General features: G+C 33.8%; 8 protein-coding genes across 19 annotated transcripts; 4 read left to right on the forward strand and 4 right to left on the reverse strand.

Annotated features, from left to right (window-relative positions):
- Nucleotides 1-1,564: 1,564 nt before the first annotated feature.
- LOC8270203 (BRAP2 RING ZnF UBP domain-containing protein 1) lies at nt 1,565-6,217 on the reverse strand. 3 transcript variants are annotated; one of them, XR_001535808.3, is made up of 12 exons: nt 5,707-6,217; nt 5,522-5,630; nt 5,308-5,419; nt 5,124-5,221; nt 4,158-4,264; nt 3,779-4,016; nt 3,546-3,599; nt 2,754-2,897; nt 2,587-2,651; nt 2,139-2,224; nt 1,997-2,051; nt 1,819-1,916 (listed from the first exon to the last, which is right to left on the reverse strand). XR_001535808.3 is itself a non-coding variant. In XM_048371656.1 (11 exons), exons 1-11 carry the CDS (start codon nt 6,147-6,149, stop codon nt 1,758-1,760), a joined length of 1,527 nt encoding a protein of 508 aa, XP_048227613.1. In that variant the 5' UTR covers nt 6,150-6,213; the 3' UTR covers nt 1,565-1,757. The 3 variants fall into 3 exon arrangements, 2 of the variants coding, with proteins under 2 accessions (XP_048227613.1, XP_002527180.2); XM_048371656.1 differs by lacking the exon at nt 2,139-2,224 and having other exon boundaries at nt 1,565-1,916; nt 5,579-5,630; nt 5,707-6,213; XM_002527134.4 differs by lacking the exon at nt 2,139-2,224 and having other exon boundaries at nt 1,565-1,916; nt 5,707-6,210.
- Nucleotides 6,218-15,930: 9,713 nt separating this feature from the next.
- On the forward strand, nt 15,931-18,481 carry LOC125369504. The gene is made up of 2 exons (XM_048372233.1): nt 15,931-17,637; nt 17,773-18,481. The coding sequence occupies exons 1-2, from the start codon at nt 16,125-16,127 to the stop codon at nt 18,150-18,152; spliced, it is 1,893 nt and encodes a 630-aa protein (XP_048228190.1). The 5' UTR covers nt 15,931-16,124; the 3' UTR covers nt 18,153-18,481.
- A 3,044-nt stretch (nt 18,482-21,525) lies between these two features.
- LOC8270207 (actin-related protein 6) lies at nt 21,526-25,016 on the forward strand. 3 transcript variants are annotated; one of them, XM_048372234.1, is made up of 9 exons: nt 21,526-22,149; nt 22,246-22,430; nt 22,786-22,993; nt 23,094-23,157; nt 23,762-23,846; nt 23,940-23,990; nt 24,080-24,142; nt 24,228-24,383; nt 24,526-25,016. In XM_048372234.1, exons 1-8 carry the CDS (start codon nt 21,682-21,684, stop codon nt 24,355-24,357), a joined length of 1,254 nt encoding a protein of 417 aa, XP_048228191.1. In that variant the 5' UTR covers nt 21,526-21,681; the 3' UTR covers nt 24,358-24,383; nt 24,526-25,016. The 3 variants fall into 3 exon arrangements, 2 of the variants coding, with proteins under 2 accessions (XP_048228191.1, XP_002527184.2); XR_007215252.1 differs by having other exon boundaries at nt 21,526-22,430; nt 24,228-24,414; XM_002527138.4 differs by having other exon boundaries at nt 21,528-22,430.
- Nucleotides 25,017-25,873: 857 nt separating this feature from the next.
- Nucleotides 25,874-38,528, reverse strand: LOC8270209 (WD repeat-containing protein 11). Of its 8 annotated transcripts, none has more exons than XM_015724185.3 (20): nt 37,269-38,508; nt 36,052-36,538; nt 35,638-35,725; nt 35,345-35,526; nt 35,109-35,245; nt 34,838-34,904; nt 33,823-33,988; nt 33,583-33,691; nt 32,694-32,769; nt 32,406-32,588; nt 31,940-32,100; nt 30,992-31,097; nt 30,383-30,587; nt 29,993-30,279; nt 29,699-29,823; nt 28,299-28,443; nt 28,088-28,180; nt 27,270-27,343; nt 26,831-26,884; nt 25,874-26,730 (listed from the first exon to the last, which is right to left on the reverse strand). In XM_015724185.3, exons 1-20 carry the CDS (start codon nt 38,285-38,287, stop codon nt 26,433-26,435), a joined length of 4,062 nt encoding a protein of 1,353 aa, XP_015579671.2. In that variant the 5' UTR covers nt 38,288-38,508; the 3' UTR covers nt 25,874-26,432. The 8 variants fall into 8 exon arrangements, 4 of the variants coding, with proteins under 4 accessions (XP_015579671.2, XP_015579668.2, XP_015579672.2 ...); XM_015724182.3 differs by having other exon boundaries at nt 33,583-33,697; nt 37,269-38,507; XM_015724186.3 differs by having other exon boundaries at nt 29,699-29,820; nt 37,269-38,504.
- A 5,126-nt stretch (nt 38,529-43,654) lies between these two features.
- On the forward strand, nt 43,655-48,096 carry LOC8270210 (protein LURP-one-related 5). The gene is made up of 2 exons (XM_002527141.4): nt 43,655-44,149; nt 47,548-48,096. Exons 1-2 carry the CDS (start codon nt 43,925-43,927, stop codon nt 47,977-47,979), a joined length of 657 nt encoding a protein of 218 aa, XP_002527187.1. The 5' UTR covers nt 43,655-43,924; the 3' UTR covers nt 47,980-48,096.
- Nucleotides 48,097-59,783: 11,687 nt separating this feature from the next.
- LOC8270211 lies at nt 59,784-62,381 on the forward strand. Its single transcript, XM_002527142.4, is given in 6 exon segments — nt 59,784-60,517; nt 60,608-60,722; nt 60,812-60,926; nt 61,217-61,995; nt 61,997-62,075; nt 62,078-62,381. Coding segments are annotated over 6 exon segments (1,287 nt in total). The 5' UTR covers nt 59,784-60,416; the 3' UTR covers nt 62,176-62,381.
- A 4,253-nt stretch (nt 62,382-66,634) lies between these two features.
- LOC8270213 (stellacyanin) lies at nt 66,635-68,479 on the reverse strand. The gene is made up of 2 exons (XM_002527144.4): nt 67,465-68,479; nt 66,635-67,007 (listed from the first exon to the last, which is right to left on the reverse strand). The coding sequence occupies exons 1-2, from the start codon at nt 67,652-67,654 to the stop codon at nt 66,703-66,705; spliced, it is 495 nt and encodes a 164-aa protein (XP_002527190.1). The 5' UTR covers nt 67,655-68,479; the 3' UTR covers nt 66,635-66,702.
- Nucleotides 68,480-68,615: 136 nt separating this feature from the next.
- LOC8270214 (cucumber peeling cupredoxin) lies at nt 68,616-70,160 on the reverse strand. The gene is made up of 2 exons (XM_002527145.4): nt 69,910-70,160; nt 68,616-69,143 (listed from the first exon to the last, which is right to left on the reverse strand). Exons 1-2 carry the CDS (start codon nt 70,079-70,081, stop codon nt 68,824-68,826), a joined length of 492 nt encoding a protein of 163 aa, XP_002527191.1. The 5' UTR covers nt 70,082-70,160; the 3' UTR covers nt 68,616-68,823.
- Nucleotides 70,161-70,430: the final 270 nt, after the last annotated feature.

Consider the following 70,430-nt stretch of genomic DNA (forward strand, 5'->3'; position numbering starts at 1 on the left):
AAGATGGAAATTTCCCACAATGATGATCAACGAATAGCCACCAGCCTAACTCTTGCAGTACCTGAAGAATTGTGATTCTCTCTCCAAAACTGAAAAAGAAATTTAATTTATCTTTTTCTTTCTGAAAGCAGTTTTTTGAATTAAAAAGAATAAAAAATATATATATATTTTAAAAAAATTGCTGCCAATCAGGTCCTATTTACAGCTGCAATATCTAACTGAATTGACCTCAAACCGATATTTAATAAAAAAAATGACATCTGATAAGAAAATGAATCGTTATCATACTGATAAGATAATGAACGACGATTTACAAATATGAAAATATACTTTCATTATGATACAAGTTTAAAAACTTTGAAGTTTACTTTTGTTTCTAAATTATGCGCCTGAGCTGCTCGCTCATAATTTAATATTAAAATAATAATACTTATATTAATTTGGGGAAGAAAATTTTTTTATATACATTTTTAAAGAAAATTCAATTTGTTTTCTTTTATGCAAAGATTTTAAACTTGTACCATCTTTGCAATTCTTTAATTTATTTTTTTATTCCTCTTCAATTTAAGAAGGTGTTTGGTTCAGAGATTTGATGCAGTTATTAGTTGTTTTTCACTTGATAATTATATTAAAGTATTTGATAAAAATTTAAAAAATAACTGATAGCTGATTTAATTCCAATTGATTGCTGAGTGTATCAGCTCTATTTATTTATTTTGACACTATTATTTTTATTAAAAATTATTAATAATAACTTATTTTAAATTGATATCATATAATTAAATTTTTATATTTTAAAATAAATAATTATTATTTTAAAATTATTCTTAATAGCTAAATAATTATAATATTTAAAAATATGGTATTTGAAATTAGAAATTTTTATTAGTAGAATTTAAATTTAAATTCTTATTTTTAAAATAATTTTTATAAATATTTTTAATAATAAGTAAAATTAAACTAAAAAAATTAACTATACAATTTTTAATTATTGTAATTTATTTTTATTAATTTATATCATTACATATAATATAATAAAAACACATCTAAAAATAAATTATACTTTTAATAATCATTTAATATCCTAACAACAACCGCTAATAAAATTTTACCAAACGGTTTAATTTATTAGTCATCGGCTGTATTGAACAGCTCAACCAAATAGACCCTAAATATTAATTGATCCTCGCTCTTTTTCCTCATTTCAAAACCCCCCAGAACAATCATTGTCTTCAACGATTTGCAATTGTATCATTACAAAATAAAAAGATGTCAAATAAATACAAAACTCATTCTTAGCAAACCCAATTAAACAATCACAAAGGATTATTAAGATCCATCAGAAGGAATCAATCTTATTTCTCAATGCATCATCACAATTGTAAATGTTTTTTAAGAAAAAAATGATAATAATAATTTGAGCCACAAGTCGAATAATCAAAATTAGGGTATTGGGTTCATGGTCGGTGAGGTGAGTAAAATAATCAGCTAGTTCAGTGATTAAGCTCACACATTTGATTTTATTTGATCCAAAAATTGCAAGTTCAGTGATTAAGCCAGATAGTTAAAAATTAAAATGATGTCAATTTGACCATCTTAATGGCAAAATAAACTTGTCCAAATTGAAATTCTTAAGTTCCTCTCTGACTTAAAACTCACCATACTTTACACCATCATCAGGCAACATTCTAAGAAAAATCAGATATTATCAAAGATTATATACAATACAAAGGTTTTAAGCTCCAATGATGCTCATTTTAGTTTCTCCTTCGACCAGGCTTTGAGTGCCTTCTGTTGTTAGCTGGGGAAGACTGCTTTGAAGGTACAGGTAACAGTGTCCCTCCTTGAATATCATTTGTATCTGTCATTTTATTAAGTGTTTTCTGGGCCTCAATGTAGATTGTAAGGTCTCGAATCTGTGACCATCATTTTAACGATTATAAGACCAGTATTTTCAATCAGATTCAACCAAAACCATTTGTGGAAATTAGAGCACCTGTTCTTCAAGATCAAGTATCCTCTCGTCCCTCGAGCGTATAGATGACATTTCCCTAATAGAACCACCACAGAAAATTTTCATTTAATTAAAAGGAAAAGGAAACATAGGAACAAAGGCAGCACTCGCATCAGTGGCACACCTAAGAGAAAACACTACAACAAATGCAGGCACATTCATGTCCCAGTTTATCTTCTTCAATCTCTGATTTTGCTTGATGGTTCCAAACTTCATAAAACATCGGAATAGCTTTAATATGATGCAATACAAATATACATGACCAAAAATGAAATGTTCAATCATCAACAGTGATGGTCCTTCTTGAAAGCTTAGTAGACAGATTCAGAAAAATCAACAAAAGAATACCCTTGCAACCCCTAAGAAGATGCCTGTATCATATTAATGTGAAGAAAAACACAAAGACTCTCCACCCCAATGTGCTGCAATGCAGTGTCTCTTTCACCCACTTTTTAAAAGACACTTAAGACAGCAACTGAAATATATAAATGAATTAAATAAAAATAAAACCATAATTAACTAGATGAGGGAACAGTCACATCAATAAATACAGGGATGCGAACAAAGTTTACCTCTCTTCAACTTCCTTAACCTTTTTACGCCAAATGTCTTGATTCTTGATGAGATTTCGATTGACCTAAGGACAGAAAAGATCATTAGATTAAAAAGCCAAATCCTAACCAAAACGTTTGCACATCCAAATGCCAAAATCTTGTCCAAGAGTAATTAAAGTACTTACATCTGTAACAGCATCTTTTTCCATTTCACATCTTTCTAATTTATTTTGGATGTCCTGCATTGTGGAAGTCACAGCCTTCTCTACTGCTTCTAAAATGGAACTTTCTCTTTTATTTTTCACCTCTGTGATTAGAGATTCATAATACTGAGAAAAAACATGACCAAACTATTATGAAATCTTATTCCTTACTAATAAAAGGAGAGATTAAGCGCCACTCAAGAATACAAGCATCAAATCGCTCCATTGATCTCCCAAAATAATACGTGTCTAGAGACGAGAGAAACGAATCAGTTTGAAATGTGTCCTCAAAAGCAATCCAATTTGAAATTCAAGAAAGCCAAGCAATCACTCAACCTAAGATGATGATAGACAAATAGATTCAGTAGCAATGTGTTTGCGACCGCATGCCTAACATCATCAGAAATCTAACTCAATCACAGATCCTCAATATTCAGACTGATACCAGCATCCCTCCACAACTGTTAACAGGAGAAAGAGCATTTTCATTGCACCAGAATCTCTGTTTTGCAAAGGATGGGAGATGGTTGTGTATTATATGTAAGAGGGTCCAGGACTTGGTCCTGTCACCTTCCACTCAATGTCTCCCCTCTCTCTTACCATATTAAGAATAAAATAAAAATAAAAATAAAAGTAAGAACACATAAATGAAAACTGAACAAAGAAACAGATAACATAGGATAAAGAAAAATTTTCAGCCATACCAGTATAGAACAATCAAACAGGGAAAGGAAAATAAGGGCTGGAGTGAGATGTAGGAAACAGGGTACTCACTTGTCTTTGAGCCTTCAGCTGAGTTGCCAGAAGATGATTGTACTCATCTACAATCTGTTATTAAGCAAATAAACAAACAGGAACGTAAAGAGTAAGCCTTCATACAAAAAGCTTATACAATTCTCCAACCAGGCTGTATATATTGATATGAAATGCTGCATTAAACAAATTTTCAGAAACAGAAGATCTAAATATCCGGAAGTTCAAAAATAATTTGCATAGGAATAACATACTGTTTCGACTTTGCTGCTAAATAAAGCGCCACTGATTCCAGAATCCTCACTGCATCCACAAGTGCCACAATCTCCTTCACGAGAGTTCATATCCACCAACTTGGCATCAGCTTTGGACTGGTTCAATCGATGAACATAGTTATCACCCACATAATCCCAAATTTGCTGTGTCCTTAAATCAAGAATATAGCAATGTTGTGTATCTTGCCAATGCCTCATAGCATGTCCTTCCTTATATCTGAGTGTAGAAAATGGGTTCAATGACTATATTGTCAAATAAGAGAAATCATGTACTAGAACTTATCATATCAACAATAGAATTTTTAGCATACAAGAGCTCTTTTTTTTTTCTTTTAAATGCCAAAATGTGAAGCATTACCTTCCACATCCAATAAATCCACATATTAAACAAACCCACAAATTCTCCACCGTTCCACAAACAGCACAAGCTGGTTTCTCGTCTTGCTGCTGACAAAGTCGACATACCTGATACAATTCTGAGTCAGTATAGCTATTTGCTTCCAATTTTCAGTTTTTATGAAATGGATTATGCCACTCATAGAACGCATTTCCCATCTAGCACTGGCTGATTTTTCCTTGTGCAGAAAAACAGTTGAAAGAATCATCTTTGGATGAATGCATATTATTGTTCATAATTTTAAGCTAATATGCTCTATAATCTCGTGCAGATCCTCTTCTCTTTCATGCACAATAAAGATTATCCAACTAGAAACCACATACTTGATATACTGGGAACTAAATGCTAAAGCAAGCCCCATGCTCTCAATTCTATTGAGACATATTCTTGGGTTGATATCATCAAAGGACACCAAGCACAAGATAAACACGATGCAGTTCTCTAACCATTGAACTTTTCCACAATAAATTTTCTTTCTCATTCATATAGTAATTGAACAAGAAGTCATTAACTTCATGCTGCAGCCAAAAGTGTTCTGCTGAAATTCAAAAAATTATTCTAGCCAGCTCATGCTTAAATGATGTGACTGAACAATAGTGCAGCATTTTCATAAGGAGCAGTAACACCAACACATAGCTCCCCTCCACTTCTCCAGGAAAAAAAAGCAGAAAACAAGGTTAAGATTATCATAATTTTCAACTCCAAAAACGTAAAGCCCTCACCAATTCTTTTACATTTGCAATATGACCCACACAAAATTAGTTCAAAAATCAGTTTTAGCTCTAAAAACCAGATATAGTTGAGTCCTTAGCTACAAACATTCAGTTACTTATAAACACCAAAAACATAGATATTATCAGCAATTTCACCAATCCAACCCCAAGCTAGACACGACATAGAATTTAAGGAGAAGAAAAATAAGTTCACCTGGCAAGACAAATAGGTCCATTTAGAAGTGCATGAACATTGGAATGAATGGTCACAAAGTGTACTTAGTATTCCACTAGTATCAGGATCCAATCTCTCTGACATTAAAACATAAAAATCAGCATATTGAAATAAAAAGACCAATCCGAACAAAAATATCTTCTTGGTGTATCAAAAAACATACCAAGACATATTGGACAAGTAGGCAATTCAGTGAATCCTACGGGAGGTGTGCTTGCTATCTCCGCAACTTCAGTGTACTCCAGAGACACAAATAGAATATGACATACCTCAGCCTACAATTTCATAGTCATTTAAAAGCTATAATTATACTAATCTTCAATAATCAAATCACAACGAAATAATAAAATAATCACTAAGCACCCGTCAACATATACCTCTGCAGGTGAAAATCGCTTCCCATTGAAGCTCTCATAAAATCTATCAGCTGTTACCTGATTATTCAGCTTTATTAACACGCTATATCGATCTTCCATTCCATCGTTCCTTAATTTTTAGTGACAAAAGAAACACTAAATTAGGGTTACAATTAATTTTAAAAAAAGAAAAAAAAATAAAGTACCTGATGAAGAGGACTTCATGGACTTTTTCAGTGTGAGATTCACAGAATCGAATAAAATCATCGGCGGAGAGGTAGTTAGGAACGGCAACGACAAAGAGAGAAGTGGGTCGACAGTTAGGGTTTGATAATGAGTTTTGCGATGGGCTTCGATGCAGATGTACTACTCCTCTTCTTTCACTGTACTTAGGGTTTGATTGACTGGTGGTGGTGGTGGTTGATACGGAGGAGAAGGTGGTGCTCTCGAGAGTGAGAGGATGGTCGGTGTCCACTGAGTGGACTCGAAGGATAAACATTTTCTCTAATGAATTTGAAATAAGTGAGTCAACTCGGACAATTCTTAAAAGATCAGAGAGATGTATATTCGCGGGAAAAGGGCGGTTCGACGCCGTTCGTTCTACAACTAACGCTTTTTGTATTTTTTCTAAAAAAATGTGATTAGTCATAATTATTATTTTTAACTGCCTATGTTGAAAGTCTCTGTGTGGAGAGTGGAGTTTTCTGTCCTTTGGGTGGACTCTTCCATCGTGTTTATTCTAGTTTAACGGTTCTTTATTGTTAGTGGTTTCATTTATGAGTGTCTCTTGGACTCTTCCGAAGGAGTTATTGGAGTTCTTTATTGTACTTATTGGTATATGTAATTATAGTGCATAGGAAATTAGAATGTCTACATTTACGAAGGAGATGAAAGAGAAAACTCTGAGAACAGTGTCCTGCAAGAAATTATTCAGAAAACATAGAATTTGCAATGTGGGGAGAAAGTTCAAATTTCCACTGAGCTTTCCATGGATCAGAACTTATACGAGAAGCTTTTGGTGAGAAAAGTCCTATCCTTCAAGAACCTCTCTACTTTGACAGTCAAGAGCATTCTCTCGATGCTATGGAAATTTCCGGGGGTGTTTCTAGTTCAAAAGTATAACTTAAAGCATAACTGGTTTATTTTCTAGTTCCACTCAAAGTAGGACAGGCAATGGGTCCTTGATGGAATTCCATGGCTCATAGCGAACTCGTTAATGATTCGATGGAGTGGCCTTCCAACACCCCCTTGGAATGGTTGGACTTTAAAAAGTGTCGGTTATGGATGGAAGTTCATAACCTAGCCTCTAACGAGATTAACCTTAGGAATGCTAGGGACATTGCCAAGCTAATAGGTGAATTTATGGATATGGAGAAGCCTCTAAGCAGGATTGGGTACATTAACATTATGAGGCTCCGAGTGGTTTTAGATGTGGAACAACCTCTACCCCGGGGATGCTACAATGACAGAAGTAGGAAGGTTATGGGTTTCATGGAATCAGACTGGGTTCACTTCCGTTATGAACGACTCCCGAAGTTTATTTCCTCTGTGGACGCTTGGGTCATGTGATGAAGATGTGCCCTGATCAGGATGAGGAGTGGTACTAGAAGATTTTAGAATCGGGAAAGTTCAAATATGTGGATTAGCTCAAAAGTTCTGTAAATCCAAGTCCACTGAGAGAGCTCAGGATGAATGCTAGAGTGGGTCAGATGGGAGACCTAAGAGAAGCAAAAAGGTAAGCTCCGGAAAGTCCATAGCAAATACGAGCGAAGAGAGGAGTACCCAAGGAGATGCTATGGCTATAGTTCCTAGTCTTGAGTTGAACTGAGGTGCAAGTGAGCAACCATGACGAGTTGAGAGTATGGGGGTAGATGGTAGGGAGGAATGGCAGGGTCAGACCATCATGGCTATGCGTCTTTTTCAGTTTGCAAGCAACCGTCAAATCCAGAAGTCAATTGTCATTGTTGAAAAGACTAAGGGAAGTCAGAATAATTTTAAATTGAAGAGTGCAAGGCCAATGAAGATTAAGAGGGCTAATAAAAGGAAGCAGATAGCCAGTCCATCTTCTAGTTCGAGTACCGATGACATGCTTAAGGACGTGGGCCTATCCAAGCCTAGGTTGGGCTTCTCAAGTAAGAAAGAGGAGGATCTAGGACTGGGTTAAAAAAACTCAGAGATTCAAGAAAGTAGCCCAACCTGATTCTCAGATAAAGGCCACGATAAGCGTTCTGGAATGGATAATAGGGGAACCTTTAGTAGTGGGAGAGTTTACTCAACCATTAAGGGGTGAGAGTGGTATGGACCCAAATGGGAAGGATGGAGGAAGTCCAGGACCATTAGGCATAACTACCTTCAGTATTGTTAAGAAGCGGAGACTAAAGCAGGTAGCTAGACAACACAAGCAGGTTCACATTGAAGAAGTGACTGAGGGGCTGAGAACTCAGGCGCGAGATGATCAGGAAGGGGATTTTTCAGTTAAGGGTCAAGGGAATAGTGCTGGCAGGGATAATGAGGACAATGTTGGTGGCTCACCCAAAGCCACCCAGTCGCCATGAGCCTGTTAGCCTGGAACTATCAAGGGATAGGGTCTACCCTAATAGTTCGAGCTCTTAAGGAGCTCATCATAAAGTTTAGACCCAGGGTGGTGTTTTTGATGGAAACAAAGCAAAGGTGTGATATACTGGAAAAGTATAGGAGGAAGCTGGGTTTTGATGAAGGAGATTATGTGGAGGCTCAGGGGAGTAGGGGTGGTTTAGCTCTATGGTGGAAGTCCAATATCGCCATCCAGGTTCTTTTTAAATCCCCACATTTTATTCATACTTTTTGTATAGCTTGCTATAATAAAGAATTTTTTATGACGTGCATTTATGGTAGTCCTTATAGAGAATTCAGGAAAGAGGTATGGGATAGTATTTTTTCTCTTAAGCCCTTTGACTTTGATGATTGGCTATGTTGGGGAGACTTTAATTGTGTATTGAAGGACTCAAAAAAGTTAGGAAGGAATCCTGTGGATGTGGAGCATAAGGGATTATTTAGAGTTGGGTTAACAATTATGGACTAATGGACCTTGGTTTCAATGGGGGTCCTTATACTTAGTCTAATAGATAGGTAGGGCAGGGTCGCATTGCTTAGAGACTTGATCGATGCATTATGAACTGGAAATGGAGAGAGTGCAATCAGTTTTCTCAGATCCCCCATGGGGAATTAGTTGGCTCGGACCATAAACTTATTGTGCTTATTCTAGACACAAAAGTTCTACTGGTTAAAAGTGTTCCATATTTGAGGCTAAGTGAATAGAACTCTCAAAGTTTTTAAAAGTTTTTGAATGAGGCTTGGCAGTCTTCTTCTCAAGGCTCTAGGATGTTTGTGTTATCTGGGAAACACAATACCTGCAAGAACAAATTGAAGGAATGGAATAAAGGTAGATTATTTAATTCAAGTGAGGCTATAACAAGGATAAAAGAAGAGCTTGATCGAATCTAACAAGGGCCCCATGTTAAGTCAGACAAATGAGGGGGAGCACAATTTGATTAAGGAGCTCCATTAGTGTTGGAGAATGGAGGAAATATTTTGGCATAAAAAATCTCGTATATAGTGGTTGCAGGCAGGTGACAGGAACACGAAACTCTTCCATGCTTCCACCATTCAAAGGAGACAACTGAATCATATTCTCAAGCTGAGAGGGCCTAACGGATAATGGGTGGATGACAGGATTGTACTAACAATGATGGTGAGGGATTTTTTCAAAGATTTGTATGCAGCTGACCTTGAGGTTGATGCTTCAGCATTTTTAGAATCCTTCCCGAGTGTTGTGCCCAATAGGCTAAATGAGAGCCTATCTAGCCCATTGTCTGAACTTGAGATTAAAGAGGTAGTGTTTAGTATGGGTAGTCCCAAAGCTCCTGGAGTGGATGAGTTTTAAGGGGTTTTTTATCAAAAGAACTGGCAAGTGGTGGGAGCCCATGTGTGCAAGGCGGTGCAATCCTTTTTCCACTCCGGTTATCTCCTAAAAGAATGGAATAAGACCAATATTACTTTGATACCTAACGTCCCTCACCCTGAATCTCTATCGCAATTTAGAGCCATCAGCCTTTGCGATTTTAATTATAAGGTTATTTCAAATATCCTAGTGTTGAGATTGAAGCCTTGGATATCGAAGCTAGTGAGCCCTTTTCAGTCTGCTTTTACCTAAGGAAGGCATATACATGACAAGATTCTTGTGGGGCATGAAGTTTTTCACAGACTCAGAACTAATTATAATAGGAACTTTAAGGTGATGGCTATTAAAATTGATATGCACAAGGCATGTGATAGGGTTAATTAGAATTTCTTGAAGATTGTTCTAGGGAAGATGGGCTTTAACAGTAGGGTGGTCCAACTGATCATGCAATGTGTTACCATGGTATCCTACTCAGTCATTTTGAATGGGTCCTCTTCTCCTTTCTTTGGGCCAAAGAGAGGGCTTTGTTAAGGGGATCCGTTGTCTTCCTACCAATTCTTATTCGTTGCCAATGCACTATCCTATGCTTTTAGAATGCAATCAACAGTGGGATTCTCCGAGGGCTCAAGCTCAACAGGAGATGTGAAATACTAACGCATTTAGTTTTTACGGATGGCACCTTCCTCATGGGCAAAGCCTCAATCCAGGAGGCTCGAGTACTTGTGGCAATTCTGGATGAATATGGTACGACCAACGAATTAATCCTTACAAATCTGTGATTCTATTCAGTAAAGGGGTTAACCATGTGGAGAAACATAATATTTTAGCTTTTTTGAGGATAAAGGAGGTGGAGGCGGGGATAAATAATTGGGGCTCCCTACCATATGGGGATCATCTAAGAGGAAGGCTTTGAGATTCATTGAGGACTGCCTAAACTCTAAGGCACAAGCATGAATTTTATCCCACGCGGGAAGGGAAGTCATGGTGAAAGTTATCTTATTTGCTCTCCCCACGTATACCATGAGTTGTTATAAACTTCCAAAGAAGGTATGCTCTAGACTGAATAGTTGCATAGCGTCTTTCTAGTAGGGGTAAAAAACGGAAAGGAGGGTCCTTAGTTGGAAGAGATGAGAGGTGTTGGCGTGATCAAAGTTTAAAGAGGGACTAGGACTAGGATTCAGGGACATGCACCTTTTCAACGAAGCTCTCCTCTGCAAGCAGGCCTAAAAGCTTATGAAAGAACCTAACAGTCTGTGGCCTAGGATTATAAAGGCGTTGTATTACCCTAAGGGATCCTTCTGGGAGGCAGTTAAGGGATATAAACCTTCATGGGGTTGGACAAGCATTTTTGGTGTCAGGGGAGTGTTGGAGGAGAGATTCAGGTGGAACATTAGGAATGGGGAAATACTAGAGTGTGGGATGACCCCTAAGTACCTAGACTTTTGCAGTTCAAAATAGAAGCCCGAGGACTGATAGTTATGAGAATCTTAGAGTTGCTGATGTTATAACTCCTAGTAGAGAATGGAATATGGCCCTGTTGCAATCTTTGCTACTCCTTTATGAAGTGGTAGCCATTGAGAAAATTCCAATCAACCCAATTAATTATAAAGATAAACCAGTGTGGCACCTTAATCCTCGGGGGACCTTAACTGTGAAGGCTGCTTATCATCACCTCTGTAACTAGAAGGATTTGGTGGATGTGAATAGGGCTTCTTGCTCCCTCCTAGCCAACACTAGACTATAGGAATCCATTTGGCACGCTCCCCTCCCTCTAAAAGTTAAAGCATTTCTTATGTCGAGTTTCTCAGGATTGCTTGGCTACAAATTCAAACCTTTTTGTCAGGAAGCTGCGGAAATCGAGCATGTGTAACATTTGTAGGAAGGAGGAGACAGTGGAGCATGTTTTCGTTCTCTGCGACCATGCTAGGTGTCACGACCCTACCTGTGGGCCCGTGACTGACACTAGGGAATGGATAGGCGTAAGGCCACAGAGTCCCGTAGTAAGCCTGACCATTCTCTAACTTGATCAAATTTCAATCCAATAGCACTGAACCATAATTAACCTTAACTATCAGGTTCTACATAGTTAGAATGTGGACTGCCAGCAAGAATAAGCAAGATCGGAATTTACATGAAATTACAAAAGAATAATATGAAATTCCTACTGCGGAGATTCTAGAATTTTAAAAGTTAACATACCAATAAAATATCAATTATATTAATTCGAAGATAAAGGAATCAGGCTGCTAGATGAAAAGCATTGCGAAAAAACTAACCACACCTGAAAAATAGTTAAATTGAGACTGTCAGTCTCACGAGTGAGTTAAAATCATATATCCAAAAATAATTACAAACACTTCAATAATACATTTAATTAATTTAAAATAAATATTAAGTCATGCTAAAATATATGCGTCATGCAATGCTTAAATAAAAATGGATTTCACATACTACGGGACGGAGTACTTTAGTAGGACCCTAGTCCCCATTGCTAAACAGTCTCAGCCTTTCGGCTCTCTCATTTCCAGCAGGACTGGCGCTCAGAGAGCGAAGCTCGACCAAGATCCTTAAATCTAGTCTGGTCACTTAACTTTCCAACTAAGCCGGCGCCCAGAGAGCAATACTCAACTAAAGACCTTTACTCTGACAACTCACTCTACTTAGCCTAGAGAGTTAAACTCGACCAGGGCAAATCCTAAACCATTTTTCTATTACCTGACTTAAAATTCATACCGGTGCGCACACGGTCCTGATGCGACCCATCAGGTAGCATGTTCTACTGCCGTCTCATCCTGAGTCAACATGCAATCACAATAGCCATATACAAAAATGAAACATATATAAACAGTAAATAAATAAATAATTAAAATATTAATCATTTAATCAGAGCTATTACGTAGAATCCTAGCATGACACACGTAAACAAATATATGACTTTAACTCACAGTTCTGACGACCTCCTAGCTCTGTTCCGATGCCTCGGGTGGAGCAAGCCGAACTGACAGATTTTTTTAATCACGAGAATAATTTAATCAAAAAAAGTAAAAAATTCGACAATTAAACCTAGACTTAGACTCCTAGGACTGACTGTCTAAAAGTTTTCGACTCGGGTAAATTCTACTGAAAATCTGGGAGAACCTCCCCTAAATTACAGACATTTACCCCCGTATAACGGGTCCATGACCTGCCAGAAAACACTTCAAATATACAACGATAAATTAACGGGAGTCGAGTCACCAAAACTGCATTAATTTTCCCGACTCCGCAACATAACACAATCACGACTATTGGCAGACAGTCCGACAAATTATTTATTTTAACTAATAAAACTCACATAACTTCTCTAAAATTCAACACAACAATTAAACACATAAATTTTATTAATGAATTCTAAAATCAACGGGCTAGAGAATTACCGGACGCTTGATCGCTCGGTCGACTCGCCTCCAGCCGCCAGAGTCCGATCGACGATCCGAACGCACCAACGGACTCGAAATAACGCACTAATGACGATCCCAGCTTTCGATCTTCCGATCCGACATCTGATCATCTGAAAAGATTTACGGACGATCTCGGCCGTCGATTTTCAGACGGAGTTCGATCGCCATGAAACCGGTGTCGTTGGAAAGCTTGAGCTTAGCAGAGTCCGGATATGCCCTCCGATCAGCCAAAACTTGCCGGAGCTCGCATGAAAATCTAAAAAACTCAGCTGCCAACACCTCATCGGAACTCCTTCCTCCGACCACTAAAGCCGACGCTGCTACTCCCAAAAGGAAGCCCTCAACTCACCGGTCAGTTTAAGACCAAAACGCTTTGGAAGCGCTTGGGCAATGACAAGAAAGCCGATGCCGCTTCCTCGCTCACCGCTATCACTTCTGGAGCCACTGCCGGTGCACTCGTCGTCCTCCGCTGCACCTTCGGCCATCGCCTCCACGCTCGGCTGAGCCTCCCTCGCTCTTCCGCCGTTGACGCAGCGCCTCCCACTTCCTCTCCTCTTCTTCCCCGATCTCTTTCTTTTTTTTTTTCTTCTCTATATCGATATTTGGTCCCTGAACTTTTCATCTTTACCATTTAGTCCCTCAACTTCTTTAATTACTAACAATTTCATCCTATAAAATTTCTGATTGACCCTCCCACTTTCCTTTAGCTTTTCAATTAAGCCCCTAACTATTTAATTTGGGTCAAAAATAGAATTATTGAAAATACATAATTACTTATTTACTCTTACTTTTAAATATAAAATTATCAAAATGCCCCTGCCGACATATTTAATTATAAAAATACCAAACATACAAATTTTTATTAAAACCCCATATTAATAAAATTATATTTTTAATCCTTATTCCAAAATAAATTTTCAATTTAATCCTAACACACAATTAGTTAATTAATCAATTTGCTAAATATTTTTCAATTAAAATTAACACCATTAGCTAATTAAAATGTCATTTCCCCAATAATTTTTTTATAAAATATTCTTTACTAATTCTTTCATAACTTTTAATATAGAAATATATTTATATATTCATATTAGGGAAAATTGAATGACCGAAAATATAATTTATTTTCCAAATAATTTACTTAGTTAATTTCTTAAAAATCAAACAAATTAGATATACAAAATAACTCCCTTATGTTATCTAATATTAAAATTATATTTAAATCATTCCAATTAAATTAAATGAAAATAAATTTAAATAAAAATTCATTTATTAACTATTACTAATGTTATTATTATTAAAAGAAAATTCTGGATATTACACTAGGGCTACCTGGCTAGCTTCCAACATGGGATTCCTTCCTGATCCGCTCAGGATGGGTCCTTCTGTAGCTTTGTGGCTTGATCTCGGCAATCAGGTGTCTCAAAGAGAATGCATTACTATTATTAGGGCTATTGCCTGTCTGTGTTAGTGTATTTGGAAGAGCAGAAATGCTGCCACTTTTGAGTCCATTTCCCATAATCCTTCTTTAACTATTTGCAGAGCTTTCCAACTAGCAGAGGAATGGGAGGCTGCCTAACAAATCAACTCCAGGCATTAGGGTACAGAGCATGCCCAGTCTCAGCAGTTATGGTGCCCCCTGAAACCTGGAGAGTTCAAATTCAATGTTGATGCGTCCTTCGATACGAACAGCAGAGTTGTAACAGCAGCAGTGGTGTGGAGGGACTCCAAAGTTCAACTCTGGGATGGATGCACAAGGAAATTCAAAGCCTCATCATCCCTGGTAGCTAAAGCCACTGCCTCTAAAGATGGCCTGCTCTTAGCTAAGGCAATAAAACCTAGGTGTAGTGTTTTTGAAACAGACTCCTTAATACTTTTCAACAGGCTTAAGGATCCTAGTTCCAGTCCTTGGGAGATTGATGTCATTGTTAGGAGTTTGTCTTGATCTTTTGGCTGAACTACCAAATAGTTCTTTTGATGTTGTTAACAAAAAATGTAATTTGTTGCGGATTGGGTAGCAAAAACGACTATGAAAGATGCTATTCCTGGTGGTTGGATGGCTACCCCTTCACCTCAGTTGTTTTCCAAATTACTCTTTGATATCAATATAATTATTATTTTTTCTGAATTCTTTATATAATCTTATGCTAACAAATAATATTTTAGAATTTATATAGATTAATCATTAAATAGAGTTAAATACTATTTACTTTTTAAAATTGTAATTCAATTTATGAATCATATTTTGTATTTTAATTGTTGCACTGAAATTTCTCTTTATTTTAATAAAACTAAATATTATCTAATTTAGCAAATCAAATAATAGAATATTAAATTTAAAAAAAATTTAAACTTATTAATAACTTCTAAACTCATCTCTAAAACTATTATTTATTAACTATAACGAATTTCTACTTTTAGTACACATTAAATTAGATGTTAAATAAAATAAATACTTAATATTTTTTACATATTATTTTTTAGTACAATTTAATTTTAGCAAAACTAATATTTTTAAATATTTTATTTAATAATATTTTAAAGATCTTCCTGCCATGATAGCTGATGCAGAAAATAAAGAGGAGATTCAAGGCTTCAGAGTAGTTCGCACAACACCGGCTATTTCACATTTATCTTTTTGCAGATGACAGTATCCTATTCAGTAGGGCTATAGTGTAGGAAGGAGATAATAAGACTCCACAAATCTTACACTCTTATGCGAAGTGTCACAGCCCGCATATTTCTCCTTCTCGCACGAAGGTTCAATGGCCCAAGAAGCCTCCAAAGTTCGCTACAAAGCAAGGGAGGATTCTAGAACATTCTAGAATCATCTGGAAACATCTGGAAGCACCTGGAACATTCTAAAATAATCTAGAAGCATGTATAATGTGTAGATAAGTATGGAAGTGTGTAGAACATTCTAGATACTTAATCTTAGCCATTAGATTGAATGTATCATCACCGTCCATTGAGGAGGTGGAGGCCTATATATAGCTTAGAGAATTCATTTGTAAGCATCAAGTAGAAATCAATATATTTCTCTTTATAAAAAGCTCTCAAAGTTGTCTCTAGCTCTCTTTTGTTCTTCTTGCCATCCTAGCTAGCATTTTGCCTAGCATTTGAAGAGTAAGGCTGACTAGCTTACTTGTTTCCGTGAGAAAGTAGCTAGTGCCGCACGGTTCGTTGGTAGAAAACACCAAGCCCGTGACAGTTGGTATCAGAGCAAGGTTAGACAATCGTTGAAATGGCAAAGACATCAAGAGCAAGTGAGGCTGCTAGAGTTCCGAAGGAGGTAAGGCAACTCCAGAGTGAGGTTGTGAAGGACCAGCCGGAAGCGTCCAAGCCACCAAGGAAGGAGAGAGGAAGGTCGAGGGATGTTGTGTCTGACATGGATGCCAGGCTAGCCAAGGTAGAGCTAACTGTGGCCGAGGGACAAGATACGTTCTGGGATTTAGTCCAACGCATCGGGGAGCTCGAGAATGGAAGAGAAGAGCTTCAAGAGGGGATGCAAGCTGCCTTGAACGAAGGGATGTCCAAGTGTCAAGAACAAGCTAAGACCGTGGAGAAAACTCTCCTTGCCGAGGTTGTGACGTTGAGGGAGATACTTGATGGAATGGTTGTTAGGTTGTTGGCAACCGAGGAAGAGCTTATCCTCTGCAAGAAGGCAGCTATCCAGGGAAATGGAAGCGTGCCTATGATAGTTTCTACTCCATCGAAGTTAGATGTTCCGAAGCCTAAAGCTTATAAAGGCTCGAGGAACGCGAAGGAAATTGATAACTTCCTATGGAACTTGGAGCAATACTTCAAAGCACTTGGCTTAATAGAAGAAGCCAAGAAGGTTGACGCTGCCGCACTTTTCTTAGAAGACACCGCAATGCTGTGGTGGAGAAGGAGGAGTGGCGACATAGAAAATGGGATATGCACCATCGACTCGTGGGGAGAATTCAAGAAAGAGTTGAAGAAGCAGATCTACCCCGAGAATGCTATTCGAGATGCAAGGGCCAAATTGCGGCGACTCTCACATACGAGAAGCATCAAAGAGTATGTTAAAGAATTCACTGACACACTCCTTGAGATTCCCAACTACACCGATGAAGAAGCCTTGTTTGCGTTCACAGATGGGTTGCAGATTTGGGCAAGGTTGGAGTTGGAGAGCCGTGGTGTCCAAGATCTCAACACCGCCATTGCCGTGGCCGAATCCTTGATAGAGATCAGGAGGCAAGACAAGCACAAGCCTGACCAAGAAAGGAACGGTAACGGAAAGAATGGGGGAGATCGCCACCACAAAAAGGAAGGCTCCTACAGGTTTGACAAGCCCATAGAGGGAGGCAATCATGGCAACAAGGATGACAAAGGTGGAGAAAAGCCTCGTATCAAGTGTTTCTTCTATGATGGACCACATAAGGCAAGAGAGTGCCCTACGAAGAACAAGCTCTCTGCGTTGGTCGAAGAAAGGGAAGAACACCAACGAGTGCAAGAGGAGTCCAAGATGGGCTCACTACAACTTCTCAGCGCCATCAAAACCAAATTTGAGATGCCCAAGTCTGAAAAGAAGGGCCGATTATTCGTGGAAGCAAAGGTTGGAAGCCGTACGGTAGAAGCATTGATAGATACCGGGGCTAACAACAACTTACTCGAGGTAAAAGAGGCAGAAAGACTTGGCATCAAGTATGCGAAGGAGCAAGGGTGGCTCAAGGCTGTGAACTCGGCACCGAACGCAACATGTGGGTTTGCGCGAGACGTCAAAGTAAGCCTCGGTGAGTGGTCTGGCCTCTTGGATTTTTCCATTATTATGATGGATGATTATGAGATGGTGCTTGGCATAGAGTTTCTCGACAAAGTGAATGCATTCCCACTCCCCTTTGCTAACACCATGTGTATCTTGGAGCAAGGGAATACTTGCATGGTACCGTTGAAACGAGAAGCCAAGGTAAAAGCCATGAAGATCTCTGCCATGCAACTATCTGAGCGGGTAGAGAAGGCTCAGCCGTCATTCCTTGCGGTACTAAAGGAAGAAGTGGCAACCTTGCCACAAGATAAAGTGCCAAAGGAGATAACAGGGGTTCTAGATGAGTTCGGGAACGTAATGCCTGCGGAGTTACCGAAGAAGCTCCCATCGAAGAGAGAGGTGGATCAGAAAATGGAGCTAGTAGAAGGTACGAGGCCGCTTACAGCAGTCCCTCATAGCATGGCACCCCTTGAGTTCGAAGAGTTACGGAGGCAACCAAAAGAGTTGTTGGATGCTAGCCACACTAGGTCATCCTCCGTGTGAACCACCGGTACTCAAGCAAAAGAAGCCAACTCCGAAGCAAGTAAGATGGCAAGCATCCCTTGCGGAGTCCGATTTTGCGAAGGAGTACAAGCCGGGAAAGGCAAACTTAGTGGCTGATGCGCTAAGTAGCAAGGCAAAGTTAGCTTCCACCACTAATGCTAACTTTTCTTCGTTGGACCAAGGCAAGGTGGAACAAACAAGCCCACCGAATTGTCAAAGCCATTACCGAAGTACAAGGGATGGCATGAGAAAGCCGACAGGGCATGTGCTCCTCTAACCAAGGTCGCCAAGAGAATGAAGAAGTGGGCGGATGGGAAGAAGAGTCACTCGGAGTTTGAGGAAGGAGGCTTAGTGATGGTAAAGCTCCTTCCCCATCAAGGTCGAAGATCTGCCAAGGAACTTCAAGGGCATAATCGAGGCATACAGGGGGGATGCGACGAGGGCGTCGCCAGAATGAGTGGGGGAGAATGTCACAGCCCGCATATTTCCCCTTCTCGCACAAAGGTTCAATGGCCCAAGAAGCCTCCAAAGTTCGCTACAAAGCAAGGGAGGATTCTAGAACATTCTAGAATCATCTGGAAACATTTGGAAGCATCTGGAACATTCTAGAATAATCTAGAAGCATGTATAATGTGTAGATAAGTATGGAAGTGTGTAGAACATTCTAGATACTTAATCTTAGCCATTAGATTGAATGTATCCTCACCGTCCATTGAGGAGGTGGAGGCCTATATATAGCTTAGAGAATTCATTTGTAAGCATCAAGTAGAAATCAATATATTTCTCTTTACAAAAAGCTCTCAAAGTTGTCTCTAGCTCTCTTTTGTTCTTCTTACCATCCTAGCTAGCATTTTGCCTAGCATTTGAAGAGTAAGGCTGACTAGCTTACTTGTTTCCGCGAAATAGTAGCTAGTGCCGCACGGTTCGTTGGTAGAAAACACCAAGCTTATGACAGAAGGCATCGGGGCAACAAATTAATTTGGATAAATCTGAGCTATCAACAAGTAGAAATGTATTCGAGCAAGTGAAAACCAAACTATCAGCAGACTTGGAGTCAAGGCAATAGAGAGCCATGAGAAGTATTTAGGATTACCATCAGTGATTAGTAAATCTAGAAAATAGGTTTTTCGACTAGTACAAGATAGAGTGATTAGTAAGATGAAGGGGTGGAAGGAAAGATCTTTGTAGAAGGCTGGAAAGGAGATACTATGAAAGGCGGTGGTGCAGGCTATTCCTACTTATACTATGAGTTGCTTTCTTTTTCATGTCGCTGTGTACAAGGTGATTGAGAGTGCTATGATGAGATTTTGGTGGAGTCCAAAGGACAAGGAGAGGAAAGTTCATTGGGTTAGTTGGAGTAAGTTGTCACAAGCTAAAGCCTCGGGCGATCTTGGTTTTCGAGATTTGCATTATTTTAAATTTTTAATTTAGCTACGATTGCTAAACAAGCATGGAGGATTTGAAATGATGCTCAATCATTAGCAGCCCAAGTCCTAAAGGCTAAATACTTCCCAAGGGGGTGTTTTGATACGGCCAATATTGGGTACCAACCGAGTTACTTATGACGTCGTCTATTGGCGTCAAGACAACTAGTGTTGGATGGATGTGCATGGCTGGTTGGGAATGGACAACGCCTAAGAATTTGGCATGACAAGTGGATGGGTACAAAAAACGTGGAAAAACTGAATTTTAGTCAAAATTCTATGCATGAAGATGCAAGAGTGGCTGAATTAATTGATGTGGATCAAAAGCAATGGAAAGTAGATGTCATCTGCAAGAATTTTTCAAACGATGAGGCAACTAAGATTATTAGCATGCCAATTAGTTTTCGTTTGCCCAATGATAAACAATATTGGCAATATCCTATTTCTGGTAAGTTCAGTGTCCGATCAACATATCACTTGGCCATTTTAACTATATCTTCACAAACTACAACTCGCCCAAATCAGAGTGTTTCCGACCCCTTATGGAAAAAAATATGGCAAGTTAATGTTCCATCCAAGGTAAGACATTTCCTTTGGAGAGCCTGTGGCACCGGTCAGAGCTCAGCACCAAATCGAACATTAGCCGCTGCCCGTCGCACGACCTACGGAACTTGGACACATTGCCTACAAAGATCAAACTGCTTCAGTGTGGTTGTGAGATTGACCCCACCTACCAGGTATGTGGTTCTGATGAAGAATCATGGGAGCACTTGAGCATCAAGTGTCCGATTATTAAACAGCTCTAGTATGTAAGTCCATTACGACTGGATATTACTCCTTTTGCTGATGGTACCTTTAAAATTCTCTTGGGCAAGCTTCTGAAGGATCTCCTATGTGAGTACGTTGAGCTGTTTTGTATGTTAGCATGGTCTTTGTGGGATGCAAGAAACAGGTTATGTTTTGAAGCTGTAGAATTTCGCCTAATGGACACTGCAGAGAGAGCTCAGAGCCGGCTATTGGAGTTTAAAGATTATCAGCAGAGAATGAGTGTTCCAACTCAAGGTTCAACTGATGAGGTTAGATGGCAAGCGCCGGTGAAAGGAATGGGAAAGGTAAATGCAGATGCTGCCATTTATAAGGATGGAACAACGGGGTTTGGATGTGTTGTTCGTGACATGTCAGGGAAAGTACTCTTGGCGGGGGCGAGAAGGGTCCAAATGGAAGGGAGTACTGTTGTGGCTGAAGCATTGACTATACGTTGGGCGTTGGAGACTATTTGTGCAAGTGGCATTCGAGATATAATAATGGAGAATGATTGTAAAATAGTCATTGATGGTTTGAATGATAAGGGCTGTCCGGAAATATACGGTGAAATGCTGCTACCAGATACTACTACTATTGTTGAGAATATTGATGTTCCTCAATTTGTTTTCGACAAACGTGATGCCAATAGAGTTACTCATTGTTAGCTCATTATGCTACAAATGTAAATGATGAATTTGTATGGGTTGAGGAGGTTCCTAGTGCTGTGGAACTTCTGTTGCTCGAGGACGTTAGGCATTTGCCTATTTTAGGTCCTTTGGAATAAAATCCCTACTCTTTTGCTAAAAAGAAAAAAAATAATGCAATATACATAAATAACTAATTTCATTTAAATTTGTAAAGTTTGTTTAGTTTAAGTTAATTGCGATGCAATCTTAACTCTGTTCGTTTATCGTTATTTTTTGTTTTCATAAATTTCTTTTAATAAAATAAGATCCATTTTAACTCTAGAATATCTAAAGGAAAACTGATTCACAATTGAATAAAATAATTTTTGTTGCAGGCTCTAAACCCTAATCTTGATTATTATTATTATTATTTTCTTGAGAAACCTAACTTGATATTCTAGTTGTTACCTTCTCCTAATTTGCACTTCCAAATTGCAACCTTTACTTATATTTCTTTACGAATTGAAGTGAAAATCCAAAAGGAAGAAGAAAAAGAATAAATCTTTGCTTCTCAACTCAAATACTGTACAATATTTCCTTTTTCTTATTTTACATTTTTTTTTTAATTTTTCTCAGCACTCTGAATAAATCACTGTAAAACCCTTCAATAAAGAAATGCACAACAACAGCAATATTAGACCCCACTGCACGTTCTTCCAAACTCAATTCTCCGACATGTCAAACGTCATAGTTCTCGACAACGGCGGGGGCTATATAAAAGCCGGACACGGCGGCGAACGTGATCCAGTAACAATTATCCCCAACTGTGTCTACCGTCCACTCTCCTCAAAAAAATACCTCCACCCATCGTCCAGCACCACCACCGAAGACCTCACCTCCGCCGTAATCCGCCGCCCAATAGACCGTGGGTACTTAATAAACCCTGACCTCCAGCGCGATATCTGGAATCATGTATTTACTTCACTTCTCCACGTAACTCCTTCAAGTTCTTCTCTTTTATTAACTGAGCCGTTATTTACTCTTCCGTCTATTCAGCGTGCTACTGACGAGCTTGTTTTTGAAGATTTTGGGTTTAATTCCTTGTTTATTACTGATTCACCTAAGTTGGTTCATCTTTATGAGGCAAGTAGAAGGCCTTATGGCTTAGTTTCTAAAGCTCAGTGTAGTTTAGTTGTGGATTGCGGGTTTTCTTTTACTCATGCTGCTCCGGTTTTTCAGAATTTTACGCTTAATTATGGTGTCAAAAGGATTGATTTGGGTGGGAAAGCTTTGACCAATTATTTAAAGGAGTTGGTTTCTTATCGGAGTGTTAATGTTATGGATGAAAGCTTTATTATGGATGATGTTAAAGAGAAATTGTGCTTTGTTTCGCTTGATATTGTGCGCGATTTGCAGATGGCCAGGTATTTTATTTCAATGTAGTTTGTTACTTCGTTTAAGTTCTCCATAAAAGGAACAGACTTGTGCTACTTAGTGTTAGTGATTTCTTGATAGTGAGCTTTGGTTTATTAGTTAGTTAGTAGATCTGCTGGCTCTTTTGAGTTGGTAATGTCATGAATTTTAACAGTCTTGCTTGTAGTTAAATGGGCTCTTTTAAGGGACAAACTTGTTTTGAATTAGTATTACTTACTAAATTAGCACTGTATTTGATGATATGCTTATTGTGACTGTATTATTGAGGTTTGGTTTCTTAGTTAGTTAGCAGAGCTGTTTGTTCTTTTGATTTACTTATTACAATTTTGAGGAACCTTCTTATAGGAAACGTGGGAGGGACAATCTTTTGCGGTGTACTTATGTTCTACCTGATGGTATCAACCACACTAAGGGTTTTGTTAAAGACCCAGACGAAGCAAAGAGATATCTGACTGATGGAGCTACTGCATCTCTACAAACAAACAAGGGTATTGATCAACCAGAAGTTTCAGAGAAGCTTGAGGAGAGAAAGAGAACTGACTTATCAAAAAATGTGAGCTATCTGTTACTGGAGAAATGTTCCCCTGCTTAGTTTTATTCTGATGCAGGACAGCTTTGCATCAATTAACTTCAATTTTTTATTGTCTATGCAGGAGTTTGACTTGACAAATGAACGGTTCCTTGTTCCAGAAATGATCTTCCACCCTGCAGATTTGGGTTTGTATCTGTATCCTATTACTTTTAATTTGAGATACACTTTAGATTTTCAGTTCAAGTTAGATACAAAATGAACTTCTTTTGACTGGTAAATGATTCTGGGGTTTGGAGGCTCTTATTACAATAACTATAATATATGGGATAGTATTAAGACTTATTTTTGTCCATGTGCCCTAGGCTTATCCTTAGATTTCAGCATAAATTTGCCTAGCTTCACTTTTCCTTTTAAAGATCTGTCAACTTCTATATGTGTTTCGATGAGGTCAATATTGTTTAGATTGTAGTGGCAGCCCATAGTTTCTTTATTTTGTTCTTTTGTACAATTGAAGGTGGGTACTTCCCTGCTGTATCTGGAATCAGGTTTCACCTATACCAAAAATCTGGCTATAATTATCTTATTAGAGATGGAAGTCGCATTATTTTTATATGAAAAATTTAAATTAAAAGTGACCATGCTGAAATTATGTAACCTGTGAGAAATTGAGGAAACAAAGCTTAGATGCTGAATGTCATGTTATGGTGTTAAAGAAGGAAAGTATCTTCATATTTGTTCAGTTATGTTGGACTTGAACTTGAAGAAAGCTAATATAAAACCTCTTTTTAGGTTTGAACCAAGCTGGATTAGCAGAGTGCATAGTTCGAGCAGTTAATTCCTGCCATCCTCTTCTTCACCCTGTACTCTATGAGAGGTGATTGTCAAACCTTTGCAGGGTTAATTATTCAAAATTTTCAATTTTCCTTTTCATAATAGAAATTGATAGCGATTTTAATATTGTGTTCAGCATAATATTGACTGGTGGAAGCACATTATTTCCCAGATTTTCTGAGAGACTGTAAGCACTTCCATTTCTTTAGTTTTTGTTGTGTACTCTATATTTTATTTTGAATTTTGGAATTCAATTCACGACTTATGAAATTGCAGCGAAATGGAGCTCAGGCCTCTTGTCCCTGATGACTATCAAGTGAAAATAACCACACTAGAAGAGTAAAGTCTTCACTCCTAGACAGTATTAATCTGACCTTTTTAGTCTTATGGCTCCCCTTTTAATAATCTTGTGATGATTGTCCAGTCCCCTACTAGGTGTATGGCGAGGTGGATCACTTTTGGCATCAAGTCCTGATTTTGAAGCTATGTGCGTCACCAAGTCTGAGTATGAGGAACTTGGATCTGCGCGATGTCGCAGGAGATTCTTTCATTAAGACCTTGAAACTGCTGATTGCTGAAGGTATCACAAGGCCTTACAGTCATACGTTACGGTACAGAAAATATGTGCATTTCTGTTGAGGAGATTACAGTTTACAGACAAGAACTCTGATCTTTTGCCACTTAATTACTTCATGCCTAACTTGTGTTAATTTTTTTGTTAGCTTTATGTGACATTGAAGCAGAATCAAGGAAATGCAGTGGGTGCTCAACTTTCTCCTGAGCCTTCGTGGTTCATGCTGCCTGTTTGGCTAGCATCAAAGCTCAATTGCCTGATTCGACTTGTTATGATCATGGGGTTGAGAGGTTAAAGGTGTTACCTTTTGACTTCTTGCTTGCCAGTGGAAGGGTACTTTATTGAATGTCATTATGACTGCTGGCCTTATTGAATCTCTGCAAGCAGATTGACATGTCTCGTCTCTGGTGTTGAGCAATGGTGACTCCCAGTTGTATTTGCAAGATAATTCCTGTTTGTTGGGGGTGAATTGGGCTAGAGAAGTCTTAATTTTCTTTTTTCTTTCTGTAACTTGTCAAAGTATTCTGGGCGTTGCACATAAGAGTCAGATGTTGTCACATTTCATGTCCAAACCATCAGCATTCTGATGAGAATGCAGGTGTTCCTTGGTGTACAAAGAGTTGTGAAATAAATTTTTTTTTTAAAAAATAGTAAGGTTCTTCAGTTGGTCTCTTTGCATCTCAATGATGAACGTGATAGGTCTGCGAAATTCTCTCCGTACATTTGTTCTATTTAATTAAATAAAAGAAATTACAAAAGAAAACAGATAGCGAAGGTGAAATTTTGGCTCGCAAATAAGGGGTGTTAAAAAATAGAAAAAGAAAAAACTGGAAACTAAGATAAATATTTTCATTTCATATAAAAAATAAAACAAAAGAAAAAAAGCAGAGGAGATGGTGACCGGCGTCGGTAGAGGGTTTCGTTCTTGGTGGTGTTTTGTTGTATTTCAGATGGAAAGATTTTTAAAAAGCAACAGCAAGAGGGCGGCAGAGGAGAGGAGGGGAGATGGTGACTAGCGGCGACGTCAAGATGGTCAAAACAAAGATGAGAGAGAGTTTGTTGATAAGGTAGACGGATATTGAATAGAAGCTCTACTACCTGAAGCTTGCTTATTATTTGGCGGATTTGTGGATTGAAAATTTGTATAGTGAAGTTGGGGTTTAATCTAAAAACACAAATAGATAGACCAAAAAAATAGGTTGATGAGATAAAGATCTTACACAGTAGTGCTTTCATTTTCAGTCTTTTTAAAAATTATTTTTATATTGAAGTATGCCACATCACCTTTCCGACATACTCGATTGAAAAATAGTTTAAAGAGCTTTTTTATGATTTAATATTATAAAATTATAAATTATAAACTTTAATGATAGTGGCTCTAAAGTCCAGGTCAGTGAAAGTAATTTAACCATTAGAGCATCTGGAATGGCAGTAGACAAACATAAACACATTAATTCTTTCACCCCGCGGAAAAGATAGGTAGACAATCAGAAGAGTGAATATAATATCACTTCTCTAAAATTAAAATTACCTTACAGTATGATTTGAAATTGATTCTCAACAATATTCAAGATAATAAAATAACAATAATAATTAATATCCTATAACAGAAAAAATAAAAAGAAAAAAAAAATATAAGTATATATATGATCACCCATAAACAAAACCCAGAAACAAGAAAAAAAGAATCAATGGTATCACTGTGTACTACTGTCAAAATCACATACTCTTGAGTGTCATGCCGAAAACACTTTTGCTGTGATTTACAACACCATTATCCACTTCGGACCAAGGCCTCTACAACAAACAACATTGCCACAAGCCATTCTGTCTGAGCTGATCCAAGCGGAGTATTTCTCTTCAAATCTCTTTCTTTAGTTGTTCTCCCACCATAACCCAACTGGGAAACTGAGCCGATTTTCAACATTGAATCTGGCGTTCGGCTGATATAATTCGGATGCAGTCTCTTCAGCTGGGCATGAGCTTGCTCTCAGCGATCTATCTAGCCTCTTCCAAGCGACAAAATTACAGGAACTCGTCCACATGCTCAGCCAATTAGTCAGAAAACGGCTGTGAGTCCATGCACAGATGCACCAATTTTCTTTGATACTGCCCAAAGTATTCACCAACTGCAATAACGTCTTCATTCTCTGGGTTCAATCCAGGTAAGTCCACTTGAGTATCCTTCACCGTCCCTGATTCATCATCAGAATTTCCTAAATTACTAATAATTTCTTCATGGATTTCACGGCAAGCAAGTATGAACATGGCAGCTGTATCAGGTTGCTGTGCTTCACGGAGTGCAGCAAGGGCTTCTTGCAATGCACCAGCCGCAACAAATAAAACAAGAGCCCTGCATGGGACCATTGTAAGCCATAAGAAAAAGATTGATCAAAATGTTTATAAGGGAACCCCCTACCAACTTTATTTATAAAAAAAAAAAAAAAAAATACCTCCAGATATTGTGTTCAGCACGAAGAACATGCTCAGCCCACCTTTGCAATACCCTGCAGAAAGACAGTCTAATAATGAGATGAGGACGCTTACTCCAGCAGTGTTTATATGCATGCAGATAACAGATTGATGCACAAACACTTGAGGACATGGCAATGATATAAGGATACTAAACCGATTAAGAATTTAACATTCAGGAAAACTAAAAAATGGTAGTTCATCCAGCAACTAAGCTAATTGAGATGACCGCAAACATGGTAGATAAGCATGTTGTCTTGTTGAAATCACACGCATAGAAACCACCACATTCAGATATGGAAATATAAAATGAGAATTAGAAGAAAAAGATAAGACACAGCCTTGGGAGATGCAGCAACCTTAAAGTTTCTAGAGAAAGTTATAGTTTTTAGGGTTTTTTATAATAAAATGAATCAGAACCTTGCATAATCAGATCCCCTCAAGTGCGTCGCAGCTAAAGTAGCAGCGTCTGTCCAGCATCCAGCATCTTGTAGCTGTACAAGTGCATGAATTAATTAGTCAAGGACTTTCATCATCTCAATTGTTGTCAACCTACGCAAAGGCTATAAATAAAATACTCAAATATCATGGGTAAAAAGGTTAATCCCTGGACAAAGGAACCATCAATAAACCATAAAGAGGCCAGCTAATACTTCATGTCTGTATGCATATGATCCTCCCTTCCCAAATTAATTTGTGCATTCACCCTCTGGTAAGCCTGTGTATAATAAATGATGCACAAATACCCCATTCATCTGCCATTTCTATGGAAACTTAGGATGAAAACCAATAATTTGTTGCATATACAGAATGACTAGACTTTTGCATTCTGATGCTGCTTGTGTTTTCATAGACGTGAGACTCATTATCATCTAAGTTTGCCTTGTTTCCATAACTGGGAAAATATGGAATTGGAATTTAGGGATATTTGATAAATGCAGGTTCGAGCACAATTTAAAGGATCTTTTATCACTTGAATTTTGGGAGGAAAAGAGAGAGAAATGTTAATTGAAAATTTTGCTACGTCTGCATGGTATATTATAAAGAAAAATAAAGGAATTTGAGATAGTCCTCACCCTTGATTAACTTGTTACAAAAAATTTAGCAGATACAAATCCACTGATTGCTGAAGTTACTATAATACAGGCCAAGTACTAAAAAGGAAAGACAAGACTCTGATTGCTATTCCAGTAACCCTAGAAATATAGGGCATGATTAAAAATTCATATAAGCCAAACCTGAGAACAAGCTTCTTGATGCCTTCCAACAGCACAAAGAAGATGAGTGCCAGACAATGATCGGTCAGTCCTAACCATATTAGCTGCGACAACCTTGTTGATCATATCACATACAAGAATTGAGAATATTAGAAATCAAGAAAAATGGTTGTAATCCAATCACAATGTTCTGTGCATGTGGAAACATGAGCAATTACAAACAAATGCGCACCTTGACAGCAAGCTCATGAAGAGACCTTGACACAGCAGAAGAAAGAGCCACTGCACGTAGAGCATTTGCATAGAAATAAGAACTATCTGGAGAGGTGGAAAGCAGCAAACTAACTGCTGCTTCCAAATTACCAACTGACACAAGCCTGTTTATCATGGAAATGAGATATATTATCCAAAATTGTTTACGAGAGTAGCTGCACAAAAAGGTGGCCATGTTTTGTGTCAATTTTCTACAGTGTCATGCATCTGGAAGGTGGTTGATCCTAATTATCATGATTAAACCACACAAACAACTTTACACGTCCAAGAAATTTTTCTCTTGCAAACACTTCACCAAAAAAGTGCTAGATAAAGAATGAGAAGTAACAGGCATAAAAAATAAACTGATTGCAACGCAATTGAGATGGATTCGATATGTGTATCATCTACTATAAAATGCACCAGTATGGAAGGTCCAGCATATTGAAGTTGCAAGAGAAAAGGCAACCAGGGGTAGACCGAGGATAACATGAAACACAGTGAAAAAAAATTTTAACAAATATAGTTTTTGGCCTGATTGATATTCACTTGTGAAAATCGAGGTCTCAAGTTTGAGTCTCCATGCATAATGGGATCGCTACCTCTCTTGTATAGCTCACAGCCCATAGGGCCTCCAATGAACAAAAAGAAAAGCCTTTCTATATATGTGTTCCTGAACAAAGACTAATGGAAGAAAAGGACACTTAGAGTTTGTGCAAAGAATTTTTCATGAAGAATATAAAATACTTGCATTTCCATTTGATTCAAGCAGTTATCCTATATGAAGTTATTAGTTAAGGTTATCCACTAGCTTAACATACAGGTTTATGCAGTTAAAAGCATGCTGTTAGGGATCCTCAGTCACACCTTATTGACATGATCTGAATTCCCATGGATAACTTACCTTCAAACTTCAGTTTTTCTGATAGAACAGTATCACTTATAAAAAGCAGCAAATTTATGACTAGTGAGTTGTGAGTAACTAATGGCTCGGTGCTGAAGTCTAAATTAGGGTTTGTCTTCCCACAGACAACTTACCTTGAAACATCAGTTTTTCTGATAGAACAGTATCACTTATAAAAACCAGCAAATTTATGACTAGTGAGTTGTGAGTAACTAATGGCTCGGTACTCAAGTTTTAATTAGGGTTTGTCTGAGTCAATCATGCTTCACTATGTCTCAAGACTTCAGGTTTAGTCCATCAATTACCCATAGAGTTCTCAAGCTTCAGATAGAACAATAAGATAATGAAATTGCAATGTTCTCAAGCTTCAAATATGACCGAGTTTCACCAGCTTGTGCTTTCACATGGTAGTAATTGAGTAGAACAAAATGAGAACCAATGCATACAACTGTAAAGCAGTAAAACAGATGACTCACTCATGCACTCGGTTCTGAATAGCCTCCTCTCCTTCCAACTTCTCATGCCAAGGTATTCGTTCATTAGCATTCTCCCACAACTCTTCTTGCTTGAAAGCCATTGACCTAAATTGACATTTGTGCTGCTACACAAAAATTTCAGATTACAGCAAAGAATATAGAAATATTTATACATATACACATTACTATAGGTATACCCGCATATACAGAATGAAAAAACAAGCAGAATAACTATAAAGGATGATAGAACATAATAAATAAGTGAAAATAAATAATGTCAATAGTAAGACTTACCAATGAATCTCGCTTCTCTGGACCCGTCACTGATTTTCCCTTCGATGCAATTCTGTTCAGCATAGCTGTGTCATCAAGGTCTGGGATCAAAGCTGAGATGGGTACTTTTTGTGGAGACTTGTTTACCAACTTATTCATCAAATGTTTTAGTGCTTGAGGCAACTGCAACCAAAAAATTGCTTCTGAGGTTTCACCAAAAACAGCAGCTGCGAAGGCAAACCTCACAGCATAACCTTTGTGGACTATGGTAGCATATAATCTTGCCCTCTCATCATCAAGTATGCAGCCTTGGGGGAAACATACAAAGCACGTAACCAAAAAACAAATTAATAAAAAACTTAAGGCAGAGCCTTTCCAGAACATCACAAAAGATAACAGAAATAAATTAACCTTCTTTTCGATAAGGCTCTAATACTTTAAGGAGCATTTCTGGCACTACAGAGTCACCAATACGAGGTAAATCAATCATGTAACTGCGCAGATCTGCTGCAGGTAAAGCAGTTCCAGGAATTGAATGAAGCCTCTTGTCAATAGTTGTACCACAAGTGTTAAACCAAGAAGGCTCGACACCCAACTGTAAGATCATCCGCAAAGCCTGTAGCAAAAGCAAAAGCAACAGGTTTTAACAAGACAAAACTCATTCCCTATGGAAACCCAAATCTAATCTCTGAAAAGTAGAAATTCCTTTCTCACAGATATTTCTGGATTTTCACCATCATCTAAGCACAAATAACTCAATTCATTTGAAGACTTTTTCTACTCTGTTAAAAAGAAAGGGCTAGGAGGAAGTGAGAGTCATCCTGTTCCTTTTTCATTTCTAAATAAATTGTACAGAAACACAGAATTCACCGGGCAATGTCATCTAAAGGAACACACTGATAGCAAGTGAGCCATTAGCACAAGCATGTGTGACATATTACAAAAGGTATTCTGATTTAAAGAAAAATAAATAAAAACAAATACAAAGAATAAGACAATTAAAAAGAACAGGAAAATAACCAGCGCATGTGGTGTGGGAAACAGTATTGGAGAGCATATTGGCATAGGCCTAAATCTTTCTTTAATAGCTCGCGAATGCAGTCCATAGCCAGGTTTTTTGTCATTTCTGCACGGATAGGACAGCATGGCAATTATTACACCAAACATAATCTTCAGTTAATTAAGGAGTAAGGCATACTCCGATAATAACATTTTGAAACAGTGGCACAGAAAAATAAAAGATTCATCTCAAGTAAACACAACATTCTTTTTATGATGGACCAAATTCTGCCATTCAGAAAAATATCTCTGTGACAACAAATATACAGCAGATGGAGCAGGAATTCAGACATTAGCTGTTCATCTCTGACACGTGACATCCATAATCAACCCAAATTTGCAAAACTTTATAATGAATCAAAATATTGAAATGAGTTAAAAGAACTATGCAAAAGAGTAAGTTATTTTCCAAATCTCAGCTTCAATTTCCTACATCCTTCTCTGGGGCCAAGAAGATAGATTAATTCTAAAAAGAACAGGTAAACACGAAGTGTTTGTCAGTGATCTAATACTACTCCCATCTTTCCTCTAATTTAGAGCCATAATACAGCAGAACATCCGAGGCCCCTTAACATTCTCCCATGCAAGGGCAGTAGTAGTCTATAATGAGGCACTTTCCTGCTTGTATTGAATTACTGAAGCCAGCTCCAACATTTTAGCAACACCCAACTACAAGGCCCCCTACCGGACCTTATCAAGCATGAAAGTGCACAGAAATTTTACTTTGACTTAGTACCACCATCTGTCATAAGTTCAAAAGGGTATTTGACAGTATCAAACTTAGACGATCAGAGAGTGCAAACCCTTGAATAAAAGTACACATGATAGAGCTCATTGACAATCTCCCACATAAGGCGAGTAATAATAAAATAAACAGGAGTCTATCAACTCATCTAAGATGGTACTTACACATTAACCTCAACAAGACGGAAGCTACTATCAGCTCCAGCAATGCATAATACCAAAGGGTCATTTTTGTCAGTTCGCACAGGCAACCAATCAAGTTCCAATACAAGAGTTCCAGGAAATTGAGGTTGCAAAAGTGAATTGGCTAATGGATCCTGAGTATCCTGCAAAACATCCAGCATATACACAGAGATAAGTGACAAAAGAGTGCTTATTAAATAATACCAAGAGATATGACTCACAAGAATATACATACATACATACATACATATAAATAAATATTATATATAGAGAGAGAGAGAGAGAGCATGCATGCTGGATTTTAACACAAGAAGAGAGAGGGAGGGTGTAAAATGCAGCACATCAAACTACATAAAATAACAAGTCCGTGAAAATCAGATGCAGTGCGAAAACATAACATGCACAAAGCATGAAAAAGCAAAATCGCGAATTGCCATTTTATGCTTACAAGGTCAAACACAGAAAATGTATTATCATAAAAAAGCACTGCAATACGCCCTCGACTACGATCTCCAGGAACAACAGGGGAGAATTTGATTCTTCGAATCCCTTCTCGGTGAGTGTTAAATGATGAAGAATGCCCAGTTGTCACGTCCCACCACCGTATGTTCCCAGACCTGTCACCCATAACCTGAGAAATAGTAAAGTCACTACCTATAACGGAACTTCTAGAAGAACCAAAATTTTGATCAAGAATAATAATGAAGGAAAATGTTAAGATAACAGCGATACATACTACGTGAGGCAAGCGGTAAGCCATGGCTGTAATCAATCCATCAGATGAAACAAATGAAGAAGAAGGCCATTTTGGTCTACAAAACAAGCACAAAAAGCTACATGAGCTAAAGGGACCAATATACATCCATGTAGCATAAAGGATAGAAATCACAAGAGAAAAATTTTGATCACTGAAAAATCATAACGATTATGATTAAAAGAAGCATTTTCTGTATATTGACAAACAAAAAATATATATATATAAGAAGGCCAAAGAAATTCGTCTTCCCTATGCACGACAAAATCAAAGTTATTACTAGAGGTAGAGACCTCCAGCCTAACCCTAACTGGACCCAACTCTAGTTGTTGAACTTCAGAAAACCATTCTCATTTTCCATATGTTTGGGGCATTATATACAACAAAAGTACTAGTCCACTTGTATGGCTTCCACCACATTATTTAGAATCCTAATCAGAAAGTAGGTTTGAAGAACCCAATAGAGTGTATTACATTATAAAATGCTTCATAAGGATATTTCTTTATATCTTTTATAGTTTATAATTTCTGTCATGCAGAGAATAAACCATAAGAACAAGACAGATTTTTAATTCTCAAATGCCAAAGCTATGCTGATAGAACAGTAATATTATGCAAACTACATATCTAATCAAATAAACTAACATTGCAATCCTAAAAAGAGTTAAAAATCTACATCTGATTGTTTCCTCATAGAGTATATATGAAAATTCAAAAGCAGAATTCACGTGCAGTAGAGGATCCAACTCCTGAATGCAAATGGGCCATTGTATGACAAGAAACCAGAATGGTAAGTCTGCTTTCAGACCATTTTCCTTTGATATAACTTGGCATAACAGAATCCTCATTCTGTCATATTTAATTATTATACCTGAAGTCCCGGATCCTCCGTCCATGAACCTCAAAAACTCCAAGTGCACCATTTACTAGTGCAAATGCAAAACTTTCCGCTGTGTCATCCTGAGATGCATCTGAGCTTGCTGGTGCTACACATAAACACTACTTCTATGTTCAACATATTTTAAATATCCAGATAATAAAAGAAGCATTCTCTAATTCAGATAGTACTTAAAAAGATAATACTTTTAAACGGACACTAAAAAGAGATTACTAGATTCTGATGAAGATGCTTTTGGAGTAGATGCTCCATCTGATGTTACTGGTTGCTGTTCTTTGGATGACCACGAAAATTGCCTAGAGGGACCATTTTGAACTGTCCGTGGAACTGTTGGAAGAGTCCATTCCAATACCGTGAATGGAAGAGCTAATGATCTAAGCTACATGGAGGTATAAAGCATAATAATTATCTAGAAGAAGCAAACAGTAAAGCATTAAGAAATTTGTTTTTGAAAAAAATGTATACTGCACAAATTTAATTGCATCATAAGTCGAAAGAGGAAAAAGAAAAGAGTTAATTCTTATTAAATTAAAACAAAAAAAATTATTTATAACTAACCATTATACAATTTACTATATGATGACACATGATACGTGAAGATGAAAAAGAATTGACGTGCATGAGAACATAATCTACTGTTTACAGTTTAATGGACTTCATTTACAATTTCAAAGCAATCTATCTTCAAACAAGCAAGTTGTTTTAAAAGCTATAGATAACCAATGTCCCAACAATTGTTGAGCAGCAGATATCCATTTACATTAGCAAATACCATTGCAAGTAACAAAAAGAAGCCATTTTATGTTGTCCACTAAAATAAAAGCCACATTTACACCACAAGAAATTACAGCTTTTGGTTCCGCCCCCACAAATATATCGCATACATAAATTTCCTTTCAAAAGCACATTGATAGCTAAAAGATAGACATGCTATAGCTAATAAATTCTCCAATGACACATATAGCTAAATATGTATAATCATAACTGTATCCTCAAAGTAATCTCAGAAGGTCAAATAAATTATCATTAAGAAAGATGGCATTTAAAGCATATACTTGGTCCAGCATCAACTCCCATGCTTCGGCACATTATTCACCAAACTACATGGGGCCAATCATCAATGGATATCAATTTTCAAAAGGAAAAAGATACTGAGCTGTATAAAGTATGGAGCAATGAAGAAACATCTGAAGTGCTAACTAAAAATAAAAGGTATCAGCCAACAAACCATGATGGGACTTTTTGTCATTGCCCAAACCTCCACAGGTGCATCACGAAACAAAATAAGAAGATACCTGGATATTTTAGAACACAAGTGTAATTTAGTAATGAATGCATATAATATGAGGTGTCTATGAATATTAGTTAAGACTGGATAAAATAGGAGATACTGAAAGAAATAACTCAGGAGATAATATAGAAGTACACGTCTTGCAGTTATATATGAAGTAGCTAGCTAATATGCATCAAAGATACAAAAGCATGGATATCAAGACAACCTTCCAGATGAAGAAGTCCTTAAAGCTCTAATGGGTGCACGCTCTGGCTTTTGCAAAACTCGAAATGGCCTATTTAGGCCACTTCGAACACAGGTTACCACAAGCCTATTAATGTAACCTCCAGTCTTTTCATTCACCTGAGTCACAAAAGCAAGAGGGGAGGGAGGTTAAGGGAATAAAACAAAAAAAAAATCACTATAATGCATTTGAAGAAAAAATAATCTAAGTGTCTATACCTGACTGTAAGAAAATGAAACTAGTCTAGAATTTCCAAGCCACCGTAATCCCCTTACTGTACCATTATGAACTGAGAAACTGGCAGCAACAGCATTGGCAGAAACATCAACAATGTCAACTGTTCCGCTCTGAGTTCCCAAAGCCACCAGGGAAACAGCTGCAGCAGGATAATTTCCTCCACCTTCATGGTATAATACCTCATTAACCACAATCTTAATTATAATTTAAAGTATGATACAAATTTAAAAATTATAAAGAAACAAAAAAAATTAAGTGTTGGGATGAAACTAACGAGCCAAAGTAGCTGTCAAAGAGGGAGAGGGTACAGCCAGCATTGTGACTGTTGAAGAAAGAAGCTGCAACTGTCCAACTAGGCTGATCTGCGAGAGTCCTGGCAGGTAAGTATGCATAGATAACCCAAAAAATGTAGAAAGGATGAATAAGAACAATATTCACTAAGATAGTCATTGTTTGTGGAGAGGATAATGAATACTACACTTCACTAAGATAACCATTAGTCACAGACCAGTAAAACAAAAAGCAAAGACGCACTCTTGATTATGAACAGAGACATGAAGAACTGTAGCTAAAACTTTAAAAGCATAAGTTTCCTTTGTCTAATTAACAATTTTAGACTCATGCCACTGTGTCAGAGGTATATAATTAATATAAATTAACATCAAAGAAAAAAATCTTATTCACTAACCTTATATGAGATGCATGCCTGGTTGAGAACCAATGGTGGACGGCTTTTATTTCCACTTGCATTATCTTGTTGCTTGCCTGCTTCTGGACCTGGGGCAAGTCCATCAGCAGAAGCTATGCCATCAGCATTAGCCCCTAAACGTGGCACTTCATTGACATCAGAAGCCACATCCAATTCTTTGACATCTTTTTTAAAGTCACCAGTCCCTTCAACAGTGAAGAGCCAGTTCCATATTTTTCCATCATCAGAAATGGAAATCAGATGTGTCTTGGAAAGAAGAAGAGTATCATCAAAGAAATCGAAAGGATTATCAAAATCCTTCTCAGATAAAGGAGTGTTAGGTATATCAGAACACAACTTGGCAACATTTTGGAGTATGGACTCTGACTGAGAGATGGTGACAGCCAAAACTGAAGGCGAAGGAACAGATGTGCCAATTGAAGGCATTAATTCCTCTATTGCACACATTACATGCAACTGCTCTCCACTGTGATCATATGCAGATAAGTACATTCCCTTGAGGTAGGAATTAAGTTCAAAATGCAATATAATCATCATTACAGCCAAACATTGGAAAAAGAGCAGTATAATAAAATGAAACAAAGGCAGGAAGGCAACAAATACCACAAGAAAAATAGTGAAAAGCATCTATATTAATGAGAATGCACATAATTACAGCCAGTAATTACAATACCTTTCTTCATGATTAATAATTATCACATATAAGAACTACAATAAACTTCTATAGAATTCGTAATATTGCCAGCTACAAATTGTCCAAGCTTCTTTTCTATAAACTGTGACTAAATTTAAAGAATTGAATTACAATCTCAAAAGCTTCCACATAAATGTAATATCTCTCTCTTCACCACCAATAAGCTGTTAAGGCTATAACATAATGGCCCTGCTTGGAAATAATCATGTGCAAGAGTTGAATTATATTGAATTTTTGCAAACTCATCACTTTTGCGTGAGTTTGTTCCTTTCAGGACACCTTTTTTATTTGAGTTCTCCAAACACCAGAATTAACTAAATCGAATTCCATTGAATTAAGTTATTGCATTTTTAGAATTTAGATGAGTACTTTAAACAAATTCAACTTGTGATGTCTCAAACTTTCAACAAAAGTAGATGAAAATACAAAACATAAATTTGCAACACAATAAATAAATTATAGGTATAACAAACAGTAATTTCAGGTGTCGAATAAGACTTACTCTTTCCGCCGCCAAATGCTGAGCTTTCCATCAAGGTGAACACAATAAAGCAACTCATTATTCGGATCAGGCAACACATCCAAGAACTTACTACAACCTCTGGGTAACGCCGTACTAAACAGCGCTGTTTCGTACTGCAAATCAAACACAATTAACTCTCTAGGAAACGTCACAAACACAATATGCCTCCACTGCGGTGAGAACGAAAATTTCACACTATACAAAGGAAAAACCGCCGACGCAGGAGCAGGAGAAGATCCACCACTATTAGAGGACGTCGTGTCCCTCTCTAATCTCGCTAATTCACTATAATCCGTTTTAATACTGAGTTCTTTGATCACAATATCATTTTCTGTCTCTCCAAGTACTTTAATAGACAACAAAAGGCCTTTGAGTCCAATCGCACAAAAATGGCGTGAATCAAACGGATCGCGTCGTATACATGATAAAAACTCAGGAGACGCGTCGTATTTGAAGAAACATTTAGGGATAGTCGTAGTTGTAGTTGCAGTAGTGTAGAGAGAAAGAGTAGAAGTACCGGAAATAGCAGCGAGAATGTAAGAGTCAGGGCGGGAGAGGATCCAACAGAGGTCCTGGACCCCACATTTAGGACTGGGATCATGATCGAGCCAGAGAAGGACAGATTTGAGACGGAAATCAAGGAGAGCGATGCGGCCGTGGCGGTCAGCGGCGGCGAGGAGGAGGTGAGAGGAGGAAGATTCGGTGGAGAGAAGGTCGCGAGGAAGAGGGAGCGGGGTCCAGCGTACAGAAGTAATGAAAGGAGAGAGAGAGGAGGAGGAGGAGGAGGAAGAAGAAGAAGAATTGGGAGGAGGCGAGAGAGGGATAGTGGAAATGAGTTGGAGGGAACGGGAATCGACGATGGAAATTGAAGATCCCGATGGGAATGCTAGGAGGCCAGAGGAGGAGAGGTCGATGGAATTGAAATTGTTGCGCGATGGTGGGCCTGGTAGCATGCACTCCGAGGTCGAGTCTGTTTGTGGTGTTCTCGGGAGAGACATTTCCTTCTGTTTTCTCTTTCTTTTGTTGGCTGAGGCCTGTGGGATTGAAGAGGAAAGTCTGGAGAAGGGTGGTGTTGTGTTTGGTTTTGAGAGGGGCTGAAAGTAAATGCTGACTTTTCTTTTCCCTCTCTTTACCAGTATTTGCTAGCAGTGGTGAGTGTGAGATTCAGTTTTCACGCGCCAGAAAACTTGAGATTGTTCTTCTCTTTTTTTGGGAGAATTTTCTTGTATCTTTTGTAATAAAATGGTTAGCTTTTTAACTTTTTACGGGAATAATTACTGCCTTTGATTTTTGTGTTTTAGACAACGAAAAGGACCCTTTGTGTTTTTTCTTTCTTTTTTTTAAAAAATTTTAACGACATTTTCTTAAACTAAACTTCTGGTCCAAGCTAAATTCAGTAATCAGTTTAATTGCTCATTACCACAGGCCAAAATTTATAAATTATATAATAGAAAATTGTTGATTCGGTTTCACATAATATCTGGTAAAGTATATAATAAAACAAAATAAATTTAAATTTTTTTATTTTTATTTTAATAATATGGCATTGCCGCGGTATATATTTTCCTGATATGTTATACATTTTTTTCATTTTATTAATATGATTAAACTATGTACATAATTTATTATGAGAAAATATATTACACACTTAAAATCGAAAATTTACGAACATGTTTTATACTTTCTCTTGTGTAAAAATCAAACCTTCATTTTTGCTATCCAAGCCCTTAACTTATTTAAATTACCATTCAAATCCTTTGACTAACAGCGTGGTTAGTCCATATTTTGCTAAGTTTAGTAAAATAATGAAACAAATTTAGTGGATTTCACTAAGTTATACTTTCAATTCAAATATTTTCTTTTCATTATTTTATTCTCACACCGCAAGGCCCTCCGTTGCACCGTAAACTCGGCTCTTCCACCCACACTCACAAACATCCCCCTCCACTCACGCCCCAAACCATCATTTTCTCTCCTATTGATCTTCCATTTTCTCTTTGTCTTTCTGAGAATGGAAATTCTAAATAAAGATTTTATAGTTTTACCAGTTTATAATCTTAAATATATAATTTTATTAAAAATAAAAAATTATATAATTATAAATTATAATAAAAAATATTTCGCTTTAAAAATTATAATCCGCAAGAATTTAATCATTTTCACTCCTATAAACTATCATTATTATATTATTCGGTTTGATATTACGAATTTAAAACTTAACAATTCATAATTTAATTGTTTAACTATTAAATCGATATCATCATATTAATAATTTCTTAAATAGTTAAACAATAAAATTATGAATTGTCGAACTATAAACTAATAATATCAAATACAAGCAATATGATAATAATGGTTGATTGAAATAAACATAGTTAAATCATTATGAATTGAAATTTTTTAATAATGAAAATGCTTATCTCGATTTGTAACCGTGCATCCTTCGTTCATCTAAAAAATATACATTTTGAGTTTGATACCTCAGTCAAACTGTGAAAAATTATTACTATTTCATCTACGTACTGTTGGATAGAATATTAGTTTATTTTAATTCAACAACAAAATAATTAAGATTTGAAAATCCAATTTAAATAATGGCATCAAGTGCAAGTATAGCACATGAATTAAACCAATCCCATCTTTAAATCTAATAGACCCATCACCGCCACAAATGGCGTTGATGCTTTAACACCAACTCAAATCGAAGTATGTCAGCAAACCCACAACAAAAAACAACGACAAATCTCACTTGTCTTTGTATTTCATCATTTCAGCTCCCTTGAAGAACTATTCATTGTCCTTTCACTTTATCTCTGATACTCTTGTCTAACGCTCTCAAGTGGTAAATTAATGAGCAAAAACGCTCTGTCTCTGTACTCTATTTCCTTTTTCAAATAATAATAATAATAATCATGAAAGATTCTATTAGCATTTTTAATTTAGTTGCTAGACCACTGTTGTCGCTGGAGTTGAATCTTAGCTTACTGCCATGCTTAGAACTGAAGGGTACTTGCACAGCTTCCTGCAGCATCGACAGCCAACATGCATAATGATGCTCTTTAGATAATTATAGTTATCAATGGCAAATTTTAGAGCTCTTGAATTCTGCTAGAGGATCTTTCCCTTCTTCTCATTTGCAAAAGTAATCAATTTCAAAACAAATAAATAAACAAAATTGAAGAGTATGAAAGTGGCGGGCAACAATAACAGGTAACAGCAGCGATGATTGCAGCGACATCAAATAGCAGGCGAACAGCGTAGGAAAGCAGCAGCATCCCTCTTTCCTTGCTGGAGAAAACTGTAGCAACAGCAATAATTTGTCTTTTTCTTATAGTTATATGTAAAATAACAGGTTTATTTGGTTCATGCAACAGCCAAAAGTTAAAAATAAATAGTTATCTCAAAATTAGTTTGAATTTAAACAAACAAAAAATTCCATGAAATTATTATTCTTCAATTTTATAGAATAATCTATTGAATGAGAAATTATAAAATAATTATTATATATTTTAGAAAATAATATATTTTTTAATTATGTATTTTAATTTCGTTTGATATCATCTTTTGTTATCCATCACAGGTATATATTAATATATATAATTTTTAATTATAATTTTATTTAAAAATAATTAAGTATCTATGAATCAAATAATAAAATTAAAATTATATAGGAATAATTATTTTATTTCTATTTATTCTATTCTTTACAAACTATTATTTAATTTTATGAATTAAATATAGCCCACGTGTTTTATATTATTATTTTTCATTGTTATTCATAACTTTTAGTGAGTATTGCTTCAATCTAGAATAATTTTTAATCTCTCTCTCTCTCTCTCTCTATATATATATATATATATATATATAAGATTTAAATTTTTTATATGTATGTTTAATTTTTGACACATAAAATTTAAGTTTATGTATAATTTTATAATTTTTTATTAATTTACTGATTCATAAGTTACATTTTTAATTAAATATTGACTCTAATTCTAAAAAATAGCATATTAATTATACTTTAATATTATATTAACTAATAAATAATTTTATAATCATATAATAATAGTAATTCTATTATGAGAAATAGCATATTAATTTTAGTTTGATATTATACTAACTAATAAATTAGTTTTATAATCAAATGATAATTTTAATTTTAAAAAGTAACATCTTAAATTTTATTTTTAATATTATATTTAATAAAAATTAATTTTTAATTATATAATAAATTTTTTAAAAAATAATAATATCGATTATATTAATTTACATAATATTATATTAATTAATAAAAATTTAGAATAATTTTTATATTATTATATTAATAAAATTTTAAAATTTTAAAAATAAAAATTTTAAAATAGTTAGTTTGTTATTACTTTTTATAAATTTTATAAATTAATATTAAATATTAAAAAATTTATTAAATTATAATTACTAATTTATTTTTATAATTAAAATAATAATAATAATCATATAACATATAGCTAAACAACTAATTATTTATTAAATTGATGCTGAGTGTTTTTTAAGATAGTATTTTTTTTTTTTTCTGTTGTGTTGCTATAGAGTTTATGCTGTAATGTATTGGATCAATATGGCATTAATTCGAGGAAATGTGAGACATCAGTCACATTGATGCATAATAACTAAGGGTAAGTATCCGTCCGTTCAAATCATAAATATATAAATTATATATAAGTAATTATAATACATAAATAATTACATTTGCATATATGTCATAAATTTTTAAACTTGACTTTTATTTTTATATAAATATAGATTTATTTAAAATATAGATAGCCCGCAATTTTCTTAAAATTAAGAAATAAATGCGTTAAAAGTATTTATATTTAATCTTTTTTCTTATATAAATGTATACATTTAGAATATATGATGCATAACTTTTATTAATTGCATTTTTCTAAAGTTGTTTATGTTGTTATCACTTATGGACGAGGCTAATAAATGTACTTTTATAATAAATGTAGAAAAATAATTATTTTTATTATATAGCATATATCTATATACTTTTCATGAATTAAAGTAAAAAACAGCATTCGAATTAAATATTTTACGTGTCGATAATTAACATAGCCATGCATAAACGACGTGCCACTTTCCACTATTTACCGTCAAAACGCAAGTACATCCACCTTCCCTCTTCCCATATCCATAGTGTATATTAATTATTTTATCTTAAATTTACATAACAATAATGTTAAGTGGAGCTTCAATTTAAACTTATTCGCGCTTTAGTTTAAAGTTAATTATTCTTTTATACAAATCTATAATAAAGATTGCGACAAATCAAAATCAAACTTGAGTGTACAACATAATAATATATATCAAATGAGCCTCAATGTTTGAACTGAGTTGAATTTAAATGTTAGATTGTGTTAATTCAGTTCGACTTAGGTACTTAATTTAAGAACTTAGGTAAGAATGTTCGAAGTTGTTTGAGATTGAGTTTTTAAACTTATTTTTTATTTTTTTTATTTTAAACCTTAATTTTCTTTTGGAAAAAGTAAATAAATGAATATCTTTTTAAGAAAAGTAGTTTATAAGAATTAAAGAATTTAATATATTGAATCAAAAAAAATAAACTTGCTATTTTAAACGTTTAATATATTAATCTAACATGAAAAAGTATATTTTAGTCTCATTTTAACAAATTAATTAAATAAAAAGGATAAAAACTAGTATACCATATAATTGAAGTGAGAATCTACCGACTTCAAAAAACCAATTGCAAATAAAGCTCCTTTTAATCTCATTAAATATATATTTAAAATTAAAATAAAAAGTACCAACAAAAAGAATCTATTTTCATTTTATTAATCGAGTTAAAGGAAATTTAAACAACATTCCATTATTTATTATTTTGAAATATACAATTTGTAATATAATTTTTTTTATTTATATTTTTTTTAATTATTTTAAACGATATGAATCAAAATACTAAGAAAGTTCTGCTTTTATTTTATTATCAAAAAAAATTTAAATAATATTCTAATTTTTATTATTCTAAAATATATAACTCATAATATATATTTTTTTATTTATATTTTCTTCTTATTGTTTTTAAACGACACGAGTTAATATGTCAAAAAATTAAATATTTATTTAATATTTTATTTTTTAATTTTTATAATAGATTTTTGAAAACAAGAATTATCTCTTTTCTCTAAAATTAAAGTTTGTGATCACTTTTTTCCAATTTGAATGCCAAATGATCCCTCTATCGATTAATTTTTCCGAATAGTGGCTTAGGAAAAATCCATTCCTTTTCTAACCAAAACAACTAATTGTAGTAACTTCTAGAAAAGAGAAAAGAAATATTTCTTTTGAAAATAATAATATAAAAGAAAGCAAACAGAGAGAGAGAGAGAGAGAGAGAGAGAGAGAGAGACGCACCCCTCACATCGCTATAACAAAACAGACGACAGGTCCACAATACCATCTCCCAGTATAAGTGTTTGCAACACCCACACCACATCCTATCTACCTTCCTTCCATATCTCTCTCTATATTTCGTAAAACCTGTTCTGTTCTTTTTCTATGATTAGGAATTCATAATTTGAAGTGCCGCTGTCATCTTCTGAAGCTTTGGCTGCTACAGAAGAGCCGAGACCATGACCGGAGGAGCAGTTGTAGATGAGAAGTTTTGCTTCAAAGTGGAAATAGACCTGACAGTCCGCAAGACATCTGTTTTCTATCCTGGAGATGCTTTCCTTGTGTATGATCCTCAAGGAGAAATTATTTTCCGATTCGATTCTTATGGTCCTGAATCCCAACCTAAAGATGAACTCGTTCTTATGGATGCTTCTGGCAAATGCCTCCTCTCCCTTCTTCGTAAGGTTTGTCTTACACAATTTCTTTTTTCTTCTTTTTTATTTTTTGATAATTTTATAGTATTACTGAGTAGTGAGTATCAGGATTTAATATTATTGTTATGCTAATTAAACATTCGGGAATCCAGAAAAAGTGATTTTCAAATTAAGGGGTGTTTGTTATTATTCTTTTCATGTTTTTATTTATTTTTAAATTACAAAAATAAAATGTGTTTGTTTTCTTTTTTTCTCCTTTTAAAACTGTTTGCATAGTATTTAAAGATAAAGTTTTTCTAATAAATATTTGTTTTTTTTCTTTATATTTTCTCTCTTATTTTTCTTCTATTTTTCTCTTATTACAACTTATTTTTTATTTTCTCACTATATTTTTTATATAAAATCAAAGAAAAAATTATTTAAAAAAACAACTAAAAAGTATTAAATATTTTAATTTTATAAACAAAAAATGAAAATGTACCGCACTAACCCTGAACTTTTAGTAACTTCTAATATCAATGAATATGAATTAATTGTATTTTCAGGAATTGTATTCTAAAATGGCAAAAGAAAAAAGAAACCCTTATATATTTTGGAGAAAAACAATTAGGTTTCTATATTTTATTTTATCCCAAATTGACTCTTTATCTCAAAAAGAAATCTAATTAAGTTTAAATACATAACCGTATTTAACTTTTCTGTCTGCTGTAATTTACATCCAATGACAAACAACACTTAGCATTATATATTATTTAATTTTTACTACAGAAGTTAATAAAATAAAAAATTAATTCCTACTGTCTCTATCTTTTCCAATTTCCTACCATCGAACCAAACTCAAATTCAACAACAATGAAATATAAATAATAATAAAAAAAAAAAAAAAACAATACAGAAAAAGAAAAATCCAAATCAACATCCTTGTGGCGTTGCCTACCATTCATCATCATAAAGATTTGATAATTCCATAATAGTTCCATCAACGCCACTAACACATTCTTCCCCTTCTCTACCCACAAATCACCACACCACCCCTTTTCCCATCATCATCATCATCAGAACACCCACAAAATCACCACCGCCCCAGCCACTTTCAAATTCATAGTCTCTCTTTCTCGTTTATTGTACACCGCAATTTCTAAAAGAAAAACAAAAATGGAAGTTGAATAGGAAGGTCCACTAAAAAACTGCAGTAGACTAACCCTCTCTTCCCTCAAACATCTCTTCTTATTGTCTTCGTTATCCTCTTCCTCAATCCACTCACACTCATGGGGTAATAAAAAATTTTAATTAGTCCTGATTGGACTATGAATATATTTATAATGATAATTATTAAACTATTATGGATTAGAGTTATATTTTTTTCTAAATTATTTTCAAATTAGAGTAAATTCATATACTTACAAAAAAAATAGTTCGTTTTTTCTAACCAAACTATAGCCCACCCCTGCTCCAAGATAGTTCCCTGCTCGTCACACTCCTTTCTACCTTCACAATTCCCTCGTATGCCTTCTGTTCACAATTTCTTCTTTGCAATCTTCACTTCATAACGGCGGCATGCGATGCTATTGGTTTGTATTGATAATGGCAATTTAAAAAGTTGAACAGGGCGATGGCTACTGGTCATTGACATTATCATCAATACATTTCACTGTTGCCAAGCCGTACTTCACCATTGTTTTCCATTTACAGCGGAGAGAATTTGGGATTGGATTTAAGAGAATTTGTGATGGAGTCTAAGAAAATTGGGAACAGATTTAGTAAGAGAGAAAGGATTTTATTAAATATTGTCATCTTTTGAAGGATTAATATATTTATATTTTTCCAATCATTAATTTCCTTTCAGAAAATCCAAAAAATAAAGCTAGGTGTGATTATGTGATTAGTCCATCATTGTATGTGGATCCTAATACTAACAGACTTATTAATAATGTTGTGATTGGGTTTAATTGGACTTTTCCTTAAGAGGTAAAAAGCCAATTTGTAACAAAAAGAAGCATATAGGGTTTAACTGTCTTTTCTTAAATTGTACAATGGCTTTTTTGTACCCATTGCCTTTTAAAATTGTAGCCCAGACCATTTGAACTATAGCCTTGAGCGGGTCGTCGTCCAGTCCCGAAAACTATTTCCATGATAATGTTACATATTTTAGTTTTTTTTTTTTTTTTTACAAACTTACATATTTTAATTTTATAATATTAATAAATGACCAAATTTGCCTATTCATATTTACTATTTTGACTGAGTCTGTCTATATTTAAAAAATTATTCTTCTATTTATAACTTTTTAGCAGGCTGAATTTGTTGAGTTAAGCTTCAGAATAATTATATTTTCAAGTTCGATAAAAAAAATAATTAGACTATTTTGTATTAGGTTCAATCGATTATTTTCAGACGGACTTAATAAGCCGAGTGACTACTCAAATTCATAAATAAATATAATTTTGATTATTGAGTTAGATATAAATTTATGAGGTAAATAATGAGTAATTCTACTATTAAATTCGATCATGATGACATGTGCCACATTTTAATAATAATAATTTCAACTACTTTTAAGTATGTTAATAAAAAAAATATTTCAAATTTTTTTAATATAATTATTTGAAATATTTTTAAATTTGAAAATATAATATAATTAGAAAATTAATTCATTAATTAATATAATAATAAAAATATTTTTAATATACTATATTTTAGGATTAAAATTATTATTTAATTAATAAATAATTTATTAATTAATATTTTAATTGTCTGATAAACATATAAATTTATACAACATAATATTTTAGGTGTTAAAGATAAATTCACATGTCAAAGAATTTATATTAGAAATGAGTATATGTATCAAAATAATGAATATTTACCTTTTAAGATTATAAATCATAATTTATTAATTAATATAATATTTAAAATATAATAAACATACTATTTTTAAAAATTATTATTAATGTTAAAATATAATTATTATTTAATAAATTAGTATAGAAAATACAAAATTATAAAATTATATTTGAGTTTAGATTTTATGTGTCAAAAATAAATGTGTAAATTATTTTTTTTTAATTTTTTAACTCAAAACTATTAAATAAATCAAACAACTAAAAAGTTAATTACTTAAAAATTATAAATATAGCTTGCAATGGTCTAATCTAATACCGATTAATACAAGAAAATTATAATTTTATTTAAATGAGGTATATGTTTTCACATATATACTAAATTATTAGATAATAAATATATATTTATTAGTTTTTGAGAAGACAAAACAATATAATTTATGAAGAAAAGTTAAGTTTCTCAGGACCTTGTTATTTTGTTCTCTTGAATTTATCCACAATTACCCAAAACTATGTCAAATTAACTCTATGACACAAAAAGAAAAAAAAAAAAAAGAATTGTAATATTAATGTGCTAATGAAATGCAGAAGCCAAGTCTTCATCAACGGTGGGACGGGTATTTGGGAGAGAGAAACGAAGCGAATCATCAAGACCCAATTTTTAGTGTATCTAAATCAACCATCATCGGACGGTCCAGCTTAGTGGTGGAAGTCTGTGGAGATCCAGGTGAGGAGTACCAGATAGAAGGCAATTACTCCAGGCGACGCTGTATGATCTATAATACGACGTCCTTGGAAGACCCTTCGTCAAAAGATCCTGTGGCTGAGATTAAAAGAAAGGTGGATCCCACAACTAAAGTGATGCTTGGCAAAGATGTCTTTTGGCTTCGTGTGAAGCCAGGGCTTGATGCTGCTTTTGCCATGGGATTAGTGCTTATTCTTGATCAGATGTACGGTGACAGTGATGATAGTAATGCGGATGATGTAGATCCGAATATAGACGATATTTCTTTTTCTTGACTTTTTCTTTTTGTTCTCTTATGCAATTACACCCGACTTCATAGTTTCTTTTATTTTTTGCTGTTGGGTAATTCGTCATATCAATTTATGAATAAGTATTTTTTTTTATTTGGCCAATTTTGAATTCTATCGTAAATAATGCGTCATACAACTAAGGGATAAAGAATATATATTTACATCAAATTAATTTTTTTTAATCTTTTAAAATGTTCATAGCATATTTGATAATCCTTTTATATCTCACTCTGATGTGAAATTCTTTTACCAATATTTGATTGGTAATGAAGAAACTCAAATTACAAACTCAAAAGGCTAAATTGATGTGTTCTTTTCTTATCTATAAGTATACATCTTTTTATAGACATATAAAGTTAGATTCATAAGTCATACGAACTTAATAAATATTCATTATTCCTTAAATAAATTCAAGATAAACATTTAAATTCTTAAGAAACTTAATATAAGACAAATTAACTTTGAAACTTTTAAATTCTAAGTATTTTATAAAATAACGTATGTAAGATTTCAACCATTAATTTGAATAAATGAGATTTTTTCATCTTATATATAAATATCTAATTTTTAGATCAATCAAGACCATTATTTTAAAGTAAATGGTTAATATCAATTAAACACAGCTTATCCTATTTAAAAAAATTTAGAAAATTTTATTTTAGATTTTAAATGACAAGATTCTAATCTAGAAATAATAATAAAATTTGAAACTCAAGGAATAACTAACTTAATTCTTAAATAATAGAAAAAATAAAATTTAAAATCTTAAAAATTAGAATGCCTAAGCAAATCTCACAATCTAAAATTTCTAAGAATTTAAAATTTCATTGAAAAAATGAACCTTAAAAGTAATCAATGGGGTTTGCAGAAACTGAAATGAGCACTAATAAAAAAACTATATTATCTAACGTCAAATGCGACAAATAGTTATGAAATATCCAAATTAGAACTTATATATAATATTTTCTAAAAAAGAAAAAAAAAATATTTATGTTTATTATGATAATATTGTTTTTTAAAATTCATTGATACTGATGTTAATATTTATGCCCAAAACCGGCACGCTTCTAATATATATATGTAGATATTTATATATTATTTTTATTATTATTTTTTAAAAACAGGTGATATGACATGTTATTTTAAATTAAATTTTTATAATTTAAAAAAATAATTTAAATGATATATACATAAACTCTTAAATTAGTGAAGAAATTATATAAATAACAAATAAATAAACACGTAAAAAAATATTATTAAAAATAAAATAAATCATGCTCGTGTAAAATCTATTAATCTTTATTAATGTATAATTTAAATTTAAATAACTATATATTTTATTTTTATATATTGTCCCCTCTTGTCATTTTCTTAAATTTTTTAGAAAGTATCGTACTAGTATTATATATATATATCATATTATGTTGGTATTGGTATCCGAGTCGGAACTTTTTAACGAGCAAGGCATCTGACTTTTTTCAATTTAAGTGCGCATTTTGTTTTGAACGTTATAGATTTCACACTTGTCAATTTTCGCAGTATAAAGCAAATGTTTGATCACCACCGGCACTGTCAATTGTCCTATTTAGAAATGTGATGAATTTACTCTTTGATTAGATTATGAGTGTTTTGGGTCATTTTTCCACTTTGCTTTGTGCTTGCCGCATCAACTAATATGAAAAATACCTTTTCAATAAACACTTGGATATCAAAATTTCATTTAAGAATTTCTATCAAAAGACTTTAAACTTACCACATGATCATGTTAAAGTGTCATTCTAATGATTAGCTTATGTTGTGGAAATCGGATTATATTTCCACTGCAATCGAATAAGTTATACAAAAAATTACAATTAAGAAATAAATTTTTAATTAATTTTAGATACAATATATCACCTATAATTATCCGACAAATAAGCTATTAAATAAACAATAAGAAAAGAAACACTATAACTTTAACGAAGTTTGGTAAAAATTATGCTTACTTCATTGGGTAAATACCAAAATAATATTTTTTTAATTCAATAGAATTACAAAGAAATATTACTAAAAAGAGAAAGAAGAGAAATACATTTAGTCCATAGAAATATAAGGCCCATTATTTTGTTTGACACTTTGAAAAGGAGAGAATGCCCACTATTTATAGATTTGGGACCACTTTTTCCTTTTCTTAGCTTTCAATGTGGGATGAAGGAGACAAAAATAACAAATCTACACCTTGACGACTTCCTAAGCCCAATCAAACATTCTTTGTTTTTTCTCATTACAAATTTAGCAATACCTCCAAATACGCTTGAAGCGCCCATCTTCAAATTTCTAAAATATTTATCAAGTCCAGACAATGTTGGAATTTGACTCCAGTTAGTACTTTCGTAGTCATATCTGCAGGATTTTTAGCAGTTGGGATCTTCTGAAAAAATATCTCACATTCTTCAAGAATTTCTCTTACAAAGTGATAACGAACATCGATATGCTTTGTCTTAGAATGATAGACTAGGTTTTTAGCTAAACAGATATCATTTTGACTATCACAATGCACTTTGACGTGCTTCTGATCAATTCCCAAGTCTTTCACCAACCCCTGAAACTAAATTGTCTCCTTTACAGCTTCTGTAATTGCCATATACTCTGCCTCTGTTGTAGACAAAGCAAACGTTAACTGCAAAGTAGACTTTCAACTAACTGGTGCTTTTGCTAGTGTAAACACATAACTAGTAGTTGACCGACCTTTATCCAAATTACCTGCGTAGTCAGAATCATAGTATCCAACCACACTTAGACCAAACTTCTTATCCTGCTCAAACATTAACCCAACATCCATAGTATTCTGAATATATCTTAGGATCCATTTCACAGCTTGCCACCTACTCACAACTCCGACTGCTTGTGAAATGTCAGGCCTTGTGCACACTATAGCATACATCAAACTACTAATTGCATTTGCATATGGAACCTTCAACATATATTCTTGGTCTTCATCATTCTTTGGAGATTGAGAAACACCGAGTTTAAAATGAGGAGTAAGTGGTGTACTGACAGGCTTTGTCGTTTCATTAATTCCAAACCGCTTCAGTACCTTTCTCAGATATTCTTTCTGAGTTAAATAAAGTCTCCCCAATTTTCTGTCTCCGCTTATCTCCATACCAAGAATCTTTCTAGTTCACCTAAATCCTTCATTTAAAACTTTTGATTTAGTTGAGCCTTTAACTATTCAATTTCTCCTCTATTTTTCGATGCAATCAGTATATCATTAATATAAAGGAGAAGATAGATAAAGGATCCATCCTGTAGCCTTTTCAAGAATACACAATGATCATATTTACTTCTTGTGCACCTTTGCCTCATCATAAACTTATCAAATCGTTTGTACCACTGCCTTGGTGATTGTTTCAAACCATACAAGGATCTGTTCAATTTGCACACCAAATTTTCTATTCTGGCAACCCTAAATCCTTCAGGCTGATCCATGTAGATTTCCACTTCCAAATCACCATGCAAGAATGCAGTTTTTACATCCATTTGAACTAGTTCCAAATTCAATTGTGCTACCAAGGCCAATAATATTCTAATAGAGGAATGCTTCACCATTAAAGAAAAAACTACATTATAATCATTTCCTTCCTTCTGAGCATAGCCCTTAGCTACCAATCTTGCCTTGTAGCGAACATCATTCTTATTAGGAAATTCATCCTTCTTTGCAAATACTTATTTGCAACCAATTGCCTTCTTTCCCTTAGATATACTAGGTAGCTTCCACGTCTAGTTTTTTTCAAGGGATTGTATTTCTTCCTCCATAGCCATTTTCCACTTATTTGCCTCAAAGCTTTGTACAGCTTCAATATAAGTGGTCGGAACATCATTTAAAGATACAAAGGTTACAAAATCTTCAAAATAAGCAGGTTTTCTAGTGTTCCTCTTTGGCTTACTCAATGCAATTGACTCATGTTGCCGCTGAGGTTCTTGTGCTGGAACCTCTACTTCATCACCTGATTCATCTTCTAACTTCCCTTCTTCTATAGGAGTAGATTTATCAGACTGATTTACTGTTGGTTCAGTCCTTTTATTATCATCAAACTGCACTTGTTTGGGAGATTGCTCCACCTGCTGTGAAGCTCCATTTGTCTCCTGCTTTTCTACGTTTTTCACCATAGTAGATTCTTCAAAGGTAACATCTCTACTGAAGATTATCTTCTTTGAATATGGGCACCATAGGCGATATGCAGTGGAACAAAAAACATGTAAGGAATTATAATCTGTAGCAGGTTTTCCATACCATACCTCTAAAGGTGTTTTATCGTTGATAGCAGTTGATGGCAAACGATTAATGAGATGACACGCGTATGTTATAGCCTCAGCCCAAAACTGTCTGCCCAACCGAGCATTACACAACATACACTGAACTTTCTCCAGTAGAGTGGGTTCATCCTTTCTGCTAGTGAAATGTCTCACAATACCTTCATCTCAGCAGACTATCATAAAAGGATCACTTGTATACTCTCCTCCATTATCTGTTCGGAGACATTTGATTTTTCTGCCCGTCTGAGTTTCTACCATCTTTTTCCAGGTGAGAAAAACTCCTAACACTTCATCCTTTATCTTCATAGTGTACACCTATAATTTCTGAAAAAATCATCAATGAAAGAAACATAATAATGTTTGCCTCCTATTGAAGTTGTCTTAGAGGGTCCCCCATACATATGAATGAATATAAGAATACCCTTTGTATAATGGATTGTAGTACCAAACTTCACTTTTGTTTGTTTCCCCTTGACACAATGTTCATAGAAATTCAATTTGCAGACTTTCACTCCCTGCAATAATCCTTGATTTGCCAGAATTTTTAAGGATTTTTCGCCTACATATCCTAAGTGCATATACCACAAACTGGTTGCTTCTAGTTCCTGATTATAACTAGAAACTGTTGTTGTTGTACTAATAACTGGATTACCAAGATAGTAATACAAGTTATTACTTTACTGAACACCTTCATCACAACAAGTACCCCAGAGATAACCTCTAAAGTTTCATTTTTAATGACAATAGTGAAGCCCTTTCTTGGCAGAACTCCCAAAGAAATAATGTTTCTTGTTAAACTCGGCGTATATCTGATATCAATCAGAATTCTAATTGATCCATCATGATTCTTCAACCGAACTGAACCAATTCCAACAGTTTTGCAAGTGTTGTCATTTGTTGTGTAGACAACTCCACCCTCTGTTTCTTTGAAATCAGAAAACTACTCCCGGTTGGACACATATGGTGGCTACAGCCTGAATCAAGAATCCAAGCTCCCAAATTGTTGTTTAATGGCATCATTACTAATAAAAGATCAAAATCAAATTCAGCTACATTTGTATATGCAACAGTTTTCCCTTTGGCTTTTTTTTTTTTCAGTTTCGGACAGTCTTTCTTCTAGTGCCCCTTTTTCCGGCAAAAGGCACATTGGTCTTTGGCAACTCTAGACTTCGATCTTCCCTTCTTCCCTTTACTTCTTTTCTCCGAATGGCCTCTCACTACCAAAGTTTCTGCTGCACTACTGGAGCTACCCTTTTTATCTTTTCTTCGTAATTCATAACTATATAAAGCAGCACAAACCTCATTGAGAGACACCTCAAGGAATTCAAATTCACGCTGGAAGAGATCCCAACAACATCAAGGCCAAATCTTCATCCTCAAATGTCACGTCTAAATTCATCAAGTCAGCAACAAGCTGATTGAAGTTTGTTATATGATCATTCATTGTGGTACCAGGAATATATGTGAATCTGAACAATCTTTTCTTCGTATGGAGTTTATTTGACTGCTCTTTTTCAGAAATTTTTCCTCTAGTGCTTTCCATAATTTACTAGCAGAAATTTCTTTACAGAATGCATATTTCTGCTCTCTCGACAAGCATGATCAAATTGTACCACATGCCAATCGATTAATTATTTTCCACTCCTTCTTCTCCATACAGTCTGGTTTCTCATCTTCAATGGTAACATGTAGACCTTGTTGGAATAAGGCATCTAGAACTTCACCTTGCCACATACCGAAATGACCGGTACCATCAAATATCTCCACCATAATTCTGGAACTCGCCACTGCATTTCTCACTGAAATTAATGAATTTGGTGCTACTGTTGTGGTTGGTGTAGAGGTACTTTCACTGTCAGTCATTTCTGCTTCGATCTATATTTAATAGCTTTCAAATATAATGCGAAAGGAACCAGATTCTTTTCTGATATGTAAGATCAATTTAAACTGCAACCACTCAGTAACCTGGCACTGATACCAATTGTTGTGGAAATCGGGTTAGTTTCTACTACAATCGAATAAATTATACGAAAAGTTACAACTAAGAAATAAATTCTTAAGTAATTTTAGGTTTAATATATCACCTATAATATCCGATAAATAAGCTATTAAATAAACAATAAGAAAAGAAACACCATAACTTTAATGAGGTTGGACAAAAATTATACTTACTTCTTCTGGCACTACCTAAATAATATTTTTTTAATTCAATAGAATTACAAGAAATATTACTAAAAAGAAAAAGAAGAGAAATACAATTTAGCACATAAAAATATAAGCTCATTATTTTTTTGACACTTTAAAAATGAGAGAAGATCCACTATTTATAGACTTGTAACCACTTATTCCTTTTCTTAACTTTCAACGTGGGATAAAAGAGCCAAAAATAACAGCCTAAACATTCATCTCAAGCTGCTTATGATTTTATAATCATTCTGCAGTGAAAAAAATTCTATGTGATCACTTCCTGCGAGAGTCACTTTTTTTTTTTTTCTATTTTTATTGATTAAGAAAAATAATATCATCAATAAATTGATTTTAAGATTTTCCAGCCCACCGTAATAGTTTTGAAATATTTTATCTTTTACCACTTGTTGCCGAAGCCTATGCCTTAAAAGGGACACATTCAGGTTCACAATCTCCAATGTTGGCAATGGTGAATTCGATTCCTCTATTGTTGATTTTTTACAACAAACACAACGAGGCAGCTCTTAGAAAATCAAAGTGCTCACCGATGAGATTAATGAGAGTTGAAAGTTAATTGATGATTACAATTTTTTGTTGTCAAGCTGGACCAGAATAGAATAGCAAACAAAGCTACTATAATTGCTAATTTGTTTTATAATAGAGATCTGTATTTGAATCCTCCTCCAATTCGCAATAGCTTCTTGACAAATGATGTATCTCCTTATAATTTTCAATGCATAGAGACTCTATTGATCAAAAAACCATCCAGAGTTACAGTAATCTGGAAAGAAAAAGAGTCTATATAAAATTAAAAAAAAAAGTATATTTTTATCTGTTTGATATTTAATTTAAATAAAAAAAATTTATTTAAATTTGATGTAAACGTTACAACTAATATAAAAATGACACGTATGTAAATATATTTTTTATTTTAGGATTGAATAAATATGTGGAAATATACATCAAATTTGGACCATAAATTTTTCTATTATTTAAAAGGAAAGCTTATATCATTAGTTTGCTATTAGAATTTTCAAATTGAAATTCTTAAATATTAAAAATCTCACATCATTAAAAAAAAATAATATAAAAGAATTAAAGTCCAATGCTACCAAAAAAATTAGTATCTTTTTTATATTAATTAAATTCAAACATAAATATATTAACCAACTCTACATTTTGCTCATTTACTTAATTCCCACCTTAAATCAATAAATTCTACCGTGCGCCAACTGAATCTCGTTTCTTGTGGGCCATAATTAATATCTATGTATCAACTAAAGTTTTGTTGATTGCAATTCTCAGATTAACCATGGAAAATCTTCATATTTCTCTTATTTTGTAAAATTGTTTATCTCAAAAATTAAATTAACCCTTTTTGAATTTTTGAAATAATTAATTCAAAACTTTATCTTTTTAACTCAACTTAATCTATTTTTAAAGAGTGATATAATAAAAATGAGAAAATATCATTTTTATATTAATTAAATTATTATAAACTGAATATAATTAAATTTATTTTAGATTATAAAATAGTTTTTAAAAAAAGAGCAGACACTCGCTCTTTTAATCAAGGAAAGTTTGGGGTAAAAAAGTAAGAATTTAGATTGATTTGAATAAGAAAAAGTCAAAAGAAATGGATTAATTTTATTTTTTATTTTTTGGACTGTGTCAATAAAGTGAAGCAAGAAAAAGCCCATGGAGATATGGGTCATGGGGCGGAGTGGTTCCTTTAAACAGCCGATTTGAGTTAGTGGGGGAGAGAAACCCGTGCTTTGTCATTGTGTCAATGGCCACTCTCAACTCATAAATGGGAATTTTACAAAGCCTGCTCCTTCTTCTACGCCTTCTTGCTTTCCAGAAAATTGCACATAATAGCAACCCGGCGGTGGACAAGGGATGGTTAGGATTGAGCATTTGGTCTTTTGGGTTCAAACACCCAACCGAATGAACTGAATTGAATTAAATATCAAATCGAAAATCAACTACTACAACTGTATCGAATAAATCAAACTAAATTTAAAATTATTTTAAATTCAAATTTTAGAATAAAAATCAGAATGTGTTTTGATTTTTAGTTCATTTTGTTAAATCAAACTTTTTTCATATAAAAATTGATAATTTTGATTTTTATTAAATTTAAACCAATAAACTAAATTCACATAAAATAAAACAAACTGAACCAAACCAAACCAAAAAAATACTCTACTTCGGTTTTCTCAGGTTCTTGGGAGCCCCTAAGAGAGGTGGGTCGAGGGTGGCATAAATCATGGCCCACCTTCCATAATTCAACATTGAATGTGAAAGTGAAATTTGTACTTTAATCCCTCTCCACAAGATGCTTTATTGATTTTTTTTTCTTTTTATTTTTAAAAATAAAAATCATTTATATCTATGGAGTTAGTTACATCGTAAGAAGCTTTGGAATTTAGGCAGTTGAGTTTTTGGAAGTTTATTTTTTAAAAGATTCTAAATAACTTGCTTACTTTTAAGAGTCATATACTTTAGTATTTTACATTAATAGGATAAAGATATTTTGTATGTCAAAGGAATATCTTATGATGTTTTTTTTCTTTTTAACACTTTAATGTCAGTCAAATCAATTTACTAATATAAATATCATCATATTCTACAATCTCGTTATTTTTGAAATAAAAATAGACAATTAAAATATCTTCTAGAAATATTGTGATTTTTTATTTTATTTTTTCTTCACAATCTGATTATATCATATGCAAACATTCTTAATCTAGTATTATATATATGCTTAATTAAAATGTAAAATATAGTATATATTGAATACAAATAAATATTTTTTTTTATTATACTACGGTTAGTTTTTTAAATAGATAATTATTCTAATTAAAAATACTGTAAATAAATTAAATTTTAATAGTTTATTATAAATGTATTTTAAATAGAAAATAATTTAAATTCTAATTAAAAATAATCTCTTATCCTAATATATTATATATATATAATACATTAATATTTATTTAGTTAATTTAAAATATTTTATTAAAAAATTGAAAAATTACATGAATATCATATTTTAATATATTACTAAAATAACTGCATGTTATAAAAATATTTACTAATAAAATTACCATATATATATTTTAGTAAATTAGATTACAAAATTTACGTATTAACTCTGACATTAGTGAGAATTAGTTATCCTAGGAAAAAAAGTGAGTGGGGAGAAAGTGGAGGTTGAGCTGCCTAGCCTACTGATACGTATGATGCCAAGCAAAGCGGTCGGTCCAAAATTCAAGACTTAATAATTGTTTTTATTTATTTTCTTAATCGGATATTCAAAATTGTGCAAATGTTTGGCCCATGTCATATGACACAGCTGAAAAAGGGCACAGTACACAATTAATTAGACCACCAAATTGAGGACCCTGTCCATTGCCATCTAATGCACCACCGCACACCAAAAAAATTGTATAACATCGTCAAAGATTCTTTCTAGATAAAAATATAAAAATTAACTTAAAAATATTATCTTTTTTGAGAATCTATTGGTTTAATTGCTAAAAAATTCTAAATTTTATATTTATTATTAAATTTTTAATTTTAACACCGTACTTTTACATTAATTTTAATTTTAGTATTTAATAGAATTATTTGTCAAATTTGCTAGTTTGACGTGAGCCCTAGTAACAAAATAAAAATAAATCAACGTTAGAATTGTTGATTGGTTTCGTTACTAAAATATTATCATTCAAATATATAAATTAGATTTTTTTTTTATTTTAGAATTTTATTAATTTAATGTGTTTAAATGATAAGATTTTAATAGTAAAAGTGCTGACTCATCTTTTTTTTTTTTTTATTGTTATTGTCGGAGTTTACGCCACGTCAATAAATTTTATTAATAATTTCACCAGAGATTAAAATCGAAATCAATATTAAAATTTAATGCTAAAATTAAAAATTTGAACAGTACATATTATATTTGATAACAGATACGAAATATATAATTTTTTAAGTTATTAAATCCATTTATTTTAAAAAATATATATATAAATTAAGCTTTAAAGACACCCTTTAATTCATTATTTTTAAAAAAATTTAAAAGACACATTATTTGTTCTTAAATTTAGAAACAATAAAGAGATTCTTAAATGACTTTTAAGTATATATTATATTATTTTCTGATTTTTTTTATTTTTTAATAGTTAAATTTTCTCATTATTTATTTCTTTTTTATTATTTTATTAATAAAAAAATTAACTCTAAAATAAAATAGAGGACATTGTTGAAATATATAAATTTGAAGACTGATTAAAATAGAAATTAAGTTGTTTATAATTTAATTAGAAAACAAATGTAAAATATTGTTAGAGATGATCCTATTACAGTAAAACTTTTTCTTAATTATATTTTTAGAATTAAATTTAATTATATATAAGAATATTATAACATAATAAAAGTGTGAAATTCCTTTTTTGATTTTACTCAATTAGTTTTATTATAAAGTGGTATGAAAGTAAAGTATGTATTATATTAACATAATAATTAGTAGAGTATGTTAAAAACACATTACATAAGTTGAGAAAAAAAACAGACGTGAATATTTAAAAATATTTTAACTTCAGTATGTATTTATAATAGCAAAGTTATTGTGTAAACTCAAATTTAGGGATAATACCAAATTACTTTACATGAATAATAAATTTCTTTAAAATATATATAATTATTATTATATGAGACAGATTTTCTATAAAATTGAAATTTTCTTTTATTCATAACTTATTTAAATTGAAACTAACATTCATAATAATTAAAAAATGCTGCATTAAATATAACGATAGGGATGTTCTACACTGTCGTTTTAAATGTTTTAGAAGAATAAATTTATGATTTATTTGAATATGGACAGTTTGGCACTTAGATGTACAGCGATTAAATGGAGCACTTTGGTTTAGTACCAAACCAGACACACTAGATTGTTTGTTTCTTAAAATATTATTTTTCTGATACTAATTATTTTTTTTAGAAATTAATTTATCCACTTCTTTCCAAAAGACATTTTTTAGAGAAGGAAATATATAGATGTTGATACATGAAAATTAAATTAGATAAATATTTACAAAATATAACTATATAATAAAGACAAAAACTTACAAAGCCGCATCAGCATAGTCAAAAAACTTACAACTATTGTTTAATTGACACGTAAATTTTAATTCCATAGTGATGCATATCAGAATTTTGCCTCTATTTTATTACAAGTAATTTTAAAAGGTGTTTAGTAGGCACAAAATATTAATAAAATATTTAAAAAGTTTTTTTAATATTAAAAATGAATTTAAATAATTTAAAATATGTACCTCAACCAAATCTATAAAGGGTCTTGCATTATAAAAAAACAAAGAAAAGAGAATTGCAAGATAAGATGTCATTTTAGTTTGTGCCCAAACTGAACTCAAAAGGAAGGAAAGAGAATTGAGGTTTTTACTGCACATTTTGTAGGAGGACAACTTTTTTAAACTAAAAAGAAAATAAAATTGAAATTAAAATAAAAACTTTAGAAATGACCAAACATACTTTCTGGAAAGAAAAGAAGGAGAGATTTGATGAAAAATTTTGGTAATCTAAATTATTGGGCGAGGCAAAAGTTATGGGAAAACAAAATAAAGAAAGAAAGCAACTCTCTCTCTCTTGTTTGTACTGCTCCCCAGCCAAAAGAAAAAAGAAAAGGGAAAAAGAAAAGCCCCATTGCAAACTGGAAATTTTGATTTTGATTTGAAAGAGAGCAAAACAACATAAGAAATTGAAGTGACTGACCCATCTATAATACATACAACATACTTACTAGTTACTACACACACACTCTCTCTCTCTCTCTCTCCAGTCTTTATAAAACCTCAAATATCTCTCTCTGTCTCTGTCTCTGTCTCTCTCGCTGAGAATTGCTGCCGGTGGTGAAGATGCCGAGGCCAGGGCCGAGACCATATGAGTGTGTGAGAAGAGCTTGGCATAGCGATAGACACCAACCCATGAGAGGTTCTGTCATTCATCAAATTTTCAGGTTCTGGGTTTTGCTTTTTCCTTTTTTTCTTCGATTTTTTTTTTCTTTTCTTTTGTGCATTTTGTGACTGTACACCATTTGTTTGATTAGGGTCGTCAGTGAGACTCATAGTGCCATTACTAAAAAGAATAAAGAGTGGCAAGAGAAGCTTCCTATTGTTGTGTTAAAAGCTGAGGAAATCATGTATTCTAAAGCAAACTCTGAGGTACTTTTTCGTTAAAATTTACTGATTCTTGGATCTTTGCTTGGTGTGTTCTGTTATTATGTTGAATTTGAAATGATTTTCTTGCTCAGGCCGAGTATATGAACCCAGATACTTTATGGGATAGAGTAAATGATGCCATTAACACCATTATTCGTAGAGATGAGAGTAATGAAACCGGGGAACTTTTGCCTCCTTGTATTGAAGGTACTGATTTCTTTTCTCTTCTTTTTTGGTGTTGCTTTTACAGTTCTTGGATCCAACTTAGAGTTTATGCTTCTGGGCTGTTTTCATTTATTTATTCGTTTTGGCAATATCTTAAAGTCTCAATAGGTAAACTAACTTGTAGAAATTAACTCGAGAAACTGTGATTTATATGTTGTATATTTGGAAAGAATGTATCTATTTAAGCTTAATTTGATTTACAATTAAAAATTGTTTTGCATAAATGAGTTTGAGGTGTTAAAGCCTATGTCTTTTTGCCAAATGTTGTTTAGCTGCTCTCAATTTAGGCTGCATTCCAGTTAGAGCTTCAAGAAGCCAACGGCACAGTAATCCTAGGAGTTACCTCAGCCCAAGAATGCATGAACCTGTGCCTGCAGCACTTAGAATTGTGGAAAGAGCCAATGATAAGCAATGCCCTCAGCTATCGCCACCTCAGTCCAGCAGTCAGTTGAACTTTGCAAGACCCACCACAGCAGTAAATTCGACGCTTCCGGTTTCAGAATCTAACTGCCATTTGACTGAGAGTAGTAATATAGCTGCTTCTTGCAGTTATCCTTTACTGTATGACAATATTTCTCTGGGCTCTAGTCAGTTGATGTCAAAGGAAATTAACAAGCAACTGAACTTGGGTTCAGTTTATCCCTTGTATTATGGAAATAACTATCACATCAAACAGCCTCATTTGGCTTCTCAAGTCCCAGAGAAGAATTCCAACACTATTTTTGTCGGTACACCAATCAGTACATCAGCTGCAGAGCCTGCTGAGATGAGTGTTTTTCATGACTTTTTAACATGTCCCAGTGCTGAAATTTCCGCCAAGAGAATCTCACAAGCAGATTTGGGGAATACTCATGAGAAGCCATCTGGGGTGCAATGCGATCTGTCCTTAAGGTTGGGTCTATTCACAGACTCGTCTGTGAATATGAAAAGAAGTCTGGTTCAAGAAACTGAAGATGTTGGCTCAAGCAACTCTCAAGATAGAAGCAAGTCTAGTAACTTTTATCTACAAAAAAACAAGGAGCTGTTTTTTTCTCCTAGTAGAAATACTAATGATCCCTTTTGAGTACCATCAAGTTAAGTGGTTTTCAGTGGGTGAAGAACAGAATTTGGATCCAACTATCAGAAGGCTTAAGCACCCTTAATTGACAATGTTTATGAGGGGCAATTTTGCTGGCGACCTGAGTTTACCTCTAACCAGTTCATCGGTCGGGTAGAAAGGCCAGGTTTGTAGACAATATTTTCCTGTTGTAGTGTATATGCGTCGAAATTTGAGCTGCCTCAAATTATGCTAGTTATTCCACTTTGCAACCTCATTTTAATATGTAGTTTTGATCACAGATTCACACGCTAACAATGAGACTGCAAGTTGGAATTTAGCATAAGTTCAAATGTAAATGAAGTCTGAGTTTTTTTAATCACGATGAAGATTGAGTTTGATTCTTATGTTAATAGTTGCTGCTAACATACAAAAATCAAGTTATTAAACCACCCTAAGACATTTAATTGAATTGGACTGGACAATTATGGAACCAGTCTCCCTATGATGTCTCTGCAGAAATGACCTTCCCCAGCCCTTGGTCACAGTAACAATTGGTAATTAGATGTTGGCCTTTGATTTGCTACAGATTCACTGCAGGTCATACACTTAATTTCTTCATATTGGTTTAGGAAAAGAAAAGAAATGTTTATTCTTTACACTGGTTTATATCCACTCAAAATAGGAGTGCTTGCAGTGCAATTGCTTCTTGGGCAATTTTATATAGATTGGTGCCAGCAAGGCAGAATTCTGTATGCTGAATTGCCCTCTGTTTAAAGTGATAGGCTGTTCTGTTCCTTTTGTGTAAAGCTAAAGGCTTTGCTGGCGAAATGGTATTGGAACTCGGGTTCTTAATGGAGATATTCTCAGGAGCAGTCCTGAGTTCTGAAGTAGGCTGTGATGGAACAGATAAACATTATGGGAATGTGAAAGGGTATTAATAATAATTTTTGTTGGTGTTCTCTCAGAGTTATTCTCGATTTGAAATGGTGCAGTGTGCTGGGATCCAATTGAAGGTTTCAATACTTTGGGGTTTTCTGGGAGACAGGGCATAAGGTTGGAAGGCTGTTTGTAAACGCGCTCTGCCGTGTGATTGGGCGTTTTAGGTTACACTTACTAATTCGGTGATGGTTTGTATCAGTGGGTTTGGAGGTACAATTTGGGTGAGAGGAGTCAGCACAACACTCCTGTTGTTTCGCAAGGTGATGGGAGTGAGAGAATGAAGTTTATTGTTCAAGGTCATTTTGGGTTGGGGCTTCTCTGCCTTACTCAAGATGGTTCACTGATTGCTGGCTTTGCTAGTTGATGTTGTAAATGGAATTGATAGAATTTATGTGGATGGTAAAGTTCCTAGATGCTGGGGAAGAAGAATCTTGCCCGGCCGACTCCTTTCTATATCCTCCTTTTAAGTTTTGGAGACAATGAGCGAACTGTTTCCTTTCTCGGGACAAAGGGTGTCTTTTCCTAATGGCTTATACTTACTGTTCACAATATCTTGTTCCGGTTAAGATTTAAGGAAAAGAAAAAAAAAAAAAAAAGAAAATAGTAGAGCTGTTTGACTTGAAAGGTACCCATTCACATGTAGAAGAATTTAACTTTGCGGCTAAAGCTAATCAGGAGAACTTACCTTTTCATAGATTCTATATACAAAACATAGGAAAGGCATTGGGCAAGGGTACCCTGAACTTTGGAATACTAGTTGGTAGTCCTGGCATGCCAGGATTACCGATGAACATCCCAAATAAATTCTTCACAGTTGTCCCTGTTTCTATTATTACTGTTTTTCTTTATTCCTTAAATTATGTTGCACTTGTCAGCCACACCATCATTCTCATTCACAGGGTCAGGAATGCTTGGGAATGTTTTTTATCAGAACTTTCGATGAGAAATTTGTTGAAAATCATATTTATCTCCAGAGTCCAGCAAGTTATACACATAAAGTTTCTATAATCAAAGACATTTTTATAGCATATTATGCAATCATTACAAGGTGCTAATGCAATTAAACTGTGAAAGAAAGGTTGCAGTGGGGAAATGTAATTTATATTTCCAGGAATGGGACATGGTACTCTGTATCAAACCGCCATTGTTTTTACATTGCTTATCAGATTTGGTAAAAATTGGATTCCTGCTGATAATTACAATCTGTCACTGTGAGGACCATAATACAGCATACTGCAAAAGGGTGTGTGCGCTCTACGATTCCTGGTAAGTTGTACCTTGCCATTAGCAGTTAATTTGTAGAATTTGAGCTAAATTCAAAGCTCTGTCAAATGAACCGAAGATTTCAAGGACTTTTTGTATTCTTCTATGCCTATAGCAGGATGTGGTGGTAGATTTACTTAGAATGTTGATGCATTTATAAAGCGGCTGTCTTGCTTTATTATTACAAATCCATAATCTATGAGACCTGTTAACAATTCTATTCTGGCAAATTGCTAAAATTGCTTTGGTTTGATCTCTTATTGATCTTCCTCTTAGTCCTCTCATTTTCTCCTCCCTTTAACAGAAAAAGTTTGTTGGGTCCACTTTATCCAATTTTCTATCCCTTTCCTATTCACTTTAACTTTCTTTCCCTCCTTTTTTCTCTTTCCCAGCACACATTTTATCCTTGCTGTGCATCAAGGCAACAGGCTGCTTGTACCAGGCAAAAACGGCTAAAATCTCAAGTTACATAACTGGTGGTTCAATAGTGGCCCATTTATCATCTAGTTAAAGTATTTAATTCATAAAAAAAAAACTCAATTTTATTCTTAAATTTCGTATTATGTGTCAAACTGCAAGGACCAAATTGAAGTCTTTTATGGATTGAATTCTTTAATTAGAGTGAATTGTCGGCTTTGAGTAAGTTGTTAAATAAATTAGCCAGAAAATTAAAATTTAGATAAATTATTTATTCAAATTGCAGGCAAAAACCATATGGGAGGCAGTTCGGAATCACTTTTTTGCAGAAATTTCAAAAAAATATTTATTTATTTTTAATTTTAGCTCTTTAAAACTACTTTTTTTTTTCTAAATATATATATATATATATATAACTTGATGTCTTCTTAAAGAAGAAATTCTGAAATAGCATTAAAAATCCATTAAATTAAGAAAATGTATGTACCCATTTCTTAAACATCTAATAGCAATTCCAAAGAGGAGGTCTGAGATTTGAAAAGCTAATAACTAAAAACAAATGTTAAGAGGGACTTACTATTGGGAATGGAAGTGGATTTTTCTCTTCTTTTATTCGTTTAGATTACATAAAATTCTTTTATATATAATATATTAAGGAGTGCTTTTCTATTACGAATTTGGTTTTTATAGAACAAAAAGAATTTCATAGGCATCAAAACCATACAAAAAAAGAAAAAGAAAAAGAAAAAGAAAAAAGCTTAGTGTAACTTCCAAAATAAAGTTGTAATTATTAAAGATGCATATAGAGCAAGAAGAAAATTGTTAGTACACACTCACATATATATTTGGTCCCAAATTATTTTCTTTTTATTTAAAATGACTAGAGTAAGTATACACGTGACTCAACTTTTTGTTCACTTGTGTTTTAATTTATTTATAAATATAACCTCAAATTCCAGATTTAGGATGAAGTATTTTGGCACTTGAATCTATTTAATTTTCTTTTATTGTTTATATATTTTTGTGTGTATTTCTTTAGTCGTTAAGTATTTTTTTCATTGACAATTGTTTTAATTTATTTTGGTTAAACTTTATAAAATTAAATTGTAACTACCGATAAATTAATTTAATTAACTTCAGTTTATCATAATTTTAGTAAACCAATTAAATTCATCGTAAAAGAACTTTCCAAATAAGGAAATAACCAAAAAAGAAAAAGCAAACCAGTAATTATTATATCTAAAAATTTCATATACAAAGAAATTAATTACAACAACAAAAAAGAAAATAAAGAAGCGGGAAGTCTACCATACCATTAGATTATATTACTCATTTCATGTTAAAATTAGTGTAACATTAGAGAGATTTTTTTATTCAAATTAGATATCCTTTTAAAAGATCAGTAAATCAAATTTTACTTTTATCCATTATGATTAAAAGTATTAATGAAGTAAGACATTGTTTAGTTCCTCAAATGAAAATGAAAATTAGAATAAGTAATTTTAATTATCGATGTTTAGTTTATCAAAAATCACTATAAAAGAGAATTATTCCATTAATGGAATTTTTTTTTAATGAATAATTTTTTTTTATAAAAATTAAATTAAATTAATTATAAATAGTCAAATAAATAAAATAATATATTATCGTTCATATAAATATTATTTTTACATATTTATTATATATAATAATATTATAGATTAATTTAATTATTTTTTACTATAATTAAATATTATTATTGACTTTAAAAAATTATTATTAGTATTAATAATAAATAAATTTAATTTTTATTTCATATTCAACCATACAACAAATAAAATATAATTATTTTATTTTATTTTTCTCTTCCTTTCCATTTCTATTTTCGTACTTATTTTCAACTTTAAACTAATCCATAGCAATTTTAAGTGCATTAATAAAAAGTATTTTAATATTTTTCATTATAATTAAAACGATTTACAGCATCATGAAAAAATAGAAAAGACTGAATAAAAAAAAAAGAAAAAAATAGAAAAGACAGGAGAGAGAGAGAGAGAGAAAGAAAGAATCATCAACTGCAATCCGCAATAAGACATGATCCAATGTTAACCAAGAAACATTTCACATATAACTGAAGAACAAGATGAGTATGGAGGAGAGCACAGCAGTCAAGGAACCGATGGTGAGTGAAGGAGCGGCAGAGGGAGGAAGTGGAGGCGGTGGTACGCCGTTTCCGACTCTGATAGCCACCTTCATACCTTGTTCACAATTTGTGGCTACTGAACAGACAAAGTAGCGAGTACCGTTTGCAGAAAGAAGGACATTTACTCCGCTCGTTGTTATCACTATTCCTGTCTTTGTGCAGTTATTGTATTCCTCTTCTGATGCTACTTCAGTTGCTGTATGTGTCCCAGTCCAGTTGAACACTGATCAAATGGATATATATGTGATATTAATCGTTAGATAGGAGCATTAGTTACAATATATATAAAAGATGAAATAAGATTAATAGTACGGGAGGGCCAAGGGATCATGGAAGGTAGTGAAAGACAAAAACTTATTAAATAAGGACGGAGGAATTCAAACCCAGAATATCTTACTCTCAAAACCAAATACTATGGTCACTTGAATTAAGTTCCAAGTGTATATATTTTAATAAGAGAACTGAAAAAGAGAGAAAATACTTTTTAATTGACATAATTCAATGACAAAAACTTGTAAAAATAGAGGTTTCAGAATACTTCTGCAAAAGCTATATAAAAGATATTCTTCTTGAGAACTGATACTAATTACTAAAATGAGATCCATAAATAAATATGGTGAATAATATCAAATGAGGGCATAATGAGGCTTGTAATAAAGAAATTGAGCTAGAAAGCTTACCAAGAGAATCGCCTATCTGAAATGTCCTGTTGTTAGCCCAATCCTCATAGAATCCAACAGAATTGCTGGGAGGGACAGTCCATCCCAAACTATCTCCAACTGTGTATTTTGTAGCAGCATTTGCGCCTTGTAATAACCCCACTGCAACAACCAAGAATCCCACCAAACCCATCATTCGGCTGCCAGCCATGTTCTTCTGTTTTTCTGTGTTCCTCAGTTCGTCCCCCAATATTCAAGCTGTGAATTTGAGCAATTGGCAAAGAAATAGCAAAGATGATTAAACTGGTGTGAGAACTAGTGGATTTGCATATGCTTTAGACAAGTATATGTAGATTCCAGACGTAAGAGAGAAGTTATTTATATGAGAAGGGCTGGTCACAAATTAAGGCTTGTTCAATCAGTTGCAATTGGAAGCTATGATACGTTGCTAGGAATATCTGACATTGTCAATGCAGATGAATTTTTCAGGTCAAATTATGGATGCCTTAATATTTCCCTTTCTCAACCTTCTTTCAACCTGGTCAAATCCTGCATAAATCCAAGCATTAGGTTCTGAATTTACAAAAATGATATTGCTTCTTTCACTTGACAATTGACAAATGTAAAGTGATCTTGAACGGTAATTTATCAATTTAATCATTAAACATTCTCCAAAATCCATAGAAATTCATTTTTTTTTCTTACTCATCACAAAAAAATATCATTTTAAAAGTGAGCTTAGGATCTTTTCGTATCTAGAAATCTCTAAAAACTATCCGTATGTTATAAACATGTTTAAAATTGTCGTTAGAGTGTTTAAAATAGACTTTTTTTAATTTAATAGATTTATTTTTTTAATAAATTATTTTATCTAGTCCACTTTTTTCGTAAAGATCAATTTAAATGTTCAGAGAGCAGGTTTCCTGCAAAAAAAGCATGAGAACTGGGAATCTCTTGCAATATTGTTACTAAATTTTATCCGGGCTGAACCCCTGCCGGAAATGGAACAGTTAGGAGAGGACATCAAATTGCTTTCAATTAAAGTTCCATTACCAGTCGGAGAATATTAACGAAATTTGCAGAAAAAAGAGATTCCTAATGCACACAAAATTTTCCTTCTATTATCCTAGTCCCAATGTATCAACGAAAACTAGTAAGCTTGTGATACTCGATTCAGGAAAGCTATATAATTCCTACTACATAGAATTAATGATGCAGATTACTGTAACATCACAAGCTGACACATTTCTCACTCTAGAATAAGCTACAACCTGCAGCAGAAATAGTCTACATAAACGAAATTACGGTACTATATAATTCCAATTTACAAGACAATAATACCGAATGCACTGAAATAATTTCTGGCTTTTATCGAGACATTTAAGCAAGGGAACGCAGGAAATATATGACAGCAGCAGTGAGAACTGTAAACAAGGCAGTAGCGCTGCAGGAAGGATTTGCAGAATTTGATGGCGATGATGGTGATGGAGATGATATTCCATTTCCAACTTTGATTGTTACCTTCTGACCCAGTGCGCAGTGTTGTCCAACGGTGCAGATGAAGTAGAGAGTAGAGTTTGCTGTCAGATCGATAGTTACAGGACTAGTTTGCCTGAGTATTCCATTTGTTGTTGTGCAGTTATCGTATTCAGACTTCGATGTTACCTCTAATACGTTGTGTACCTCCGACCAGTTGAATACTGATGTTTTAAAGAAAGAAAAACATATACCCAGTGGTCAGATATGTTAATTAATCCATGGCAAGACACATGTAGTAAAAACTGGATAGATTAGCATGGTGATGAAGTGAGGATCAGCGACCCGATGACATCACATTTTTCTTTCTTTCGTTTTCTTTTACCCTTCTAACAAAACACACCTATTTTACACTAATGGGTAAAATTAAATTTCCTAGAAACTTTTGGTTATGATCACCATATTCAAGACACATGAGAGCATCAATTTGAAAAGATTTTATCTTTTGTTTCAACCAAACAAAGGGGAGTTGAAAAAAGAGAGAAGCAAAAAGAAAGTTTCAAATATGACTTCATGGGAAATAATTTCCTTGTCCAGGTTAAACAAGACCTCAATTAACACGCCATCTTTCGAAGTTAATTATTAAATCTTGGCGAAGCCCTTTTGGATTTTTAATGAATTAATCTTACAACCAGAGAAGGATCACTTTCTCTCTCTCTCTCTCTCTCTCTCTCTCTGCCCCCCTTTTGAATTGAAGTCACATGTCATTGACAATTGAAATCGGAAAAGCCATGTCCAGTAACTCTGGGAAAATGAGTTTATAGCTATCGATTTTTTTAAATTTAATATTAGAATTAGTTATATAATATATATTACACCCTGTGCAGTCTATTATGCTAAATTCTTAAGACCCAATAAAAACTTTTAAAATTATACATAAAACAAATGTAAAAGACTTGGAAAAAGAATATGGGAATAGTGTATGGTTACCTATGGAATCACCAACCTGGAAAGTTTTATCGCTAGCCCACTCGTCGTAGAAGGAAGCGTTGGAAGGAACTGCCCAACCGATACCATCTCCAACTGTAAACTTTGTTGCAGCGGCTGTGCTGTCCAGTAAAGGCAGCAAAACTATCAAGAACCCAATCCACCGGCGACCCATTCTCTTATATTATATGTGTTCTACAGGTCGACCCCGGAATGCACAAATTGCTGCTGTCTTTTGGCATTGTATTATAAATAAATATATGGAAGAGATTAAAAGCATATGACAAGAGATTGCGCATGCATATTTGCCATATGTCTTCCAGTCCTCTCGTTTTAGACGTATTACGTGTTCTAATATCATTTATTTATGATTTCAGACATTGATAAGCGACTCTACGTGTGTTTGCTGCCACATATTTTCGACTTCACTCTTCACTTTTGATGCCATATCTTAATATATATATATATATATATATATATATATATATATATATATATATATATATATATATATATATATATAT

Source organism: Ricinus communis, chromosome 3 (genome assembly GCF_019578655.1).
Source record: "Ricinus communis isolate WT05 ecotype wild-type chromosome 3, ASM1957865v1, whole genome shotgun sequence".
In the NCBI taxonomy this organism is placed as follows: Eukaryota; Viridiplantae; Streptophyta; class Magnoliopsida; order Malpighiales; family Euphorbiaceae; genus Ricinus; species Ricinus communis.

Coding starts and splice junctions, on each gene's coding strand:
- LOC8270210 (XM_002527141.4), top strand. CDS start 43,925: ATGACCGGAGGAGCAGTTGTAGATGAGAAGTTTTGCTTCAAAGTGGAA. Junction 44,150..47,547: donor TCCTCTCCCTTCTTCGTAAG/GTTTGTCTTACA, acceptor AATGAAATGCAG/AAGCCAAGTCTTCATCAACG.
- LOC8270203 (XM_002527134.4), bottom strand. CDS start 6,149: ATGACTAATCACATTTTTTTAGAAAAAATACAAAAAGCGTTAGTTGTA. Junction 5,222..5,307: donor TACTTGTCCAATATGTCTTG/GTATGTTTTTTG, acceptor TTTTAATGTCAG/AGAGATTGGATCCTGATACT. Junction 1,917..1,996: donor TACTTGATCTTGAAGAACAG/GTGCTCTAATTT, acceptor TGATGGTCACAG/ATTCGAGACCTTACAATCTA.
- LOC8270207 (XM_002527138.4), top strand. CDS start 21,682: ATGCACAACAACAGCAATATTAGACCCCACTGCACGTTCTTCCAAACT. Junction 22,431..22,785: donor CGCGATTTGCAGATGGCCAG/GTATTTTATTTC, acceptor ACCTTCTTATAG/GAAACGTGGGAGGGACAATC. Junction 23,991..24,079: donor CCCAGATTTTCTGAGAGACT/GTAAGCACTTCC, acceptor ATGAAATTGCAG/CGAAATGGAGCTCAGGCCTC.
- LOC8270214 (XM_002527145.4), bottom strand. CDS start 70,081: ATGGGTCGCCGGTGGATTGGGTTCTTGATAGTTTTGCTGCCTTTACTG. Junction 69,144..69,909: donor CCAGGTTGGTGATTCCATAG/GTAACCATACAC, acceptor TTAAAACATCAG/TATTCAACTGGTCGGAGGTA.
- LOC125369504 (XM_048372233.1), top strand. CDS start 16,125: ATGGCAAAGACATCAAGAGCAAGTGAGGCTGCTAGAGTTCCGAAGGAG. Junction 17,638..17,772: donor AGACGTCAAAGTAAGCCTCG/GTGAGTGGTCTG, acceptor TCTTGGAGCAAG/GGAATACTTGCATGGTACCG.
- LOC8270213 (XM_002527144.4), bottom strand. CDS start 67,654: ATGGCTGGCAGCCGAATGATGGGTTTGGTGGGATTCTTGGTTGTTGCA. Junction 67,008..67,464: donor TCAGATAGGCGATTCTCTTG/GTAAGCTTTCTA, acceptor CCATTTGATCAG/TGTTCAACTGGACTGGGACA.
- LOC8270209 (XM_015724182.3), bottom strand. CDS start 38,287: ATGTCTCTCCCGAGAACACCACAAACAGACTCGACCTCGGAGTGCATG. Junction 30,588..30,991: donor TTCCCACACCACATGCGCTG/GTTATTTTCCTG, acceptor CTTTTGCTACAG/GCTTTGCGGATGATCTTACA. Junction 29,824..29,992: donor CAGAGAAGCGAGATTCATTG/GTAAGTCTTACT, acceptor ATTTTTGTGTAG/CAGCACAAATGTCAATTTAG.